The following is a 72089-nucleotide window of genomic DNA, read 5'->3' as shown; positions in this document are numbered from 1 at the left end:
GTAAAAAAATATCAAACTCAGACATTAGTTCCAGATGAAAACACTAGTTGTCAGAAGTGGGATTTGAACCCACGCCTCCAGTGGAGACTGCAACCTGAACGCAGCGCCTTGGACCGCTCGGCCATCCTGACTGATCCAACAAATGTTCAGTAGGACCTGTCTCAAAAATTATAATATAGTGAATGAAACATGTCATGATATAGTAGGTTCTCAGTCATCCATGTCATAGTTAACAAGGGAAGGTTTCTCAACTGTCAGCCCAAATATATGGAGACATGGAGACATGGAAGAAAGTCACCAGTGTGGCAATGTGCTTGACATTGGCAATAAATTGCACGGGATGTGAAGGGAATGTGCAATACAGACCAAATCCTATGGTGGGAATCAAGATCCACCAATGTTTCTGTCCACAATGTCCACCTGAATCCAGAAATGTCCCTGCCAGATGGGAAATAGACTGACAATTGGGTCAACATTGTGCAATTATCTTCAAAATGTCCAACTGAATCCACAAATAAACCTGCCAGATGGGAAATAAACTGATAACTGTCTTCATGGTCTAAATGTGTCATATATTGCCGTACAATTCCCACAATGAGTCCAGATGTGTCCGTTTTGGTTCTTGATCCATGCTATTACCCCAAAAGTGCACAACTGGGCCAAGGGACATTGGACTTGGTAAAAGGTCCTCCGCAGAAGTTTTGTCTCTCATCCAAGAGACTTCTTTAGTTTTTTACACAGAAAGGGTTGGACACAGTGCCCACTCCCCCACCCATATCTGACAATTGAAAGCTGTGGGGAAAGGGGGGTTCCAAAGCTAATAGACCATTCAACAACCAATTCTGATGCACTATACTGGCCCATTCAGGATGAGCACTGTAAACTCTGACTGCAGCAACACAAATTAAAATTTCAGTGATCCCTAATTTTTATGGTGATTACGAGACTGAATGCAAAGTGTGTATCCCCCATGTAACTCAAAGCCTATCACTTCCAGTCAATACTGTCAAATTTGGAGCTCCTTCCAATTACATTAACAACCGGGATATTCAAGTTATCCTGGATGAATTTAGCTTGGACTCGGTTGCACGAAACCAGATTGAATTAAGCCCAGCCAAGTAACCATGGAGATTTATTCTTTGCGGCTAGCCTGGTCCAGAGCAGGCTAACAACCAGGCTAAGATTAATCCTGGAGTCTCATGTGTCAAATCAGCTGCAGCTCTGATCCGAAATAAACGTGTTTAACAGTTATTGCGTTGTCTTCTGCATGTGCTCTGCTTTATTTTTATTAACATGCATTAGCCTACTTGTCACTTTTGTTTTCGCGAGTTTGATTTAAACCCTACAGCTGTTTAGATGTTAGGAATGGTTGCACTGGCACCCTGATGCGGAGTGGGACTTTTCCCGGTGGGACGGTACTATGTCGAGGCTGCCTGGCGTGCGGCCGCTGCCGGTGGCCGCCGCTGCCCGCTGCCCGGTGGCTGCTGCCCGCTGCCCGGTGGCTGCTGCCCGCTGCCCGGTGGCCTGCTGCCCGGTGCCTGGTGCTCCGGTGGCCGTGGGCTATTGCCTGCCAGCAGACTGCGATATTCCAAGAAGATATTAATGGCAGACTGGTCAGAGACCAATACATTCATGATTTCATTTTGTTGCTTGTCCTTCTCTAATAAAGGACAGTTTGTGTTACTCCGTAATATGTAGGCCTAATGTTTTATTATAGCTTACATTGGTTTCATAACCTTCTCAATTAGTCTCACATCCCTGGACCAATGACGTGGCCTATATACGTACTGTATATAGTGTAGTTTACATTCATCACACCGGGAACACCCCAATGCTTCTTAATCTTTTTATTTTAATGCTGTGACTTGTCAGAAGAAGAAAAAAAAACATACACATTGTTTTACATATATGCACACAGCATATATTGAAGTCACTTACTTCTTTTTCTAGTTTTTGGCCCATTCTGATTGTTCGGTATGAACATTAATTGTATAAAGATATTTAGTATTAGACACAGCTTATAGAGATTTGTGCATATGGTTGTAAAACATGTTCTCACGTTGTGTATAAGGGTTTGAAATTAAGCCTAGAGTCCCTAGGGTCCATTTCCCAAGGAACATTAATTCCCTCTGCTCACTTTTAAGGCAAAGGCTAAATAATAATCCATTTTATTTATATAGTGCTTTACATGGTAAGCTATTAAAACACAGTGTAGCCTACAACTTTGTAAAAATGTGGAGTGACTATAGGCTAAGAAGATATTTTTACAACCATACACATTCAATCGGGTCCACTATGTTGGGCTTTTTCTCTCCGTTTGAGCCGTATTTCCCTTTTTGCATATTATATATTCTTCCCCTCCTCGTTACTTTCCATTAGAAGCTGCTGCTCATTGGGTGAAACATATGGCGCATGCGTCTTCTCAATTCTTCATCGGTAAATCTGTGATCGATCCCATGGTCTATTTGAGAAAGCCGTGAACGTGCACTCATCCCAGCTATCTACACCTGGATTGACATAGCTTCACCTGTTCATCCTGGCTCGGCAAACGTGCAACCGATTAAGCCGCGATGAGCAGATCACACTAAGTCAAGCTGCGCTTTTTCACTTATCCTGTATATCTTTATTCTGCTTTTGTGCAACAGGCCCCTGCATTGGCCGGGAATTTTGTCCTGTCTCCCGCGTGGCAGGTGAGAATTCTACAACTGAACCTCCAACATTTGACATGCTTTGAATTGCACCTCTGAAAAAAATCAGTCTGCATGGCCACATTATGTTTTCACAAGTGTCAGCAAAAAGGTAATTTTATCCATCTTCCATCAAACACGGATCACAGACTCTTGGGCGCCTAGTGCACCAACAATCAAAATGGAGCTAACATGCATGAATGAAATCTAGAAGTTAATATCACCAGAAATGAGCTGTTTGCCTTCACACAAACATTCCCCTTTTGTGAAGGGGCTAATTCCGAATAGTAGTAAAGGAAAGCTGCATTAGCCGGGAATCGGACCCAGGTCTCCCACGTGGCAGGCAAGAATTCTACCACTGAACCACCAATGCTTGACGCGGTATACATTCCCCCACTGAAAAAAGTCAGTCTGCATGGCCACAGTACGGTTTCACAATTGTCAGCATAAAGGTAATTTAATCCATCTTCCATCAAACACGGATGACAGTCTCTTGTGCTGCCTATTGCACCGACAACCAAAACGGAGCTAACATGCATGACTGAAATCTAGAAGTTAACATCACCAGAAATTTGCTGTTTGCCTTCACACAAACATTCCCCTTAAGTGCAAGGGCTAATTCAGAATAGTACTAAAGGAAACCTGCATTGGCCGGGAATCAGACCCAGGTCTCCCGCGTGGCAGGCGAGAATTCTACCACTGAATCACCAATGCTTGACGCACATTAAACTGCACCGCTGAAAAAAATCAGTCTGCATGGCAACATTATGTTTTCACAAGTGTCAGCAAAAAGGTAATTTTAGCCGTCTTCAAGCAACCCCGGATCCCAGTCTCTTGGGGTGCCTAGTGCACCAACAAACAAAATGGAGCTAACATGCATGACTGAAATCTAGTCGACCAGAAATAAGTTGTTTGCCTTCACACAAACATGCCCCTTTTGTGCAGGGGTTAATTCCAAATAGTAGTGAAGGAAAAGTTCATTGGCTGGGAATCGGACCCAGGTCACCCACGCGGCAGACAAGAATTCTACCACTGAACCACCAATGCTTGATTGGGTCAAAATTGCACCAGTGAAAACAATCAGTCCGCATGGCCACATTATGTTTTCACAAATGTCAGCAAAAAAAGCTAATTACGAAAAGATGTAAAGGAAAACTGCATTGGCCAAGAACCGGACCCGGTCTCAAGACTACGGGGTTGAGAGAGCACAAGACTCCAGGAAAGGGAAGAAGTTGAGTTAGTAACATGCATTAATGGGATGAGATTGCATGCAGATGGAGAGAAGGAGGAGAGAGGTGCTTAGTGCTCAAATCAAAATCAAAAGAAGCAGAAACAGATAGTGGCAATAAAGTCAGATATTTTAATAAGTGGAAGAAACAATATGATTATATTATTAGAGTCTACTTGAAGCTTTTTATATTTGTCTCTCTCACTCACACACACAGTGTACTACCACGTTGTTCTGCATCCATCTCCTCCCAGCCCTTGACATTTAGCAGCCCCACAACACACACAGACACACACATACACGCCACAAGGTCTACTTACTAATGCATATACACATCAACTTTCTTTTTGATTAACTTTATTTTGGATTAATGCATATACACATCAACTTTATTTTGGATTAATGCATATACACATCAACTTTATTTTGAATTAATGAAAATACACATCATCTTTCTTTTAAGCTGCAGTTCTAGAATGTTAAGCTGCACTTCTAGAACAATAGGTTGAAGTTTTAGAATTTGAACATGCATTATCACCAGACTATAGTTTGATCTGAGGAACAGGAGGTCAGCACAGGCCATGATCGTAGAATGCAGGCACATTTTAGTCTGGTAAATTACAGGGATTTTTACACTGGGATGGAACTGCTAATCTTGCGATTGACAGACGATCTTCCCCAATACAGCCACCTGATACGGTACAGAACTCAGGCATTCCCACTCTCTAAAACACCACCGCCCAACGTGGGGCTCGAACCCACGACCCTGAAAATAAGAGTCTCATGCTCTACCGACTGAGCTAGCCAGGCGCTTCTTAACCCTTTTGTTGTCCTTCGGGTCCTAGGGACCCGTGCAGTTTTACCCATAGTGTTGTCCTCCGAGTCCCCGGGACCCGTGGCGTTGTACTTTGGGTTCCAGGGAGCCGTAGCATTGTCCTTTGTGTCCCAAGGACCCTTGACGTGGTCCTTTGGGTCCCCGGGACCCATGACATTGTCCTTTGGGTCCATAGGACCCGTGGCATTGGCCTTGCGGATCCCAAGGACCCGTGGCATTGTCCTTCAGGACACGGGGACCCTTGACATTGTCCTTCGGGTCCCAGGGACCCGTGGTACACTCAATCGGTCGTATTAGTTCTGCTACCCTCCCATCGTCCTGCCTTTGAGTCCCTGAGATTCTGGCCAGTGGCTTGTAGTTGTAGTAAAAACAGGAAAGGCAAAGGCGAGTGGAAAGGGAGGTTAAAAAAAGAAAACTAAAAGCTTGACATTAGCCTACTAATTATTTTTATTACACACACACACACACACACACACACACACACACACACAATATACACTTTAGACACATTTGTCTTCTTGTTGTCGTCATACGACGACGACGACAAAGATGATGGCCAAGGCCAAGTGGATGTTTAAGTTCAAGACGAAGAAGGACAAGAAGAAGAAGAAGTAGAAGAAGAAGAAGAAGAAGAAGAAGAGGGTGGACATGCAAGGGACGAAGAAGAAGAAGAAGAAGAAGACGAAGACGAAGACAAAGAAGTACAAGTAGGAGAAGACGATGAAGAAGAAGAAGAAAAAGAAGAAGTAGAGGGTAGTGAAGAAGAGGGGCAAGAGGAGGATGAGGAAACATTTGTGTCAAAAGATGGCAAAGTAAAATTGTCCTCAAAAACGTGTCATCCCAGTGTCCCTAGACCTCATTGCCACGCCACCGAAAAAGACAAACCCGACCAAGAAGAGGACACGACAGACGCGGCTGCCGCGCTGCTACTACAGCGCCCGGGACCCACTGAGTACGCCGCGGAACACGTCCACGACATAGTGTCTGCGTTTGGCCTGTTTGTCACGCGGCAAATCAAAGACATGGTTGTGGCCGCCACGAACCTCGAGGGTCAAAGGAGATGTGCCACTGCCGGCAAGTAGAAAGCGATGGACGTCACGGACCTGCAAGCCTACCTCGGGCTGCTGCTCCTCGCGGGCGTTTACCGGTCCCGCAACGAGGAGAGCCTGTGGCACGAGGAGAGAGGCAGGGCCATTTTCCGCGCCACAATGCCAATCAAGCAGTTTCACGCGTACTCTAGACTGTTGCGATTCGAAGACCGCAAGTCGAGAGCTGCCCGCCAAGCCTCGGACAAACTGGCGGCCGTACGAGAGGTGTGGGACGAGTGGACGCGGCAGCTGCCTCACCTCTACAACCCGGGCGCCGACGTGTCGGTGGACGAGCAGCTGGTGCCCTTTCGAGGTGTTGTAGTTGTTGCTTTGTTGTTGTTTTCGTTGGTTTTTTTGGACCATTGCCGTACAATTGTCTTTGTGTGTGTGTGTGTGTTTGTATGTGTGTTGTGTGTGTGTATGTGTGTGTGTATGTGTGTGTTACATTTTTTCTTACATCTCTTTCCATCATGTTCCATCTTCTTGTTTGGACACGCCACTTTACACAAAGTGTACAACTCATCCAGCTCATCCAGAACTTGGCCAATTTAGCTCGATTTGGCCTTAATTGTTTCTGGACATCTGTTCTTTTTAAACAGTTAAAAAGCCGGCCGGTTAGCTCAGACTGTATTGAATTCAGATCGCTGGATTCAGAGTCCAGAGTGCTAACCATTACACCATGGAACCTTTAAAAGTGTTGCAAGGGTTTGCTAGGCAGTTTCTGTCATAATATCCACATGTGTGATAGGCACATAACAATCACAACAATTATTGGCCAACTTAAGTCATTTAGTTAGCTAAGGGTTCAGAGGATGTGGGAAAAAGCAAGTCAAGAACAGGTTTTGAAGGACTTGCCACAGACAGTGAATACAGCAGTAGATATGTCTACTGTGTACAAACACATGGTGAATTTATATCTGTTGAAAATGCTCACAAAACACTTTACTTGAAATTGCATTTCTTGCGCACATTTATTTCCCCTTAAAAAACAAAGAACTGCTAAGTACTTTATTCCCAGTATCACATCTCTCACATTAGTTCCAGATGAAGAGAGGGGTTGTCAGAAGTGGGATTTGAACCCACGCTTTCAGTGGAGACTGCAACCTGAACGCAGCGCCTTGGACCGCTCGGCCATCCTGACTGATTCATCGGACTTTCAGTAGGACCTGTCTCAAAAATTATATATATATTATAATATATATATATATATATAAAATATATTATATTAAACATGTCATGATATAGTAGTTTCTCCGTCATCCATGTCATAGTTAACAAGGGAAGGTTTCTCAACTGTCAGCCCAAATATATGGAGACATGGAGACATGGAAGAAAGTCACCAGGGTGGCAATGTGCTCGACAATGGCAATACATTGCACGGGATGTGAAGGGAATGTGCAATGCAGGCCAAATCCTATGGTGGGAATCAAGATCCACCAATGTTTCTGTCCACAATGTCCACCTGAATCCAGAAATGTCCCTGCCAGATGGGAAATAAACTGATAACTGTCTTCATGGTCTAAACGTGTCAAATTTTGACATAAAATGCCCAGATTGAGTCCAGATGTGTCCATTTTGGTTCCTGATCCATGCTATTACCCTAAAAGTGCTAGGTTGAGGGCAACTGGACTTGGTAAAAGGTCCTCCACAGATGTTTTGTCTGTCATCCAAGAGACTTCTTAAGTGTTTTTTTTACACAGAAATGGTTGGACACAGAGCCCACTCCCCCTCCCATATCTGACAATCCAAAGCTAATAAGTCATTCAACAAGCAATTCTGATGCACTATACTGGCCCATTCAGGATGAGCACTGTGTACTCTGACTGCAGCAACACAAGTTCAAATTTCAGTGATCCCTAATTTGTGTGGTGATTACAAGACTGAATGCAAAGTGTGTATCCCCCATGTAACTCAAAGCCTATCACTTCCAGTCAATACTGTCAAATTTCGAGCTCCTTCCTATTACATTAACAACCAGGTGACCAACATACTGTTTACAGTCTAAATGGCCAACCCTCTGAACCCGAGAGACTCGCCTACAAGCAAAAACAGCACCTCTGATTCATAGCTTAATCATTTAATAACCATAAAAGATAGAAACTTACCAAAAGTTGCAGCTAAAAGCTAACGAGTTAGCTGTTACGGAGGTCTCTTCCGGGTCTTTCTAACCTCTACAGGTGATTTTCTATCCAGCTTGGAACTTCCAGCCTTTTTCGGGGTCGTTGAGCATTAAATCCAAACCACTTTATGTCCATAATTCATCGCGTTTTTGCTTATTTATGCCACTAGCTCCCGGCTCCGTTCTGCCCTCTGTTTACGGAAGAAAAGGAAGTAATATGCCCATGTATGGGAGACAACGTCACACAAAGAGTATGGAGTCCTAAATAGGTCAATCTTCCCAGTCACACTATGGTCACACTAGTCAAGTATGCGATCAAAGATGGTATAGCCGAACAAGATAGATACATACCGTTTTATAGAGGAAAATGGCCCCACTGGTTTGAGATTTGGGATGTATTTGGGCCTTATTTGAATAAATGTAAATAGTATGTGCTTTGTATGAGTTATAATGTTTATTATGTTTATTTTCGCATTTAGGAGAACTGTTTTAGACACACAAATGTTTGTGTAGCGTTGCTGTGGGTGTAATATCAATACATATGTCATTATTATAAGTAAATGTCATGAGGGCAAAAGCGTCTGGACTTTCTTTGAAAAAGTGTATGTATTTCATCATCTGTATAAGTTATGATGATTATTTCTTCACAGTGTGACTCCCAAGACATATGAGATGTGTTTTAGAGAGGACATGACTTTAAAGGAGCAAGAGGAACTCATTGAACTGAAACAAGATCGTGGTTTAAAGCTAAACTTTGCTGATCTTCCTTTGGACAGTTTTTGGTTATCTGTTGCCAAGGAGTTCCCCATTCTGGCCAACTAAGCTATTTTGACATTGCTCCCGTTTTCAACCACATATCTATGTGAGCTGAGCTTCTCAAGCTTGACTGCGATAAAAACGAAAAACAGAGAGAGACTGAGAGGTGTTGAGGAAGAGCTTTGTGTGTGTCTTTCTACCATTCTTACCAGGATATCCATTTTGTGTTCATCGAAACAGGCCCAGGTTTCACACTAAGTGAGTATAAATACATTTAGAAACTATATTATTAACTATATGTATTGTATGTATTGTGTTAGAGTGTCATTTTGGTTGGTGGTGTGCCCCAGAATTTTGTAAGTGTAAAAAATGTGCCGTGGCTCAAAAAAGGTTGAAAATCACTGGTCTAGAGGGAAGCACTTTAAATTTGGCATACTGAATTGTAAAATAATTAACGATGCACGTGGAGCTGCCCGTTGCCCAAACTGTCAACGGACCTGAAGAGACATGGCTGGCAGATTTTACCGCCAGAAGTTGTTGCAAAAACTGAATGATCTGTGAAACCTCGTTGGGTTCCTGGTATCAAAACGTTGTTATAATACTTGACAAGATAAAGCCATACAAAAGTGTAGCAAGATTTGCACTATTGAATGGCAGAAAAACAGCAAGGACAAAATATTGGCCCTGTGACAATGGGGGAATAGGTGAGGCCTTGGATTTGGAAAGCGGCACACCAAGTGAGAATTACCGCGAGGGTTGGGACTGGGAAGTAGTAATTTACTGGGAACTGCTAAGTAGCAGCTGTTATGTCCTTTTAATGAAAAAGAAAGTTGATGTGTTTATGCATTTATTAAAAAGAAAGTTGATGTCATAATGAATTGTGATGATGAATCAAATAGAAAGTTGATGTGTATATACAGTAATATAAAAGAAAGTAGATGTGTATATGCATTAATCTAAGTTTTGAATCTCATCCAAGAGACTTCTTTAGTTGTTTTTTTTTACACAGAAAGGGTTGGACACAGAGTCCACTCCCCCACCCATATCTGACAATTGAAAGCTGTGGGGAAAGGGGGGTTCCAAGGCTAATAGACCATTCAACAAGCAATTTTGATGAACTATACTGACCCATTCAGGATGAGCACCGTATACTCTGACTGCAGCAACACAAGTTCAAATTTCAGTGATCCCTAATTTTTGTGGTGATTACGAGACTGAATGCAAAGTGTGTATCCCCCATGTTACTCAAAGCTTATCACTTCCAGTCAATACTGTCAAATTTGGAGCTCCTTCCGATTACATTAACAACCAGGTGACTCCTCAACATGCCCCCACCAACATACTGTTTACAGTCTAAATGACCAAGGAGAATAACCCTGTTAGCTTACTTTAAACTAGATGTGAAAAGTTGAAAGGTTGATCTTTTTCACCTATACTGTGGCATAAAAACAGGTTCTATTGAGATTTGAACTTAAATCGCTTGATTTACAGTGCAGAGTGCTAACCATTACACCATGGAACCTTTCAAAGTGTTGCAAGGGTTTGCTAGGCAGTTTCTTTCATAATATCCACATGTGTGATATTAAAGGCACACAACAATCACAACAATTATTGGCCAATTAAGTCAGTTAGTTAGCTAAGCGTTCAGAGGATGTGGGAAAAAGCAAGTCAAGAACGGACTTTCATAATACATAAAAGACAGGAAAATGGTTCCATACTACAACACAAACAAGACATTACACTTAACTTAAGCTAATGGAGACATAAAACTTAAAAACAGGTTCCACTGCTATTTGAACTCAGATCGCTGGATTCAGAGTCCAGAGTGCTAACCATTACACCAAGGAACCTTTAGAAGTGCTGCAAGGGTTTGCTAGACAGTTTCTTTCATGGTATCCACATGTGTGATATTGAAGGCACACAACAATCACAACAAAGATGAAAAAGCAACAATTATTGGCCAACTTAAGTCATTTAGTTAGCTAAGTATCCAGAGGATGTGGAAAAAAGCAAGTCAAGAACAGGTTTTGAAGGACTTGCCACAGACAGTGAAGACAGCAGTAGATATGTCTACTGTGTACAAACACATGGTAACTTTACATCTGTTGACAATAAAGATGCCCACAAAACCCTGTAGTGGCCATTGAGCTTCTTGCGCACATTCATGTCCTCTTAAATACATAGAACTGCTTTATTCCCAATATCATGTCTCAGAAAAACAGTAGATGTCAGAAGTGGGATTTGAACCCACGCCTGCAGTGGAGACTGCGACCTGAACGCAGCGCCTTGGACCGCTCGGCCATCCTGACTGATCCAACAGAGTTCCAGTAGGACCTGTCTCAAAAATTATAATGTAGTAAATTAAACATGTCATGATATAGTAGGTTCTCAGTCATCCATGTCATAGTTAACAAGGGAAGGTTTCTCAACTGTCAGCCCAAATATATGGGCGTTCATGGAGACATGGAAGAAAGTCACCAGGGTGGCAATCTGTTATAGTACCACTGTATGCATGTGTACCTGCATGCATTTCAAAATGTAGGCCAAGAAAAAAAAGAAACAGAGCCATACTGACACAAAAAAAAGAATTTTACAGCAGAAAGCACCATTTTAAGGACAGACCTACAATGAAAGTGTAATTGCACTGCTTTGAAAATAGTAAGAACCTTCTTCATCACAAACCTGATGGTGCAGTACTTGATCCACATGGATCCACTTGTTGTCCCTCTGGCTGTTCCTCCCTCTGTCCCATTTATGTTTTCTTCCTCCTCACTCTCTTCTTCCTCCTCCTCACCCTCTTCTTCATCTTCCTCACCCTCTGGAATATCCCTCTCTGTGTCAGAGCCCTCCTTTTCATCACACGCCCTCTCTCCAAACTCCCCAAACTCCTCTGGCTCTCCCTCTTCCTGCTCTTCAGTCCCTTGATTTGTTTCTCTCACTGCTGTTTTTCTCACTTTTTGTTTAATAGGGCGCTATATCACTTCCTCCTCCATGATAAATATTAGAAGAAGATAAAACGTAGGAGTATGCATTACATTTCCCTCCCTACTCAACACGGACATAAAGCCTGTCGATTACTTTACACAAACATAGTTATTTGTTATCGCAATGCAACAGCAAAGACGGATGAAGTTACGTGTTAACATCCAGAGATGCCAAAAGTACTCACTTCCCCTACTCAAGTAGAAGTAGAGAGAATTGTGTTAATAAATACTCTGGTAAAAGTATAAGTACTGATTTAACTTCTTAGCTCAAGTAAAAAAGTAACAAAGTAAAGGCTTAGCAATATACTTAAAATATAAAAGTAAAAGTAGCCTTATCAATGACAAAGCTACCTGGACCAGACAGATGTTACTAGAGAGCACACTGAGAAACTACAGTAGACATGGAGAAAAGACTCTTTATTCTTTATTCTTTATATGCCATTGCCTACATTTTAAATGGCCGTCTGCCAATAGGCCTAAAACATATATAAACATATAGCCTATTTATTGTGACAGAGACTGGGACTCCAGGTTAATAAGATTCTCACGCAAGTATCAAGATATGAATTCAGTTGTGATTTTGTGAGAATTCCGTGAATATTGCCATTCAATTAGATTCATGTTGGTATTGATGATGCAAAAATAATAACTAACTCCAGTGAAATTATTTAAAATTTATTGAGGACTAGATTAGGACTGGATTTAAAGCTGATTCTGGTTTCCAATTTGGCCCCAGGTGTGTCTGTTAAAACACAGATGGAGACAACTTCTCTCTGTTGATGCTTTATTACAATCAATCATCAGTATAAACATGGGGGGGGGGGGGGGTTAGCTCTGCTATGGCTGTGTGTGTGGTAAGAAAATAAATAAATAACAAGGAATCATATATGCTAGTAAATAATAACAATGAACCCACTATTAATTACATTATCATAATGAGCAAGGACGTTCAACAATCGCCATTATGTCGAATCATCAGCCAGGTGTAACCTAGGTAACAGGAGAAGAACACAGACAAGCTAACTTTTAAATGTACCAGATTTATAGACCAATACAACAACAGGCTTAAATGAACTGACATCATCAGTTATATGACTTACAGTTCTCAAAGACGCACACAATCTCAGCTGGTTATCCTCCAAACAGCTAGTCTCTTTTTCTTTTTCTTTTTTTTTTCACTTTTGTCTCCGTGTGCCGTGCGCGCCTGCTCGCGGCGTGAGGCGGGTGTCCGCGCTATTCTCCGACATGGACTCACAATTACACCTGATAGACAACCTTTAGTACAAAACTAAAGTAACAAGCCAATTTTGTAAAAATGTAAGGAGTAGAAAGTAGAGATGCATCCGTGGCTTCCAGTAACTATTTGATATTATATTGTCCATGAAGGCACATCTGCCATAATGAGATGTGTGACCACAATTAAAGAGCACCTCTCGTTGTTGGCAGGATTCGAACCTGCGAGGGGAGACCCCAATGGATTTCAAGTCCATCGCCTTAACCACTCGGAAACAACCTGAAAAGCAGTGCAATACTGATTTGCACTAATATTTACACTGACTCACAAAAAAAACACGAGTAAAATAAAAAACACTGCATAAACTTTGTTACCGTGTGTTTATTTAAATATGGGTACATTTAAGTGTATACTTTACTGCAAATTAAACTGAGATGTCCGGGTTTCAATCTCCACCTCTGAAAAGTGCTGCTTCTTAGCCGGATTACGTCTGGCCATGTCGTAAATAGTAGGGGCGAGGCCTCAAAACCGAGAATATATTGGGGCGTGATATTTTAATTGTTGTGATTGTTGTGTGCCTTTAATATCACACATGTGAAAATAATGAAAGAAACTGCCTAGCAAACTCTTATAAGGGTTCCATGGTGTAACGGTTAGCACTCTGGACTCTGAATCCAGTGATCTGAGTTCAAATCTCGGTGGAACCTGGTTTTAAGCCACAGCACAGGTGAAAAAGATCAACCTTTCAACTTTCCACATCTAGTTTAAAGTAAGCTTATGTTGGTGGGGGCATGTTGAGGAGTCACCTGGTTGTTAATCTAATCAGAAGGAGCTCCAAACTTGACAGTATTGACTGGAAGTGATAGGCTTTGAGTTGCATGGGGGATACACACTTTGTATTCAGTCTCATAATCACCATAAAAATAAGCTATCATTGAAATTTAAACTTGTGTTGCTGCAGTCAGAGTTTAAAGTGCTCATCCTGAATGGGCCAGTATAGTGCATCAGAATTGCTTGTTGAATGGTCTATTAGCTTTGGAACCCCCCTTTCCCCACAGCTTTCAATTGTCAGATATGGGTGGGGGAGTGGGCACTGTGTCCAACCCTTTCTGTGTAAAAAACAACTAAAGAAGTCTCTTGGATGAGAGACAAAACTTCTGCAGAGGACCTTTTACCAAGTCCAGTTGCCCTTGGCCTAGTTGTGCACTTTTGGGATAAAGCATGGATCAGGAACCAAAACGGACACATCTGGACTCAATGTGGACATTATACGGCAATATTTGACACGTTTAGACCATGAAGACAGTTATCAGTTTGGTGCTTTCTGCTGTAAAATTCTTTTTTTTGTGTCAGTATGGCTCTGTTTCTTTTTTTTCTTGGCCTACATTTTGAAATGCATGCAGGTACACATGCATACAGTGGTACTATAACAGATTGCCACCCTGGTGACTTTCTTCCATGTCTCCATGAACGCCCATATATTTGGGCTGACAGTTGAGAAACCTTCCCTTGTTAACTATGACATGGATGACTGAAAACCTACTAGATCATGACATGTTTAATTTACATTATTATAATTTTTGAGACAGGTCCTACTGGATTTCTGTTGTATCAGTCAGGATGGCCGAGCGGTCCAAGGCGCTGCGTTCAGGTCGCAGTCTCCAATGGAGGCGTGGTCTCAAATCCCACTTCTGACAGCTAATGTTTTAATCTGGAACAAATGTCTGAGACATGATATTGGGAATAAAGAATTTAGCAATTCTTTGTATTTAAGAGGACATGAAAATGAGCAAGGAACTTAATGGCAAGTACAGAGATTTGTGAGCATCTTCTTTGTCAACACATGTAAAGTTACCATGTGTTTGTACACAGTAGACATATCTACTGCTGTGTTCACTGTCTGTGGCAAGTCCTTTAAAACCTGTTCTTGACTTGCTTTTTCCCTCATCAACTGAATGAACGTTCCAGGCTCATTCCAGGTCTAAAATCTCTTTTCTGGGTGGGATACTCGTCAATTGATCTGCAAGTTCATGTGATAGTGTTTGCAAAATCTGAAGAAATTCCCTCCAGGGGGTCCTGTGTTATCACTTTCACAAGAATGGGATGTGCAAGTATACATATTATCTCCCTTCGATAGCTCAGTTGGTAGAGCAGAGGACTGTAGATGCATAAAGCTGAAATACTTAGATCGCTGGTTCAAATCTGGCTTGAAGGATCACTCTTTTCCAGATTTTCCCTTCGGGGATCAAAATAGAATTTTGGATGTAGAGATGGACGGATGACCCAAAAGCATAATATTTCTTGGCGAGACGTAACAAGAATTAAAAAAAAGAGGTGGGGGAGACACAGTTTACAGTAGGTAAATCACTGGCTAGCTATGCATGAGTACCTCATATCTTTTACCAGGTTCAGGTGGTTAATAGTTATGGTCAAATGAAGCTTCATTAAGCTTTCTGAACAATGTTCTTCATTTTCTGAACGCATTCACTCAGTAGTGTTTTATTATTGGTTGTGCATCTGTGATTGCCCTAGAGGTGCTCTCAGTCCAGCACCTCTCCCGCTCATCTTTGTTAGTTTTACACTGTCCAGCATAAATCGCTGACACCATACCTCACACTCATCCATGCATACACATTCACCACTGACTAAACTGACTACCACCATCATTGATTTATCATTTCTTTTGTTGTGGTCATATTCTCACATTTCCTTCAACCTTTGCACACAGTCTTTTGTCCTGGCCTTTTCATGGGGTCATGACAAAGCATCTAGGGTCGATCTTAACCTTTGTGTGAGTACATAGGTTTCCAGAAACATTGTTTTTATTGAGATTAAAGACCAAATTGTTAGTATTTCAGAAATTTTCCTAACCATTGTTGATGCTTTCATAGCTTTGTTGGCACAGTAGGCAGTGCGTCAGTCTCATAATCTGAGGGTTGTGAGTTCAACTCTCACGTGGGGCAGGTGTTTTGAAAAACTAAAAAACACAACTGATGGTGAAAAGAAAATGACAGGTGGTTGAACACTGATTCTGTAGTTATTTCTGAGACTGAGACAACAAAAGGCACTCTTTAAGGGTGGTAGCAAACCATTGATTCATCAATGACTCATATACCAAACTGCAGATGTTCCTTCAATAACATTATTGTGTTATCTCATAGGTACTGGAAGCCACCCTTGTCCACCAATGTATCTCTCAGCATTTATTTTCAGTCTGTGTTACAAGATTTGCAGTAAACGTTGTATTGTCCAGCAGAAAGGCAACAGATATGTTACTTTTTGACTATGAATTATGTCATGGCAGTGCAAGCATTTTGCCCAGGTTTGATTTCCAGCCACCGCAGTTGCATTTACAGATTTGAAGCCCTATACACTTTAACATTACACGTTTTACCCAGGTTTCTTCTTTTATTGCGGGAGTCTTCCCAAAAGGATTAATAAAGATAAGTCTAAGTCTATCTCAGAAAAAAGTAAAAAAACTCTGAAAATCTTCAGGGGATGTAGCTCAGTGGTAGAGCTCATGCTTTACATGTATGAGGACCTGGCATCTCCAGCAGGTATTATGGTAGAGTCTTTAAAAGAGCTGCAAACAATATTACCTCCTGTGGTAATCTGACTGCTAGACAGCACAAAAAGCACTTTAAACATACATGTTTCTATTTACAGTATTTATTAACTGTAGTGTAATGTATTTATTGTTTTATGCGCCAGTTTTACTGGGTGTTACAGCAGGTATGAGCACTGTTGTTTCTATTTTTATGGATGAAATGAACTTGACAAACTATTAAGTTTACTCTTCAGCCAGCGGAGACATTTCACTTCAGACACTAGCAGCAACAGATGCTTTGTTAAATATCAACAGACTGGAAACATATTTAGTGCTGATATGAAGTATGGCAATTAGCAGAGGATGGTTTCGATCCATCGACCTCTGGGTTATGGGCCCAGCACGCTCCCGCTGCGCCACTCTGCTCTGCTGGTCATGTTCAGGGGCTGGAAAAAAAAGCCGAAATATGTCGGTCAAAGGCAGAAAGGAACTTTTCACTTGTGGCCATTAACGACAAAAAGACAAACTTGAAGAATTAAAAAAAATATTATGCATTGTCATGTTTCCTGTATTGAGTATCATTGTCAAACATAACACCATACCTTTTGACAGCGATAAGTACCCCACTAACACAGAATGTTTAGAGAACGTTAGGGAACGTTAGTTTTTGGTTCTCTAAAGGTCAGTTCGAACCAAACCAAAAACTAACGTTTAGGGAACGTTCCCTCCTGGTTATAACGTTCCCTAAACGTTAAGAGAACCAACCAACTGTAACGTTCCCCTGCGGTTGCGCCGTACCTTCACACAACGCAAACAACACATAATTTAATGGTGGTCACACATCCCTTTATAACAAATGGCAGATGTTCCTTTGTGGACAATATTGTAATATCTCATAGGTACTGGAAGCCACCGATGCATCTCTGAGCATTTATGTTTGAGTCTCAATAACCAGATGTGTTGCAAGATTTGCAGTGAATGTTATATTGTCCAGCAATGGTGATATAGTTGTGAGCATAGCTTCCTTCCAAGCAGTTGATATGGCTTTGATTCCCAGCCAGTAACTTTTTTTGAGTAACCTTACTTGCTTTGTTTGTCAAAAAGTAACCAGAAAGGTTACTTACCCAACCCGGTTTGATAAAAAATTTGATCTTGGTAATACTGCACAAATAAGGGAGCATAACAATCAATCAAGCTGCCTCCATGAGGATCCACAGACATAGACATGTTCCACCACCCGCAATTAAGCCTGTCTCCTCAGCTTCTAGGCGCCGCTGCATCACTTCCTCTTCAGCTGGAGGCGTGTACCGGTCCCGCAATGAGGCCGTGCGAGAGGTGTGGGACACGTGGACAGGCAGCTGGCTCGCCTCTACAACCCGTGCGCCGACATGACGGTGGACGAGCAGCTGGTGCCCTTTTGAGGTGTTGTATTGCTTTGTTGTTATTTTGTTTTGGTTTGCTGTTTACCATTGCCGTACAATTGTCTTTGTGTGTGTGTGTAGTTTTTACATTTTTTCTTCCATCTCGTTCCATGTTCCATGTTCTTGTTTGGACACGCACACAGGGGACAAGCTTGTGGGCACGTACAGCTGCCGCAGGAAGACGGCGCGCTGGCCCCTCGACGTGTTCCACAACATCCTCGACGTGTCTGCCTACAACGCCTTCGTGCTGTGGCGCCGTGCCAATAAACTGAGAAAAACAGGAGAAAAACCAAACACTTCTAGAGGTCCACCCTTACACATAGGAAACTGAAAAGTACTGAACCAACATCAACTTAATAAGACAACGTGTGGCTGGCCGGTTGGGAGGCGAGGAGGATGAGGAATGCCTGCTGGCCTCTTCCCCCCTGACCTCCGCCATCTTGCTTCTTTAAATATCCCGTACTCAACAGCTGCAGCCAATCATGAGTTGGGTGTGGGCTGCCTTCACCAGTCATCCGCAAGCACCGGCACAGCGCTATTTGCATACAAAAAAAGAAAAACACAGGACATACGCGCGGCAAAACAAACAAATACGACAGCAGTGGTAACAAGAATACATGAGGATATTATTAAAAGAAACTGCCAAGCAAACACTAGCACTGGCACTTTGGGCACTGACTGCCTGATTTTAACGTCTTCAGTGCTGCTGGAATGAAAATTAATACATTGATTATTTGATATTAGTTGACAATATTGCGATATGCAACTGAAAGAAGAATCACTGTGTCATCATGGATCTAAGAAGAGGGAGCCAACTGGTAGGGATCTGCACCACCAATGAACTGTAATTTCTCAAAATGTCATCCTCCCCTATATCTTACTGAATTATTGTTTATTCTATAGTTAGTAATCGCTGTGAGCAGGGTTTGAACCTGCGCAGGGAAACCCCAATGGATTTCAAGTCCAACGCCTTAACCACTCAGCTATCACAGCTGTAAAGTACTTTCTGTTTTAACAGCAGAGAACAACTGAGGCCTGACACACTCCATTACAGTTGGCACCATCAATCAGACAAAGATAGAGCCTATCTCACAAGTACCTTGGCCAAATATGAATGACTGATGGGGATTCCCAAGCACTTCAGTTCCAAAGGATCATTCAAATCTTGAGGGTATTTCAGGTGTAATGTGGGTAGTTAATCCACCCCCTTTAGATGATCTGATTCATTTCCGAACCAGTCCAGATTAATAATTAACAAGTTATTGAATCACATGTCAATGAGAAACACACATGTGTACAAACAAGGCTAGCAGCAACATCGCCACGTCAGAAACGTTTCTGGTGTGCAAAGACCAAGAAAATGCCACGCAACAGAAATACCATGCTCACACCACACAGGCAGTGTGCAGGAGGCCTTACCCCTGACTTCCACCAACTGCGGATCCACTCCGCTTCGTGTCTGCTCTGTGATCCGCAGTCCATCAACACCCACCTGACGGGCCACTGAAGTCACAAGGACCCACAGGATCTCGAAAATTCATGTATGATCACGCGACATAACAGGATGTAGTTTCTATAAACAGAACCACAAAACCTGATGAATGAACTATCTTAAATTTGCATTGCACTGAATTTCATGTGTTTTCATGTATCATCTTAAGTCTGTGTTGATGTAGTGTTTCTGTGTAAATGTAACATACCTTTTTCATTTGCTACCAGGGCTTAATGAGTAGCATGGGGATTTGGTAGACAAACAGAGGTAATGACCGCAACAACAAGGTTCTGCAGGGATTTGAATCCTGGATCTCCGGTTTACTAGAGAGGCACTTTAACCAACTAAGCCACAGCACCCCCTTGTGTACTACTAACAGACAAAACAACAAACTTACTCTCACTCAGAAGCCATAGAAGAGCGGTGCAAATATTTCATCAGAGTGATGGCTTGTGGTAAGAAATTGGTCCTGACTTTGTTGGTTTTGGCGTAAAGTGCTCTGTAGCGCTTTCCAGAGGGGAGAAGCTGGAATAGTTTGTGTCCGGGGTGAGATGGGTAAGAGGGCGCGAGGCCATCCGTCATCACCTGCACCCTTGATGAGTGTCATTGGTGGAAGTCTAAACCAATGATTCCCAAAATGACTGACCTAACAGCGTGCAGGCCACCTGCACCTATTAAAGCCAGCATTCCACTCCACTGGTATAGACTGTTTTCAGCCACATATAATGTTATAAGACAACATCACATGTCACTTTTGTTCTCTGGAAAATCAAGCAACTTGTAACTTTCTTACACCTGTTAAGAATCACAAATCATACGCATACACTTCCTTAAGTGAGAACCAGGCACTGCTGGGATTTGGACCCAGTATCTCCTGATTACAAGACAGGCGCTTTAACCACTAAGCTACTGCACCTTCTACAGATAAGCCTGTCTTGCAAGAATACAATGAGCTAATGAACAGGGTTGCTTCCATCCATCTATCTTTGTCCAGCAGCTCAAGCAGGGGACCCCAAACTTCCCTTTGCCGAGCCACCTCAACTGGCTCTTTTTGACGTGAAGGAGCAGCGGCTCTACTCCAAGCCCCCACCATCCATTGGGTTAGAGATGCCAGCCCCCCTCCTGAGGAAACGCATTTTGGCCGCTTGTACCCTGGAACAGGGTTGTGGACAATATTAGATTTTGAAAGAAATCATTCCTTGTTTTTTGAGAAAAGAAATGGATTGAACACATTTGTTAATGCTTTTAAAGCTTGTTTTGAATGGGCTGAATGTGGCCACATATAATGTTACGATACAAGACAACATTACATGTCACTTTTTTGCTCTAAAAATTAGACAACTGGTAACTTTGTTGCACTTATTAAGAATGACATGCCTACACTTCATTAAGTGATAACTATGCATTGCTGGGATTTGGACAGAGGATCTCCGGTTTACAAGGCAGGCGCTTTAACCACTAAGCTACAGCGCCTTCTACAGAGAAGCCTGTCTTGCAAGAATACAATGAGCTAATGAACAGGGTTGCTTCCATCTATCCATCTTTGTCCAGCAGCTCCAGCAGGGGACCCCTACGGACTCCAGCCAATGTAAACAGCTGGACGTGTCCTTGAGTGACGCCTCAAGGCCTCAGGACTCACTGTTCCTAGGCAGGCCTACTGAGAACACCAGAAGTCCTATGCAAGGTCCTTGAGAGATGAGAGACCCTTTCCCCACAGCCCTGGTAAAAACCAACCTCCATGCTATAAGTCCCCTCATCACAAAGGTCATTAACCACTCCAGGCAGGCCATGTTCCATCAACACTGAAAACAGCTGTTATCAGGCCATTTCTGAAAAAAAACACCCTAGACTTAGATGTCTTTACCAACTACAGGCCGATCTCCAACCTTCCATTCCTTTCCAGGGTGCTGAAAAAAGTAGTTGCTGCACAGCTTCAGGATCATCTCAAACAAAACAATCTTTTTGAAAAATATCAGTCTGGTTTTCACCCTGGCCACAACCCAGAAACCGCCCTGGTCAGGGTCACAAATGACCTGCTGATGACTGCAGATGATGGCTCCCCATCTCTTCTCAACCTCCTAGACTTAACTGCAGCATTCGTCACTGTGGACCACAACATCCTCCTCCATTGTCTTAATTACCTTATTAGTGTTCCTGACTCTGTCCATGAGTGGGTCTCATCCTACCTCACCGAAAGAACTTAACATGTCGCCTTGGGAGAGGCTAAGTCCCTGACGCACAACGTCACCTGTGGTGTCCCTCAAGGCTCAGTGCTCAGCCTCACCCTGTTTATCCTCTACATGTTCCCTCTTCGCCATGTCATCAGCCGGCATGGAATCTCATTCCACTGCTATGCTGATGACACTCAACTCTACCTCAGGACAAACCAAACCCCCTCTGCTGCCCTGCCATCATCCACTCTGACCACCTGCCTGGAGGAGGTAAAGGTGTGGATGAAGCCAAACTTTCTGCAGCTAAACAGCTCCAAGACTGAAGCCATCTTAGTCGGCACTCCACACCAGGTTAGATCATCTGACATTATCCAAGCCAATCCAATCCACTTTATTTATATAGCACAAAAGGATGATACAGAATAAATAGATAACACAATAAAAGCACAATAATATATATATTAGAGCTGGGCAGCGATTAAAAGTTTTAATCGCGATTAATCGCATAATTTCCCTGATTACTCGCGATTAATCGCAAAATGAAATAATGAATTCAAAAGTAGTGTATATAGTGCAATTTTATTTTAAATGTTCTGCCATATGAACGAAAGTGCTGTAACATTAGTTCTGCAAAAACTTACCAGCATTTTGTTTATAAAGTAGCAGTTTTTTAAAATATTTAGTGTACATAAACAATGTATTTATCATGTCCAGAGTTGAATTCCATCTGGTTGGAACGTGTTGCATAAGCGACTCCTTCTGTCCACGTTCATCTGTTGTTGCTTTAACTCTGCAGCCCTTGCTGGACTGTGTTTAGAGAGCCCCACAACTTCTCTGTACTTTGCAAGGACACTGTCAAACGCGCTGTAAAGCAGAGACACTGTGACAGAACGCTGGAGACCGTGCACAAAGCAGGGTACATGTTTAAAGGCAGAAGGCTCGCAGCAGCGATCATATTTCATATCTATTCGTAGTATCTGTGCTAACTGCGGTGACTTTATTTGACACATTCCACTGCTGTGCAACTTCAACTTCGTGTATTCTTCTTGTGATGGTGCGTCTTGAGGGAATCTCATACCTGCCGTCGTTGTTGCGATTCTCAGACCGATGTCCTCCACCACCCTAATGGGCCTGCAGTCTGTAGCTATCCACGTTGCTATGGCATTTGTTAGCTTCTCTTGCCTTTGTCTATCTATACTTACCCACACGCTGCATCTAACGTAGCCTGCCGAAGCCTCGCGCCACTGTGTGTTTTGTTGAATGATTTGCTGGTATCAACTGTCAAGGTGACATTTCAGACTGGTACTCCGGTTATAAGAAATTTAACTTTGCAGTAATTACAAAGCCTGTGAGCAACAAACTTTACAATAATAAAGAAATAATAAAAACTGCACATGTATGCTTATCAGGCTATTTTCCTGTGACTCAGAAATTGGGGAAGCTGACTCATGCGGAAATGTAGAAGCTGGACGTGCATTGTAATGTTCTTACAGGTCAATTGGATTCTGACTTTGAATTCAAATATTTGGCATCCAAGAAATTTTCGGAACTGATGATGTATCAGTTATTTTGCTGGTGGTTTATTAGTCACAGCAACAAGCTTGATCATTGACATACAGTTGCCTGCCACATATCACAAAACTGTTGGGTGGGGCCTTATGTATTTGCTTGTATTTCATCAAGCGACCTGCATACCAATGACTGCAAAGATTAATATGTACATGGTTTGCAGAACTGTACCTTCTAATATAAGGCCACTTGGGTTATCTTTGAGCTCATATATCCTAGAGATGGCTCTCTCCAGGTTATTTAAGCAACAAACGTCCCTCGGTGGACTTGAACCACCATCCTTTCAGTTAACAGCCGACTGCGCTGACCTATTGCGCCACAGAGATTGCACCTTGCTGATGTTTTATGAGCGCCAGCTTGATCTTTAAGCCACTAGCATTTAATTTATGGCTTTTTGAGGTTGAGCTGCACATGGATGCTTATCAGGGTATTTTCATGTTACTCAGAAATTGGGGAGTTGGCTCACTCCAGGGAGCTCAATCTTTATGCCACAAGCATTTGCTTTATGTGAGCTTTGATAACTGTGAGAAACTGTCACAAAAGTAGATGCGAACTCTCCAGCTGAAGAGGAGGTGATGCAGCGGCGCCTAGAAGCTGAGGAGACAGGCTTAAAAGAAGGAGGTGGAACATGTCTATATCTGTGGATCCTCATGGAGGCAGCTTGATTGATTGTTATGCTCCCTTATTTGTGCGATATAACTGAGATCTAATTTTTAATCAAACCTGGTTGGGAGAGTAACCTTTCTGGTTACTTTTTGACAAACAAAGCAAGTATCATCACTCGAAGAAAGTTACTGGCTGGGAATCAAAGCCATATCAACTGCTTGGAAGGCAGCTATGCTCACCACTATACCACCATTGCTGGACAATATAACGTTCACTGCAAATCTTGCAACACATGTGGTCATTGAGACTGAAAATAAATGCTCGGAGATGCTTCCAGTACCTATTTGATATTTTTACATTGTCCATGAAGGAACATCTGCCTTATGTCTGTATGTTATGTATGCATGCACATCTGCCTTATGGTATAATGAGATGTGTGACCACCATTGAACGACGGCTTTCGTTACCGGCAGGATTTGAACCTGCGCAGGGAGACCCCAATGGATTTCAAGTCCATCGCCTTAACCACTCGGCCACAACAACCTGAAAAACCAGTCCAATACTGATTTGCGCTAATATTGATAACCTATTCAAGGCAAAGCAAGGCTGCTTTATTTGTACAACACCTTTCAACAACAGGGCAGTTCAAAGTGCTTTACACAAAAACAGTTAAAAAATAAAAATAGATAAAACACAAGAATAAAAGTTACAGTGCAGTATTTGAAATTAAACATTAAAGAAATGATCAACTAACTTCCTTTGACACACTGAGCTCCTCTCTCCTTTATCTTTCTATTTGTGTGATTCCATGTCCCAGAAGTGCTTGTTACTAACCTGGTTCTGGCGAGTCATTCCCCAAAGTCCTTATGTTCTTTTTCCCCCAGCGATCAGTAAAATCATTGGATGCCATTGTAATCACATTCAGATCCTCTCAAATGGAGACCCTGATGATTATTGTGTTCATAAGTGCTTATCTTTAGGGTTGTCTTGGTTGTGAGTTCATCATCAGAAACTTACAAATGCAGAGGCAGTACATTTCAGCACTTGTCCACCGCTACTTAAATAAATAAAAGAATGTGAGTTTTGGAATAGATATTTAGCACTAACTGGTACTTTCTAATGCTGAATGAGCTCTAACTGGAGGAAAAAGGAGTTGCCCCAAAGAAAGTTATTGGACTCTAATTGACCACTCATAGACTTTTAATGGCATACATTGGGATGATGGTTGTCTATTCATGAAGCCATTCATTACTTACAATAGACAAGACCACTGAAACCTGATCAAAAAGAAGGTGGAGTTGAATGGAAATGGCTGCATTCAGTATTTAAGATGGCAAATCTGTGTAAGGAACCACTTCCACTGCTTCTATATCACAACACAGAAGATGCCAGAAGAAACATCGGGACTATGGAGAAGATAATGAGGAAAGAAGGTTGCTTACTGTAAGACTTTGACGTTGGTCTAACTCAAGAATTGGCATTGGATTGATTTTAGTTAGTGCTAATCTATGGGGTTGTTTTTCTGACAACTGAATCTCAGGATTTTTCTAATGACAGTAACAGTAACTGCTATTTTACGTTGTGTTACTAGTTGGAGCCCCACTGATACAGAACAATTAGGGAACATTAGGGAACGTTAGTTTTTGGTTCTCTAAAGGTCAGTTCAAACCAAACCAAAAACTAACGTTTAGGGAACATTCCCTAAACGTTAAGAGAACCAACCAACTTTAACGTTACCCTGCGGTTGCGCTGAACCTTCACACAACGTTCCCGTTTGGTTGTTTTTGGTTGTTCTGACTTTTTGAAGTATACATTTAGATTCACTCTAAAATTATTGGCTTTCTAAAATTTTATAAAAAAAGTTTGATTGCTAAAAAACTCATGTGTTCTTTATTTTGTTTTGTTAGTTGTATTTGATGAAAATACATAAAATAAGAATTTATAAATAAAAAGATTTTTGCAGAACTTAATTCATTTCACATTTCTTCAAGTGGTTTGATCAGCATACAAACAATCGTTTCACACCCCCGCCAGTAGGGGACGCATCTGTTTTAAGGTGTCCCTGAACTGCTTGACTTCCATATACACCATGTAGTCTGCATCAAGATGGAGGACAGGGCACCCAAAAGTTCATTCAAACCAGCGCCATTAATAGCATATCCATGGTTTTCAGGTAAGTATTCACTCGAGATAAAGTGGTGTGTTTCAGCAGTCTGCTATCATTGTTAGAATACATTCAGAACATGTTTAACTTATTCCTGAACCGTTGCGATATTACACTCAGTCATTTGCATGTAGCTTCTGTCTGAACATTAAAATTCCAAATAGTGATACGTTTGACTCAATGGTTATTCATCACTATTCAGAATTGTAATGTGTAGACATTCCAATGCCGTGTATGAGCATTGTGTGACCATGATTGCGCCTCTATAAAGTGATACGTTTGACAATGAGCGGGAGCTCGATCTGTAAGCCACATGCATTTGCTTTATGGCTTTTTGAGGTTGAGCTGCACATGTATGCTTATCAGGCTATTTTCCTGTTACTCAGAAATTGGGGAAGCTGACTGGATTTTTTTTATAGATTATGTCTCTCACAGTGGACAAGCACCTACGATGACAATTTCAGACCCCTCCATGATTTCTAAGTGGGAGAACTTGCAAAATAGCAGGGTGTTCAATTACTTATTTTCCTCACTGTAGCTTCTTGACTTTGTAATGCCTTATGTCAACTGTAAAAATGTAAATTGAGTTGAGCCATAATTTATTTTTATTCATACCTTTGCTTTTCCTACTGTGACATGTCAAAATGTGCATTGTTTAAAAGCCCATCTCTACACATCCATGTTCCACTCCCACAGGTGGTTTCACACATGCTAGATGTCCCTTAAATTCACAGTATATTTTTGTGATGTATTGGTGTATGTAAAGTTACAGATTTTTTTATTGTGTGTCAAGTCCAGATAATTCCCTGACCGGGAATTGAACCCGGGCCACAGCGGTGAGAACGCTGAATCCTAGCCACTAGACCATCAGGGAGTCGCAGCTATCAAATTTATCTTTGTAGATGTGAGTTTCCTTTTCACTTACTAGAATGACTCATATTGTTTTAGGTGAGGAATGGCTCCTGGATTCTATTGTTATTTCTGAGATCAAAAATCTCAGGCAGGTGTTTTAAAATCAATAGGGAAAAAGAGGAACGCATACTCTTAAAAAGTAGACTTCCAGAGTATTTGCATAACAAAGACACAAGCATGGACATTGTGATACCATGGTGTCGTCTATCGTTGTTTCTGAGATCAACAATACCTTCCGAAGTTGAATAGCTGTTGCATACCTGTTAATATTAGAGAAGAGCTCTCGTTGGCACTGCAGGCAGACAATTTAGAAAATTAAGTTACTTTAAACTTTAAACTGTTCCATCTCCTCTGAATCACCATCTGCAAATTTCCAAGCCTCGTTGGCATGCCGACCACCATCTACAGTAGGTAAATCGCTGGCTAGCTATGCAGGAGTACCTCATAACTTTTACCAGGTTCAGGTGGTTAATAGTTATGGTCAAATGAAGCTTCATTAAGCTTTCTGAACAATGTTCTTCATTTTCTGAACGCATTCACTCAGTAGTGTTTTATTATTGGTTGTGCATCTGTGATTGCCCTAGAGGTGCTCTCAGTCCAGCACCTCTCCCCCTCATCTTTGTTAGTTTTACTCTGTCCAGCATAAATCACTGACACCATACCTCACACTCATCCATGCATATACATTCACCACTGACTAAACTGACTACCACCATCATTGAATTATCATTTCTTTTGTTGTGGTCATATTCTCGCATTTCCTTCAACCTTTGCACACAGTCTTTTGTCCTGGCCTTTTCATGGGGTCATGACAAAGCATCTAGGGTCAATTTTAGCCTTTGTGTGAGTATATAGGTTTCCAGATACATTGTTTTTGTGAAGATTGACGACCAAATTGTTAGTTTTTCTGAAATTTTGCGAACCATTACAATGCCTTTCATAGCCTCGTTGGCGCTACTCAGAACGTATTTGTCCACTTTCTCATCTCCTTTTCTTACCAATCAAACCCAAAGCTCCCTTCCATTTTTTGCCAATCATGAGAGACTTCATATCCATTTCTTGCCAATCAAAAAAGCGCCTCCTCTTGGCAACGCCCATCTCCATTTCCTACCAATCAAAACGCATTTTCGGCTTCAATGGCAGCTTTGCCGCAATCGCAAGAGAAGACGACTCATCTCGGTATTTTTCCACGGAAAATAAAGTAAGTTATTACTGGCACCACATCTCATGAATTAAACTTGTCAAAAGTTCATGTAATTGATGTATTTGTTTGACCGCAATGTCATATTGTTGTGTACTTTGCTAGTTAAGAACAAGCTTATAACGTTATGCTACTGTAAGCAGTAGTAGCTAGTGTATTAAGTGTATTAAGTACCGTCAGGTCAAACGTCACCGTTAAATGTTTGTGCATTAAACCTGTTACATGTTCATGTAATGTATGTAGCTATGTATTTATTTTCTTGCGAAGTCATGTTGCGGTGCACTTTTCTAGTTGAGAAGAGTATAACGTTAGTCAACAGGATAGGCTACGTTATGTGTATTACGTTACGTATAAAGTAACATCAATATGTTAAGTAAAGTCAGTAGTAGTATTGATGTTACTTTATACGTAACGTAATACACATCAATATGTTAAGTAAAGTCAGTATCTTAAGTTAACGTTAGCTGTAATTTAATTTTTATTTTAAAAAATTATTATTGTAATATATTTTATAATTTTTAGAGGGAGAGAGAGAGAGAGAGAGAGAGAAATGATAAATTGATTGAATTGACATCAGTCCCTTATAATTTATATTACTTTAAGATTAGCATTCAAACGTTTACCCCAACTTTAGTCCACTGTGGTATTTGTTGACAATAAAATATAATTGTAATATAATAATGTTAATGTTGATAATGATTATATTAAGCCTCAATTATGACTCAAGCCCCTGTACTAGCAATGTTACAACATGCTTTACTATAAGATGAAGGTAGATAGATTTAGATGATAGAAATTAGCTATTCCATGGTCATGCCTGTAATATATAATTATTTGATTAAATCTTATACTATAGTTTTGTCTTTTTGGATACAATAAAGGGACCTTATTAAGTGCCTAACTATTGACATTATTGTCCTATTGTCCTATTGAGTTTTAATCTCAGATGGCTTCTAAGGCTAAGAAGCATCGTGCCATGGGGGACGATGAATGGCTGTCCCGGCTGAGGACGTTTGCCGCTACAGGGGTCTGGCCTACTGATGCTGGGAATAGACCAGCCCCTAGTCAAAAGAGATGGCATGAGCTCTATCTTAAGGTACAGCTTTTTACATGTTTTTTTAACAACTATCAACAATTAATTTATGTCATGTAACATTCTGGTGCATTTTAATTTTGGTTAATTACAGATAGAGAAGTGTCCACTCCAGCAGCGGGGGCAGACGTCTCTTTTTGGTGGAGCACAGGTCTGCACGTGTGGATTCCACACTAAGAAGGTAAAGTTCATTGGGATACTTAAATGATAGAAGTATACTAAAGATGCAATCATAATGTATGTTGTTAAAATTGACTTTTATCTGTGGCTGTTGATTTCTTTGATATTTGTGTTAGAAAACTAATGTGCAGACAGCCACACCTGCTGCTGCAGCTGGCCCAGCTCCGTCAACTGCTGCTGACCCTGCTGCTCCAACTGGTGCTGCACCCTCTGCTGGTCCAGTGCAACCCAAATTATCCCTTGAAATGGTACCCAGCATTACTATTTAATAAAAACATATAAACAGAATCAATGCAAACAGTAGCTTTAATTCCATGTATATTGCTTTGACCTGTACAACTCTATGATCATTTACTGTAACTTGGGACATTTCATCCTTCCCCAGTTATTCAAACCACGGTTCGGTGGCTCACACACTGCAACACTGAAGCCCAACCTCAGTATGGCCAGGAAACCTTCTCAGGTATGATGCCACATATTGTTTAATTATAATACATTTAGTTAATAATGCATTTTATTAGTTTGCACTCCCTTCTTCTTAAATCAACTGAATTAAAATTACCTTGTGTTAAACTTGAAACTTTAAAATTGTATCTCTTTGGGAGAATAGTTTGCGTGCTACTCTGCGTGCAATTTCTCTTTTCTTCCAGGTCGTTTCCAGCACTGCCACCACGTCATCTGGCAGTTTGATTGACACCTCTGCAATAAAAACCACTATCCCTCTTGCTGCACCTCAATCAAACCTTGCTGCTGCCTCTGTTTCTACCCCAGCTACCCAGCCTGTTGCGGTCTCTGTGTCCACCCCAGCTACCCAGCCTGCTGCTGTCTCTGTGTCCTCCCCAGCTTCCCAGCCTGCTGCTACCTCTGTTTCTACCCCAGCTATCCAGCCTGCAGCCGTCTCCATGCCTGAAGAACAACTAGTAAGAGGGATTAAAGAATAGCTAAGAAAAATAATACCTAAATGGGTAATTATTCCATAGTATTGTGTGCATAATATTAGTGATAACTTGTAATCGTTGGTCTGATGTTGTTTTTCAAGCTGTGGGTGAACACAACATGCCGGGAATGGATCTTGTGGACAGCCTAGCAGAGTATCTGGTGGGTCTGAAGAACCATACTGGTTTGACCTTGAGCAACCAACAGGCCAGCACCATCATTGACCTCTGGCAGAGCCTGCTGCCATATGACCAGCAACGGGTGGTGTTTGCTGCCAGACACCAAGACAGGCTCATAGTAGGAAAGTTCAGGTCTCCAAAACTACGGGCAGAGTTTACTCCTGGTGTGGAGAGCCTGAAGCGGTGTGTGCTGGGATCCATTGCCTCCCCTGCCCAGTGGCCAGACTGCTGCCGCTTGGTGGAAGCCATTTGTATCAGACTCTGTGATTTACACAAGAATCCGAAAAGGAAAGTAAAGGGTAAAGAACAGGACTATACTACAAGATGGACTTGTGTCCTGCAGGATCACCGCAAAATCCAGCAGCTTATTCTGGGTAATGGAGCCATCATGCAGAGCACTACACTGCAGCTGGTTGAGATCAATCAAACAACCCTCATGCAGTGGCATAATAAACGGGTGAAGCGCCAGGATGTTACACTGATCCTGCAGGGAATAAATCTACCTGCCCGAATTGCTGTGGCCTCGGAGGCCCTTCCACCTGCCAACATCCACGCTGCTGCTCCTCCTCAAACACACTGCACTGAACATGTTTACAACCTGCCCCCAAGCACTGTGGGGTTGGCAAAGACAAAGTGGTGGCAGGCAGTAGCCCCTGTCACCACTGCCCCACAGGCTATCATGCCAAAGCCATCAGCCCAGAATCAGATTTTTCCACAGCCTCCTGCCCCTGTCACCGCTGCCCCACAGGCTATTATACCAAAGCCATCAGCCCAGAATCAGATTTTTCCACAGCCTCCTGCTTCTGGTCCTCCTTTCGTTCTTCCCTCAAGCAACCTCTGTCTATCCTCAAGGCCCAGGAACTTTGTTTGCTGTTCCAACACTAGCATACCGTGCCCCCCATATACCGGTTGCCCCTCTTGCTCCATCCGCACCTCCACCTGCCAGTGGTCGCCCTGCCTCTAAGGCAAGGTTTAATAAGAGGAAGGTGGAGTACAACACTTGCAGGAAGTGTGGACAATTCAGGACCGCAGAAACTGGGCACAGCCAATATCAAGGCACTATCTACTGCCCAAATACAGAAACACTGTCAAGAGAGTTGTGGTTAGATCAGATTAAAAAATCAAAAATTTAAATGTATAATGTACATAGAAAATGTAAATAGTTAGATTTTACTATGCAAACAATATTATGATGTATTGTGATTTATATGTTATGTGTGTTTTACTCTTTGTACAGAATTAGTTTGTTGATTCTCTTATTTTCCTCCCTGGCGTAAAAACCTTTGTATAGTCAGTCATTTCTTGTGCTAAACAATATTATTCGTTACCTAAAGACATATTGTTTTGTTGAGATCAGTAATTTAATAAAGTTGGCATGTATTATATTAATTGGCTTCATTTCAATATTATTCTAAATTCTAGTGTACACACTGCTGAGCATATGACTTGCCTTTATACACCCTACTTCCCTGCAATGATTACTGGAAGACATACTAGCTTTTAGAGAAAAGAGAACTAAAAATGCTTGGTTTTACCTGTCATACATTGTTTAAAGAAAAAGAAAATGATTTATTACTAAACAATACTTGTTATAAAGACTAACTTTTAATTTTGACCAAATATAGCACGATTACTAAATGTATGCAGTACTAAAAACAGATATATTGTTCAAAAGTCAATCTAAACGTCATAAATTATTTGTTTAAATTGTTTCCCAACCTTATTAATATCTTATTCCTCCAAAACTTTGTTTAGTAGAACAATAAAGTTGTGGACAGTGTAATTGGATCTTCTGGCACTAGGTGGGGATCGAACCTAAGATCTGGTGCTAGGTGGGGATGGAACCTAAGATCTGGTGCTAGGTGGTGATCGAACCTAAGATCTGGTGCTAGGTGGGGATCGAACCTGTGACCTTTGAATCTACGTTAAACTTCCCTTATTTCCCAGGAACATTCCAATTTCAGCAATTAAATTCAAATCTGACTTAATAGAAACTATAAAACTCTTACACTTTGTGGGTAATTTAGCATCTTTCTCATCTTTTCTCTCATTTCTTCTTTTTTCCTCCTTTTTCCTCTTCCTTTTCCTCTTTTTCCTTCTTCCCTCCCTCTTCCCCTTTTTCCTCTTCTTCCCCCCCCCTTACAGACTATTGTTCCCCAGCTTTGGCGCAGTAGGCAGCGCGTCAGTCTCATAATCTGAAGGTCGTGAGTTCAACCCTCACACGTGGCAGGTGTTTTAAAAAACAAAAAAAACACTTCTGCTGCTAAAAATACAGTGACAGGTGGTTAAACACTGGCACAACCACATGAATGGAATTTGTCATTCTTTGGTTATTTCTGAGATTGATACAATGAAAGGAATTATTTAAGAGTCGTAGCAAACCAATGAAAAGGGTTATAGAACATATGTGGTATGTTAGACCTTACTCTCCAAGCAGGGAGATGAGTACAGAGATTTGGGTGCTAGCAAGATGGATGTAGGTAGCCCATTGTTCATTTAGACTTACCAGCAACATTGTATTGATACAAACCTGCTTGAAAAACAGTCACAATTCTTTTTAAAGACTTGTGCATGGAACACACATGAGATGGCAGTGTCTGAAGTGTTCAGGTATGTCAAATGGACAACTCATCTAGCGGAATGTGCAACTTTACACTTGACAACTTGGCAATTTTTCATATCCTGCTTCAACGGCACGGAATAGAAAAAACTGGGAAAAAATGTGAGGAACAAACAGGACTCTCCTTGTTCGTTGGTCTAGGTTTATGATTCTCGCTTAGGGTGCGACAGGGTCTGGATGAAACTACTTTGCATAGAAGTGGAGGTATGGATTGAATAATCTGGTTTATTTATTGAGTGTGATGGATGAGAGAGTGTCACCTATTTGGCAAATTCATCACAATATTACTATTACTTTTTACTGGCAAAATCAAGTCTGTGTTTTGGTAAAAATACTTTGTATCAAATGTTTCCTGTTGGCAAACGATATCGGGAAACTGACTAAAGCTGCATTTCCTTTTTACGAATATGAATGTTAACCTGCAGTCCTGGAATGTTAAGTTGCAGTTCTGGAACGATAGGTTGAAGATGTAGAATTTTAAGAGTTGCGGTACTAAACTGTTAATTACAGTTCTAAAATGGTACATTGTATTTCTAGAATGTTAAGCTGCAGTTCTAGAATGTTAAGCTGCAGTTCTAGAACAATAGGTTGAAGTTTCAGAATTTGAACATGCATTGTCACCAGACTTTAGTTTGATCTGAGGAACAGAAGGTCAGCACAGGCCATGATCGTAGAAGCCGGGCTCATTTTAGACTGGTAAATTACAGGGATTTTTAAACTGGGATGGACCTGCTAATCTTGACGTGGTCCTTTGGGTCCCCCGGACCCATGACATTGTTGTTTGGGTCCTGGAGACCCTTGACGTTCCTTTTCGGGTCCCAGGGACCCTTGACATTGTCCTTTGGGTCCCGGGGACCCTTGACATTGTCCTTCGGGTCCATAGGACCCGTGGCATTGGCCTTGCGGGTCCAAAGGACCTGTGGCATTGTCCTTCGGGTCCCGGGGACCCTTTACGTTGTTCTTTGGGTCCATAGGACCCTTGACATTGTCCATCGGGTCCATAGAACCCTTTACATTGTCCTTTGGGTCCATAGGACCCTTGACGTTGTCCTTCGGGTCCATAGGACCCTTGACGTTGTCCTTTGGGTCCATAGGACCCGTGGCATTGGCCTTGCGGATCCCAAGGACCCGTGGCATTGTCCTTTGGGTCCAGGGGACCCATGACGTTGTCCTTCGGGTTCCAGGGACCCTTGGCATTGGCCTTATAGGTCCTTGGGACCCGTGGCATTGTCCTTCGGGTCCCGGGCACCCTTGACGTTGTCCATTGGGTTCCAGGGACCCGTGGCTTTGTCCTTTGGGTCCCGGGGACCCTTGACGTTGTCCTTTGGGTCCTAGGGACCCGTGGCATTGTTCTTTTGGGTCAAATGGACCCGTGCCGTTGTCCTTTTGGGTCCCGGGGACCCTTTACGATGTTCTTCGGGTCCATAGGACCCTTGACATTGTCCCTTGAGTCCATAGGACCCTTTACATTGTCGTTCGGGTCCATAGGACCCTTGACGTTGTCCTTCGGGTCCCGGGGACCCTTGACGTTGTCCTTCGGGTCCATAGGACCCGTGGCATTGGCCTTGCGGATCCTGAGGACCCATGGCATTGTCCTTCGGGTCCAGGGGACCCATGACGTTGTCCTTCGGGTTCCAGGGACCCTTGGCATTGGCCTTATGGGTCCTTGGGACCCGTGGCATTGTCCTTCGGGTCCCGGGCACCCTTGACGTTGTCCTTTGGGTTCCAGGGACCCGTGGCTTTGGCCTTATGGGTCCTTATGTCCCGTGGCATTGTCCTTTGGGTCCCGGGGACCCTTGACGTTGTCCTTTGGGTCCTAGGGACCCGTGGCATTGTTCTTTTGGGTCAAATGGACCCATGGTGTTGTCCTTTTGGGTCACGGAGACACGTGGCGTTGTCTTTCGGGTCCCTAGGACCCGCGACATTGTCCTTCGGGTCCCAGGGACCAGTGGAATTGTCCTTCAGGTCACAGGGACCCTTATGTTGTCCTACGGGTCCCGGGGACCCATGACGTTGTTGTTTGGGTCCCGGGGACCCATGACGTTGTCCTTCGGGTCCCAAGGACCTGTGGCATTGTCCTTTGGGTCCCGGGGACCCTTGACGTTGTCCTTCGGGTTCATAGGACCTGTGGCATTGTCCTTCGGGTCCCTGGGACCCGTGGCATTGTCCTTCGGGTCCCGAGGACCCTTGACGTTGTCCTTCGGGTTCCAGGGACCCGTGGCATTGGCCTTATGGGTCCTTGGGTCCCGTGGCATTGTCCTTTGGGTCCCGGGGACCGTTGACGTTGTCCTTTGGGTCCTAGGGACCCGTGGCATTGTTCTTTTGGGTCACATGGACCCGTGGCGTTGTCCTTTTGGGTCACGGGGACACGTGGCGTTGTCCTTCGGGTCCCTAGGACCCGCGACATTGTCCTTCGGGTCCCAGGGACTCGTGGAATTGTCCTTCAGGTCACAGGGACCCTTGGCATTGGTGGTACACTCAATCGGACGTATTATTTCTGCTACCCTCCCATCGTCCTGCTTTTGAGTCCCTGGGATTCTGGCCAATGGCTTGTAGTTGTAGTAAAAACAGGAAAGGCAAAGGCGAGTGGAAAGGGAGGTTAAAAAATAAAAACTAAAGGCTTGACATCAGTCTACTAATTATTTTCATTACACACACACACACAATATACACTTTAGACACATTGGTCTTCTTGTTGTCGTCATTTTTTTTCACGTCATCTTGTTTTGGACCTGTGCACTTGTTGCACGTGGCTCGGCACAGCCGGGGGAGCAGCTGCAGCATGGCCCGTCGTTTGACTCTGGAGTTGAAGCTGCATCGGATTCGAGACATTGCGAGCGGTGTCTCCGCTGAAGCCAAGGTACAAAAAGGAGAAAACCCACAAGAGGCCTGCGACGAACACGATGACGACAACCACCACCACCGTGACTGTGATGGCGGTGGGTGTGCGTCACAAGAAGACCAACACATACACAACCACAGCGGCGAAAAAGACTACTGCTGCTACGACGACGACGACAAAGATGATGACCAAGGCCAAGTGGACGTTGAAGTTCAAGACGAAGAAGGAGAACAAGTGAATGAAGAAGAAGAAGTAGAGGAAGAAGAAGACAAAGACAAAAAAGTACAAGTAGGAGAAGACGACGAAGAAGAAGAGGAAAAAGAAGAAGAAGAAGAAGAAGAAGATGGTAGTGAAGACGAGGGGCAAGAGGAGGATGAGGAAACATTTGTTATTGCCACGCTACCGAAAAAGACAAACCCGACCAAGAAGAAGACACAACAGACGCTGCTGTTTGTGGCTGCCACAAATCTCGAGGGTCAAAGGAGATGCGCCACAGCCGGAAAGTGGAAAAAGATGGACGTCACGGACCTGCGAGCCTACCTCGGGCTGCTGCTCCTCGCGGGCGTGTACCGGTCCCGCAACGAGGCCTTGGAGAGCCTGTGGCACGAGGAGAGCGGCAGGGCCATTTTCCGCGCCACAATGCCAATCAAGCAGTTCCACACGTACTCTAGACTGTTGCGATTTGACGACCGTGTGTCAAGAGCTGCCCAATGAGCCTCGGACAAACTGGCGGCCGTACGAGAGGTGTGGGACGAGTGGACGCGGCAGCTGCCTCGCCTCTACAACCCGGGCACCAACGTGACGGTGGACGAGCAGCTGGTGCCCTTTCGAGGTGTTGTATTTGTTGCTTTGTTGTTGTTTTCGTTTGTTTTTTTGTACCATTGCCGTACAATTGTCTTAGTGTGTGTGTGTATGTGTGTGTGTGTGTGTGTTACATTTTTTCTTCCATCTCTTTCCATCATGTTCCATCTTCTTGTTTGGACACGCCACTTTCACACACCCGAGAGGGATCTGGTCGCCCGCGTGGTGCTGGACGTGACCGAGGGCCTGAGGGGCCCGCGTAACGTGACGTGCGACAACTTTTTCACCTCCTACGCGCTGGCCCAGCGGCTGCTTGTCGAGCGGCGCCTCACCGCGGTGGGCACGATGGGCAAAAACAAGCCTGAGCTGCCGGGGGCGTTGCCCGCCACAAAGGGCCGTGCGGTCTTCTCGTCCAAGTTTGCCTTCACGCCCGTCCCCACTCTGGTGTCCTACGTGCCCAAGAGGCACAGGAACGTGGTGCTGCTGAGCACGCTGCACACGGGGGATGCGCGCGTTGGCGCCGGCAGGCAAGCCAAACCTGACATCATCCTCCACTACAACCACACCAAGGGAGGCGTGGACAACCTGGACAAGCTCGTGGACACATACAGCTGTCGCTGGAAGATGGTGCGCTGGCCCCTCGCCGTGTTCCACAACATCCTCGACGTGTCCGCCTACAACGCCTTTGTGCTGTGGCGAGAGCTCAGGCCCGAGTGGATGCGCGGCAAGCTCAACAAGAGGAGGGCGTTCCTCGAGCAGTTGGGAAGGGCGTTTGTGAATCCGCTCATCGAGAGACGGCGGCGTCTGCCTCGCACGGAGGCGTCCGCCGCACTTGTCAAAGCCGTCGTCAAAGCGAGGAGGTCCTGTGGTGGTGGCGGCTGTAGTGGCGGCGGCACAGTCACAAGGGGCCTAGAGGAGGACGGGGATTCTGAACCGGACACACCGAGGGTGCAAAGCAAAAGGAAGCAGTGTCAGCTCTGTCCAGAGGGAAAGGACCGCAAATCACACATTGTGTGCAGTGGCTGCAAGAGATACATCTGCGGGAGCTGCTCGCGGGCCTACTACTGTGCAGACTGTGTTTGTCCTTAGCCTCTTGGCCCGCGTAGACAAAGCCCCGAACAAACCTTGAATCTGTTTTGGATAAACACACACATGGGGCATGTTGAGTAGTCACCTGGTCGCTAATGTAACTTGAAGAAGCTCCACATTTGACAGTATTGACTGGAAACAATAGTAATCAGTCCCATATGGTCTAGCGGTTAGGATTCCTGGTTTTCACCCAGGTGACCCGGGTTCAACTCCCGGTATGGGAATAGATGAAGGTCTCTAGCAAGATAAGAAAGCTCTTTATTATTGGTCTTGTATTAAATCATAGATGTAGTTTGACGTACTACTCGTCATTAATGGAGTAAAATAGTAACAACCCCAGGTTTATCTTCAGCACTGTAGCCAGGCTGACGGAAGGTTATACAGATATATATGGATATAGGTTGCCCATTCTTCATTTAGACTTACCAGCAACATTGTTTTGATAGAAACCTGCTTGAACAATTCTTTTTAAAGACTTGTGTATGGAACACAAATGATATGACACTGTCTGAAGTGTTCAGGTATGTCAAATGGACAACTCACTCTACGCCTGAACAGGGACTTGAACCCCGGACTCTCAGATTAAAAGTCTGATGCTCTACCGACTGAGCTACCCAGGCTTCTAAAGCAGCTGACTGTGGAAAAAACAATCTCCTGAACTACAAATTGAAGTGCAAGTAAATGAAGACCATTAAGCTGTTGCCATGATCACGTTCTTCTGGACAGCAGGATGGTAGACCATAATTTGCACAATGCCTGAGAACACCAAATGTTATTGCACAAACTGGTTGAAAATTGGCTAAATGGGCCAAAACGGTTAAAAAGCTCAAAGTCACAACTCATCATGGCCACTAGCAGATTGTGAAAATCCTGCAAACCTGCATGACATAACTGGCACCACTATGCCAGTTGTTCTTGAATTGCAGCTCAAATTTCAAGAATGAAAGCTTAACTTTCTAGAACTGCAGCTTAACATTCTAGAATTTAAAGCTAACATTGTAGAAGGGCAGCTTAACATTCTTGAACTTCAACCTAACATTCTAGAACTGTAACATTTCAGAAGTTGTAAGTGAAATTTTTGGACCGCAACTCAAACCTTGAGGAGCGCCTGGCTAGCTCAGTCGGTAGAGCATGAGACTCTTAATCTCAAGGCCGTGGGTTCGAGCCCCACGTTGGGTGGTGGTGTTTGAGAGAGTGGGAATCCCTCAGTTCTGCTCAGTATTAGATGGTTGTATTGGGGTGGATCGTCTGTCAATCGCAAGATCAGCAGTTCCATCCCAGTGTAAAAATCCCTGAAATTTACCAGACTAAAATGTGCCTGTATTCTATGATCATGGCCTGTGCTGACCTCCTGTTCCTCAGATCAAACTAAAGTCTGGGGACAATGCATGTTCTTCAACCTATTGTTCTAGAACTGCAGCTTAACATTCAATGAAACATTTTAGAACTGTAATTAACAGTTTAGGGCCGCAACTCTTAAAATTCTACAACTTCAACCTATTGTTCAAGAACTGCAACTTAACATTCCAGAACTGCAGGTTAACATTCTTGAACTTTGACCTAACATTCTAGATTAACAGCTTAACATTCTAGAAATTAAACATAACATTCTAGAACTACAACACAACATTGTAGAACTGTAAGTAACATTTTAGGACCATAACTCTTAAAATTCTAAAACTGCAACCTATTGTTCTAGAACTGCAACTTAACATTCCAGAACTGCAGCTTAACATTCTTGAACTTAAATCTAACATTCTAGAACTGCTGCTTAACATTCTTGAACTTAAATCTAACATTCTAGAACTGAATATTAACATTCTAGAACTCAAACCTAACATTCTAGAACTGCAACTTACCATTCTAGAACTAAGATGTAACCTTTTAGAACTGTAAGTAACATTTTGGGACCGCAACTTACAAATATTCTAAAACTTCAACCTATTGTTCTTGAATTGCAACTTTACATTGTATAATGGCAGCTTAACGTTCAAGAACTACAACATAACATTGTTGAACTGTAAGCAACATTTTAGGACCATGACTCTTAAAATTCTAAAACTACAAGCTATTGTTCTAGAACTGCAACTTAACACTCCAGAACTGCAGCTTAACATTCTTGAACTTAAATCTAACATTCTAGAACTGAATATTAACATTCTAGAACTCAAACCTAACATTCTAGAACTGCAACTTACCATTCTAGAACTAAGATGTAACCTTTTAGAACTGTAAGTAACATTTTGGGACCGCAACTTACAAATATTCTAAAACTTTAACCTATTGGTCTTGAATTGCAATTTTACTTTGTATAATGGCAGCTTAACGTTCTAGAACTACAACATAACATTGTTGAACTGTAAGTAACATTTTAGGACCATGACTCTTAAAATTCTAGAACTACAATCTATTGTTCTACAACTGCAACTTAACATTCCAGAACTGCAGCTTACGATTCTAAAACTACAATGTAACATTTTAGGACTATGAGCAACCTTTTGGGAATGCAACTTATACAAATTCTAAAACTTCAACCTATTGTTCTGGAATTGCAACTCAAATTTCTAGAATGAAAGCTTAACTTTCTAGAACTGCATCTTTACATTCTAGAACTTCAACCTAACATTCTAGAACTGCAGCTTAACATTCTGGAATTTAAAGTTAACATTGTAGAATGGCAGCTTAACATTCTAGAACTTCAACCTAACATTCTAGAACTGTAACATTTCAGAACTTTTGAGTGAAATATTTGGACCGCAACTCAAAACTTGAGAAGTGCGTGGCTAGCTCAGTCGGTAGAGCATGACACTTTTAATCTCAGGGTCGTGGGTTCGAGCCCTACGTTGGGTGATGGTGTTTTAGAGAATTTTAGAGTGTGAATGCCTAAGTTCTGCACTCTATCAGGTTGCTGTATTGGGGCAGATCGAATGTCAATCGCAAGATTAGCACTTCCATCCCAGTGTAAAAATCCCTGAAATTTACCAGAATAAAATGTGCTTGCATTCTACGATCGTGGCCTGTGCTGACCTCCTGTTCCTCAGATCAAACTAAAGTCTGGTGACAATGCATGTTCAAATTCTAAAATTTCAACCTATTGTTCTAGAACTGCAATTTAACATTCCAGAACTGCAGCTTAAAAGAAAGTTGACATTAATCAAAAAGAAAGTTGATGTGTATATGCATTAATCAAAAAGAAAGTGCATGTCTATATTCATTAGTAAGTAGACCTTGTGGCCCAACGGCAGACTGTCAGTAGAAACAAACTTGTTTAATTTGTTATTAATTAATATTCACATATGTTTAAAAATATCAGAATTCATATTGATATTGCAGTATTCATAATCAATATTGCAATATCACATTTTGTCAAGATCGTGCAGCCCTAATGTGTGTGTGTGTGTGTGTGTCATCTGGTGGGTGTTGATGGACTGCGGATCACGGAGCAGACACGAAGCGGAGTGGATCTGGCGCTGGTGGAAGTCAGGGGTAAGGCCTCCTGTGTGGCGTGAGCGTGGCATTTTCTTGGTCTTTGCACACCAGAAACTTTTCTGACGTGGCGATGTTGCTGCTAATCTTGTCTGTACACATGGGACTGAAATGCTTAGGAATCCCCATCAGTCATTCAGAACTGCACAAGGTACTTGTGAAATAGGCTCTTTTTTGTCTGATTGATGGTACCAACTGTAATGGAGTCTGTCAGGCCTCAGCAGAGAACCCCTCTGCTGTAAAAACAGAACATATTTTACAGCTGTGATTTGGACTTGAAATCCAAAATAAATAAATAAATAATAATAAATAAATAAGAATTCAGTGATGTATACTGAAGACGTTAAAATCAGGCAGTCAGTGCCCAAAGTGCCTTGGCCGGTAAAGTTCATGTTTATTTCACCTCTGACCTCAGTCAGCATCACATGCACCTAAAACCCCACCCGACAGTGATGTCACAGGGTCCTGGTGTACACCTGGGCCACGTTCAGCCCCAACAAAACAAGCATTATAAAATGGGTCCAATCCATTTCCCTTTATTGCCCATCAACAGGCCACACCTGGGCAAAATTAAATAATGCTTGTTAGGCACTATAGCAACAACTAAAAAAAAAAAATATATATATATATATATATATATATATATACTCTTTCTAGTGCTGATAACATAAGGCACTGATAATTAAGGCACTGAATTTGGACCCAGGATCTCTTGTTTACAAGACAGGTGTTTTAACCACTAAGCTACAGTGCCTCCTTCAGGTTTGTGTGTCATGCAAGATTACAATGAGTTAGTGACCAGGGTTCCAACCATCCATCCATCTTTGTCAAGCAGCTCCAGCAGGGGACCCCGAACTTCCCTTTTCTGAGCAACTGGGGGATCCTTAGGCGTTCCCAGGCCAGGTTAGAGATATATTCCCTCCACCTAGTCCTGGATCCTCCCCGAGACCTACTCCCAGCTGGACGTGCCTGGACCACCTCCCTAGGGAGGTCCCCAGGAGGCATCTAGACCTGGTCACCACTTTCTCATTTTTGTATTGCAGCACATCCAGCTGATAGAGCTTCTCAATGATCTGGAAGAGCTCCATGTTGGAAGGAACAGTGGATGTCAAAAGGTACTGTTGCGGCCGTAGCTGTTGCTCCACGATTCGTGCCGGGCTCTGAAGCGTCCTCCCCAGTCTGGTTCAAATGGTGACTGGTCCACCTGGTGGACCGAGCTTCACTGGCTCCACTTTAATGTTTGTGTTTCTTGTTGTTTTAACAAGTATAATATTACTGAAATGTAATTAGTAAAGAGTTATATTACTGTGTTAAAGCAAAAAGGAATACATTACTTTATTTGCGTTACTTTTGTAACACGTTACTCCCAATACTGCCAATCAGTACACTGCATGTTTAGCTTATTCAAGGTAAACGAGAAATTGAGAATTAACATTACACCTGCTAATGGAGGTGTTGTGGCTGAGTTGGTTAAAGTGCCTGTCTAGTAAACAGGACATCCTGGGTTCAAATCCCAGCAGCACCTTGTTGTTGCAGAGATTACCTCTGTTTGCATCCCATCATCATGTCCACCCAATCCCCCTGCTACCCATTAAACAGATCACTTTGCATTCAGTCTCGCAATCACCGTAAAAATGAGGTATCACTGAAATTTGAACTTGTGTTGCTGCAGTCAGAGTATACAGTGCTCATCCTGAATGGGCCAGTATAGTGCCTCAGAATTGCTTGTTGAATGGTCTGTTAGCTTTGAAACCCCCCTTTCCCCACAGCTACTCATTGTCAGATATGGGTGGCGAAGTAGGCACTGCGTCCAAGGCAGCTTTATTTGTATAGCACATTTCAGCAACAGGGCAATTCAAAGTGGTCCAACCCTTTCGGTGTAAAAAAAAACAACTAAAGAAGTCTCTTGGATGAGAGACAAAACTTCTGCAGAGAACCTTTCACCAAGTCCAGTTGCCCTTGGCCTAGTTGTGATCTTTAGGGGTAATAGCATGGATCAGGAACCAAAACGGACACTGTGGGCATTGTACGGCAATATTTGACACGTTTAGACCATGAAGACAGTTATCAGTTTATTTCCCATCTGGCAGGTATACTTGTGGACTCAGTTGGACATTTTGAAGATAACTGCACAATGTTGACCCAATTGTCAGTCTATTTCCCATTTGGCAGGGACATTTCTTGATTCAGGTGGACATTGTGGACAGAAACATTGGTGGATCTTTATTCCCACCATGGGATTTAGCCTGTATTGCACATTGGGGAGGCTACTTGGTAGACTCCTTACTGATGTTTATATCTGTACTCACAATGCCCTGTTTTAAAAAAAACAAACAGAAAATCACAAGTGTTACATGTGAATAATCAATGTGTGAGTAATCAGGAAGCTCACATAAAAGATAGTTGCAAGGTCTACCAAATGCTTAACTTTCCAACCCGTGAGCGGTTGGAACCTTGGTTGCCACCTTCCATCAAAATGTCAATCACAGACCTGGGCAGCAATTCCAGAGCAGAGTGGCGCAGCGGAAGCGTGCTGGGCCCATAACCCAGAGGTCGATGGATTGAAACCATCCTCTGCTAATTGCTATGCTTTGTATCTATTTCCTGTCTGTTAATGTTTAACAAAGCATCAGTTTCTGAAATGAAATGGTTCCACCTAAATACTGGAGCATAAAACAATAAATATACTACAGTACAAATTAATACCTATTGCAGCTCTTTTAAAAGAGTCTACCATAATACCTGCTTGGAATCAAAGCCATATCAACTGCTTGGAAGGCAGCTATGCTCACCACTATACCACCATTGCTGGACAATATAACGTTCACTGCAAATCTTGCAACACATCTGGTCATTGAGACTGAAAATAAATGCTCAGAGATGCAACAGTGGCTTCCAGTACCTATGAGGTATTACAATATTGTCCATGAAGGCACATCTGCCATAGAAGGATGTGTGACCACCATTAAAGGATGGCTTTCTTTGTCGGCAGGATTCAAACTTGCGAGGGGAGTCCCCAATGGATTTCAAGTCCATCGCCTTAACCACTCGGCCACGGCAACCTAAAAAGCAGAGAAATACCGATTTCCACTAATAGTGATAACCTATTCAAGGCAAGGCAAGGAAGCTTTATTTGTATTGCACCTTTCAGCCATAGGGCAATTCAAAGTGCTTTACACAAAAAGAGTTAAAAAAGAGTTAAAAAATAAAAATAGATAAAACACAAGAATAAAAGTTACAGTGCAGTATACAAAATCACACATTAAAGAAATTAACAACCATTTAAAGAAAGGCAACATCAAAAAGAAAGGTCTTCAGCCTTCAGCGTTCTGAATCAGCTGCAGCTGTCTGATTGATTTTTTAGGGAGACCTGTAAAGACACCGTTACAGTAGTCAAGTCTACTGAAGATGAAAGCATGGACCAGTTTTTCCAAATCCTGTTGACACATAAGTCCTTTAACCCTTGATATATTCTTAAGGTGATAGTAGGCTGACTTTGTAATTGTCTTAATGTGGCTGTTAAAATTCAGGTCTGAGTCCATGACTACACCAAGATTTCTGGCTTTGTCTGTTGTTCTTAACATTGTTGTTTGAAGCTGTGCGCAGACTTTTAATCGTTCCTCTTTTGCTCAAAAAACAACCACCTCAGTTTTTCCTTCATTTAATTTCAGAAAGTTCTGGCACATCCAGTTGTTAATTTGTTCGATGCACTCAGTCAGTTTATGTATTGGACTATAGTCTCCTGGCGATAGGGTTATGCAAATTTGTGTGTTGTCCGTATAACTATGGTAACTTATTTTGTTGTTTTCCATAATCTGAGCCAGTGGAAGCATGTTAAGAACCAGTATTAATGCAAAGAAGGGACTGGAGCATGTGGAAGTCTGGAACTCTGTCTGGCTTATTTATGTAGCATGGAAGCTACCGTTAGCTAACTAGCCAATAGGTACAATCACAATCGGACTGAAAATTGTTCTATGTCCTATAATGTTACAGACCGACGCGAAAACGCAAAAGGGTCTTATATACACAGTATATGTATTTATAAATATGTAAAATTAAGTTTTTTCATTTATTTATTTAACCCAGCCACGCAGTAAGGCAAGAGCCTCACAGGAGCAGGCATGCGGCTCACGAGTCGCAGGTTCGCCACCCCTGCACTAGAAGATCACGGCCATTTGGTAGCAGTAGGGCCTTGTTGTTGTGAAAGCATAGTGGGAACTCTGAAATATTAACTGTTGACAGTATGAGCTAGCCAGGATTCAAACCTAGAATCTTCTAATCCGTAATCAGACGCGTTATCCATTGTGCCACTAGCCTTACGTTCAGCATTAGCAATAGCTAAGTTCTCACACCATTGTATGCAAACAGCGGTGATCTTTGTTGGAAAGGTTATAGAAGGCCAGTTAACCCTCTGAGACCAAGAGACTCGCCCACGAGCCTAAACAGCATCTCTGATTCATAGTTTAATCATTTAACAACCATACAACATAGAACTTCACCAAAAGTTGCGGCTAAAAGCTAACGAGTTAGCGGTTATGGAGGTCTCTTCCAGGTCCTTCTACCTCTACAGGTGATTTTCTATCCAGCCTGGAACTTCCTGGCTTTTTCGGGGTCGTTGAGAATTAAATCCAAACTGTTACATCCAAGATTTATCCACTTTATTTGAGATTTGGCATTTATTTTTATTATATATTATATTTTTGGGCCTTTTTTGAAGAAATGTAAATAGTATGTGCTTTATATGAGTTATAATGTTTATTATGTATATTTTTGCATATAGGAGAACTGTTTTAGACACATCAATGCTTGTGTAGCATTGCTGTGGGTGTAATAGCAATAAATATGACACTATTATGTTGATTATTGGCATAAGTAAATGACATGAGGGCAAAAGCGTGTGCACTTGAAAAAATGTATGTATTCTGTCATCTGTAAAAGTTATAATGATTATTTCTTCACATTGTGACTCCAAAGACATATGAGAAGTGTTTTAGAGAGTAAAATGGCTTAGGTTTTACTGCTCTGTCTGTGATATCAATACAAATCTGGAAGATTCATGTTCCGTTTTATTTATATATTTGTCTTTAAGGTCCTACAACCATTTTTAATATTCAAGTGTCCTCAATGCAACCCAAATATTCTAATAACCCTGTTTGTCCTGAGAAAATGATGTTCATTTCTTGACTGTAGACAACAGGGTTGATGTTTTACAAACCTTTTTACAAAATAAATCCAGACGGACAATAAACTGTAAAAATGGCCTCAGGGCTCAGAGGGTTTAGAGTGGTAGCAAACCAATGACACATGACACATGACAGAATACCCAATCACGGATGTGCGATCATGAACAATCTCCAGCCACCAATGTATTTCTTAGCTTTTATTTTTAGTCTGTGTTACAAGATTTGCAGTGAACTTTGTATTGTCCAACAGAAAGGCAAAAGGTCTGTTACTTTTTGACTATGATTTATACCGTAGCAGTGCAATCATTTATCCTAGGTTTGATTTCCAGCCACCACAGTTACATTTATAGGTTTTGAAGCCATATACAACAATAACATTACATGTTTTACCCAGGTTTCTTCTTTTATTCAGTGATATTTCAATTTCCTTGTGGGAGTCATCCCAAAAGGATTAATAAAGATAAGTCTATCTCAGAAAAAAGAAAATCTTCAGGGGATGTAGCTCATGCTTTCCATGTATGAGGACCTGGCATCTCCAGCAGGTATTATGGTAGAGTCTTTTTATGGGTATTTATGTACTTGTATTGTAGTATATGTATTATGCTCCAGTTTTTATGGGTGTTAGGCAGGTATAAGCACTGTTGGTTTCTATTTTTATGGATGAAATTAACTTGACATGCCATTAAGTTTACTCTTCAGCAGGTGGAGACATTTCATTTCTGAAACAGATGCTTTTTTAAACATCAACAGACTGTAAATAGAATCACTGCTCATTCAAAGCATAGGAAATAGCAGAGGATGGTTTCGATCCACCGACCTCTGGGTTATGGGCCAAGCACGCTTCCGCTGCGCCACTCTGCTCTGTCAGCTAACTTCTGGGTTTCACATTTTGAGGGAAGGTGGCAACCAAGGTTCCAGCAGTTTACGGGTCTTTAAGTTAAGCATTTGGTAGATGTGGTTGCTCCTTACCACTATCTTTTTTTCTGTGTTTCTGAGTTTCCTGCTTACTCACACCTTGATTATTCACATGTAACACTTGTGATTGGCTGGGGTTTTAAAAAAGGGCATTGTAAGTACAGATATAAACATCAATAATGAGTCTACCAAGTTGCCTCTTATCATTTTAGTTTGGACACCCAGTGAGGCTTACCGTGATGGTTTGGACTGGGTCCACTAGGGTTTTCTGCTGCTCTCGATCAGACGGCTGTACTCACTCTGGTTTCTCTTCATAACAGACAAGTCTTTCGCCTTTTACTAAAGACTTCCTTGGAGGGGAACGCCGATGAGTTGAAACTATTTTTGGTGGGCTTTGCTGTTTGGCCGAGCCTTTTGTTCTAGCTTTCGCTTACCTTTGCTTTTACTTATCAGCTCTGTTTTTATCCCACCCAGAAAAGAGATTTTAGACCTGGAACAAGCCATCTTTTATTTCCTGTGGAGGTCCAAGTGGGAACGAGTACAAAGAAGAGTGATGAAGAAGCCAAAGGAGAAAGGAGGGAAAGGAGTGCCGGACCTGTTATTGTTTTTAGGGAGCAGATTTACAGCTATACACATAACAGCAGCCACGGCCCCATCCAGAAATCTTAAGACTGCAGCTATGGCACAGTTCTGGATGGATTCATACCTCAGAAGATTGAAAATCTTACTGTAGCCCACTAGAAAAATGATGGAAACAAATATGCATATATTTTATTATTATTATTATAAAATAAATGAGTTACTCCATTAAAAATGCATATGGTTATTATGAACCAATTAAAACATTGGTTCAGGAGTTGGCCCCGCCTTGATTGATAGGTGACAGTGGAAGCTTCTCTGCCACGCAGACGGCCAGTCTGTTAGCGGCCGTACAGTCTTGAACCAATTAAAACATTAGTTCAGTAGTTGATCCCGCCTTGATTTGAGAGGTGACAGCGGGTACTTTTGTGGCACACAGACAGCACGCAGCCAGCACGCAGCCAGCCTGTTAGCCGCCGATACGAAGCAATAACGGATACATTAACATCTAAATATAACTGCATATGTCACCTACACATTTGTAAAAGCACGTTGGGAACCATACCGCTGCCAAGGAGCCTTGAGGGATTTCCGTTGTGTGGGATATTCAACGTGTTTGTTCGACGTGAAACTTGGTGAGTTAGCTAGCCAAAGTGATTGAAGCATTGAGTGCTATGATGCAGTTAGCTAACGCAGACACTACGCAGCATGTTATGTATTTCATGCTCATATGGCTAGAATGGGAAATGTATTTTATTACAAAATTGTACAACGTGAGCACTGTTAGTGTAACATATGTTTAATACACTGTACTTAACCAATGTATAGTATTTTACCAGATAGTTCATTAAGTTATTCTCACCTTGTTTACACAGGTCAGGTTTTTTGTGTCCCTTGGGAAGATTCAAAGTTTGATGGCGAGCCACCCAACTAGAACTACAGAATCTTAAAGGACGGTATTCTATTTTATTTTATGCCATGGACTAAAGACCAAAGAAAGACTCTTGAGAAGGAAAACTTCTGAATATTGTACTTTATTCATTTTATTTTTATTTTGTACACCATTTAAACAAATCTTGGGCTACTTAGAGGGTGCACCCTAAGGTTTTGTATTCATGCTCTATGCTATTCATGCCCATACGTAAATATTCTCAACCTTTGATACGTGTGTTGTTACTGTTATTGTTTCAGTCCACTACCTCCTACTTACCTAAATCTTCTGAAACCTAGTCTAGATAGATAACCTATATAGTAGACCGTTAATAAAGGCTACATTACCCTCTGATCTTAATGTCAGATGTAGGTGGGGGGGGCCGTGGCTGCTTAGAGAGAGAGAGCTTGCAGTGAGGTGGGGGCTGTGTGGGATCTTGTCCGCTCCTGGTGCTTGCTTCTGGGAGAGACACGGACGGTGTTTCTCCCTTTGGATGTTGGAGGTGGTGGTGGGATGAGCAGCTATTTGCCATGTTTAAGACTCGGATAGAGAGAAAATGCATTAGTGACAGTGTTCATATCTCCTTTCTGTGTTATTTGTCTTCTCTGGAGTTAACTGTAGATGCACCCTTATTTTATTTTATTTTATTACAGCTGGCTTCTTTCAATCACTGATTAGAACATTGATTATTTTTCTCTATTTAAATTAGATCTTGAGTGCTTTTCATTTTTGCCCCTCAAACGTTTTTCTTCTTTTCTTCTAAATCCTGTTTTAGCATTCTAAGTTTACCTGTACTTAAAGAACCTTTTTCAGGAAACCCAAATTTTGTCGCCCAATATGGAGGAGTAATGGCTCTTTACAGTGAATATGCAAAAGAAGATGTTCTCAAATTCAGCCCAGGTAAATGCTCAGCCCATATTCACACAGTCCTAAACCTACTCACTTATTGCTGGTTACAACATTCTAAAATCAATGCCAGAGAAAATGACAAAGTGTGATAACATTTTTTAATAAAGTATTGGCAGTTTTAATAAAGTATTGGCTTTTTCCATGCAGAGGTTTTTTTTCCAATAACATTAACAAGCGTACCATTAGTTACGGTCCCTGTGTGTGTCACGATGTGGAAAGCTGTTATTTGCAGGTAGTGTGGCCGAGTGGTCTAAGGCGCTGGATTAAGGCTCTAGTCTCTCTGGAGACGTGGGTTCAAATCCCATCACTGCCATTTGAAAATGTTACATAGCTGGAAGCCACCCAATATGATGTCTGTATGTGTATCAGTTGATCTTGGTGAACTTAGTAGAATCAGACATCAATCACCTTGCTGAGATTGTTCCTTGCTAACCTGAGGTTCAGGGATAGGTGAACCCATCCTTTCCAGCACTTTGGAGTAGAAAATCAACAAATAATTGTGATAATTAATTGTGATCTCAACATTGATCAAAGTAATTATCGTTGTCATTTTGGCCATATACATGCAGCTCAAAGAGATCTAAAGTTTTATCAAACCAGGTTGGGCAAGTAACCTGTCGGCTAACTTCTTGTAAAAAAAAGCACGTAACATCACTCAAAGAAAGCTACTGCGATGGCTGGGAATCTAACCCAGGTCAACTGCTTGGAAGGCAGCTATGCTCACCACTATACCACCATCGCTGAGCAATACAATGTTCACTTCAAATCTTGTAATACATCTGGGCATTGAGACTGAGCTACAGCCCCTGATTATTCAGAAATCACAAGAATGGGCGTGTGCATGTGCATTAGAGTGCGGATCGGGCCGGATTTTTCTGTCCGAGCCCGGCCCGCGTCCGACAGAGCAGTAACCGAACCCGACCCGAGCCCGACAGGCATTACGATATTTATGTCCGAGCCCGACCCGAGCCCAACACAGTTAAAATCGCATTTGTTTCTCATACTAATGACACTTGTACGTTTGTTTGTGAGGAAAGCCGCTTTTATTAAGCAATTGTAGGAAGGCATTCGGAAATGTCAACAGATGAGCGCATCAATGCACACGGGGCAACAAGCGCCATTACCTACATAATAAGCTGTTTTAAGTTCAAAATGTTCAACGCCTTATCGCGCTGATGTGACCGAGCCCGACCCGAACCCGAGCATCCTTTCTAAAAATCTGTCCGAACCCGGCCCGACCCGTCGGGTACCGTCGGGTCCCGTCGGGCTCGGGTCGGGTATCCATCCTCTAATGTGCATGTGCCAACTCTCTTCGATAGCTCAGTTGGTAGAGCGGAGGACTGTAGAGGCATAAAACTGAAATCCTTAGGTCACTGGTTCAATTCTGGCTCGAAGGAGAAGTTTTTTTCCAGAGTTTCCCTTCAGGGATCAATCAAGAATTTCTGATTGTGATGTAGAGCTAGACGGACGACCCAAAAGCATAATACTTCTTGCCGAGACATAACATGAAACAAAAAAAAGAGGTTGTCTAGATATGAGCGCAGAAATCCTTTTACGACAGGCTTTACGTGATAATCATGAAACCTTCGTGTGAGACACTCTTTTCCATCATATTCAATAAATAAACCAGATTATTCAATCCATTCCTCTACTTCTATGCAAAGTAGTCTCATCCAGGACCTATCGCACCCTAAGCGAGAATCACAAACCTAGACCAATGAACAAGGAGAGTCATGTCCTGCTCATTGTTCCTCATATCTTTTCCCAGTTTTTTTCTATTGCGTGCTGTTGAAGCAGGATATGAAAATTGCCAACATGCTGTACTACAATTGTGCTGGCTACTAATCTGGGTTAATTTAACAATAAACTGGATTTAAAAGTACAGATTAGGGTTTGAACAGCTCCTGCCTTCAGGGCTCGTCCAGCAGTTGAACCCAGGATCTCTCACACCCAAACCAAGAAACATACTGCTAGACCAACTAACCACATAAAAATATCATGTTAGCAATTTTCCATCAAGTAAATGTGATCAGTCAGTGACTAGAAAGGCAATTGTTAAGTAGTTTGTTTGGCATGTAGTGTTTTTATTGCTCCACTGCCAGATTGAGCTTTCTGATTATATTGGCCGAAAGACCACTTTTGAAGCAAAACATTTTACCAACATTCAAACTTGATTTTTTCGGTCAAAGGTGACAGCAGATAAGCCTAGTTTCCACCATCTATTGGACGACAAACTACTTTTGCCAAAATTGGAAATTAAATATTGATAAAAAGGAAATGCAGCTTGGATTTGTCACTGACTTGAAAGGCTATGGTCAGGTAGATTGTCGTGGGGTCTTTTCATGGCTCCACTGCCCGATTCAGCTTTCCGATATTATTTGACAACAGGAAACATTTGATACAAAATATTTTTACCAAAACACAGACTTGATTTTGTCAGTAAAAAGTGATGGTAAAATTGGGGGAAGGGGGAATTTTCAAGCCCCACCTGCCCCCAACACCCCAACACACTGCTAATGAAATACGCAACAAGCTTAAAATGCTTCCCCCTGTTTAGTTCTGACTCTGGGGACAGAAAGTAGACCTGTCCCAGATGACCTGAGAGGTCTGGGTGGGTCATAGTGTAGTAGCAGATCAGAAATGTATTTTGGACCTAAACCGTTAAGGTTTATTAACTAGCAAAAGTACTTTGAAATCAATTCTTTGAGGTGCAGGAAGCCAGTGTAAAGACTTCAGAACTGGAGTGATGTGATCCAGTCTCTTGGTCTTAGTGAGGACTCGAGCAGCAGTGTTCTGAATCAGCTGCAGCTGTCTGATTGATTTTTTAGGGAGACCTGTAAAGACCCCGTTACAGTAGTCAAGTCTACTGAAGATGAAAGCATGGACCAGTTTTTCCAAATCCTGTTGACATATAAGTCCTTTTACCCTTGATATATTCTTAAGGTGATAGTAGGCTGACTTTGTAATTGTCTTAATGTGGCTGTTAAAGTTCAGGTCAGAGTCCATGACTACACCAAGATTTCTGGCTTTGTCTGTTGTTTTTAACATTGTTGTTTGAAGCTGAGCGCAGACTTTTAATCGTTCCTCTTTTGCTCCAAAAACAACCACCTCAGTTTTTCCTTCATTTAATTTCAGAAAGTTCTGGCACATTCAGCCGTTAATTTGTTCAATGCACTTAATCAATTGTTGTATTGGACTCTAGTCCCCTGGCGATAAGGTTATGTAAGTTTGTGTTTCGTCCGCAAAACTATGGTAACTTATTTGGTTGTTTTCCATAATCTGAGTCAGTGGAAGCATGTTAAGAACCAGTATTAATGCAAAGAAAGGACTGGAGCATTTATTGTAGAGAATAAGTAGGCTGACACTGAAGTATTGAGACAACAGTGACGGAAAATCTAATTCAATCTATATATCGGTCTTCTAAATAGATTTTCTCACCTCAGAGTCATCTGGAGCACGTAACGATTAGCTTCTGTCCCTCTGAACCCTGAGTGACAATCACTCTGCAGTGAATGAGATGAAGTTTCCCCCCTCAGTCTAACCAAGACTATACTTTCAGGGAAAATTTCTTGAGTTTCTGATTTGAGAAATGTAAAAAAAAAAATCTAATTTCTAAAGTGTTTGGTCTTGCTGACCACGATGATGAGTCGTGATATTCTTTTCTGAGCGTGAAGCTGACAGACAGTAAAGATTCACTTCATATGCTCTCTGTCATTGATGATCATTCTTTCCTTCTTTATGGAGCATTGAGGAAGGGAATATGATCAGAGTGGTAGTAGCAGATATATGGAAAGCTAACATGAGTGAAGGCAGTGAAACATGATAAGCTTTCTAATTAACTGACGTTATAGTCAGTCTTGAAGTATATTTAGTCCATGGTGGACAAGGTTACTTGAAAGGGAAACACCTACTTTCTTGACTTTATAATGCTTTATGTCCAGTGTAAAAATATAAACTGAGTTAAGCCATAATTCATTTTTATTTCTACCTTTGCTTTTCCAACTTTGACATGTCAAAAATGTGTATTGTTTGAAAGCCCATCTCTACACATCCATGTTCCACTCCCACAGGTGTTTCCACTTGACTAATCAGACTGTGTGGAGTTTACAGGCTCAGCTTGATTGACATGTATTAAAGGGGTGGAACGGTACACTGAAGTCCCGGTGGACGGGATGGCGTGTTGTAACGAGGTTTGAGTACATACAGCAAATACTTGAAGCCAGGTTACTCTACGAGTGGATACGGGGCGTTGAAGGTGATGTGGAAATCCTGATTGATTCAGTGATTTTTTGGCCCTGTTTGTATTTGGATCTAAAGGCTGGTTAACCACTGTAGGTAGGAGACGTTGGACAGTTTTTTTGTCTTGTTCCAGTGATTGGCATGTCTGGGTGATGGCGTTGGATATGCGTTAGCATGTTGGATGTATTTCCACTCGCGTACCAACAACGCCGACACACAGTCCTCGTTTTATCCACCACTTTCTCACCTGTACTGCTGGAACTGACTGGGAAACCAAAGTTTCCCCGTGGGTCGCCACCACTCGCCGTAGGAGAGGCTGCTCTTCCTTAGTGCTGCTGGCTCTGACTCATATGAAGGGAAACATGGGGCAAAAGGTGAGAGCTTGCAGAACAAAAAAATCTGAACTTATATATTTAAATTTGCACTTGTAAAAATAAAATTTGCACTTGCAAAAATAATCACACACGTGTGATCTTAATTTGATGTCACACAATGAAAAAACACACGAGAGCTTGTAAAAAAAAAATCTGAATTTGTAATTTGCACTTGTAGAAAATATTCACACACCGGTATTCTGAACGTGAAGTCACAGAAAAAATATTCACAAATGTGTAGATTGATCATTTCTAGTTATTGCCAATCTTGAAGTATTTGTCTTGTCCATGGTGGACAATGTTACTTGAAAAAGGTTAGGCTTACCTCATTAACCTCCACCAGGGAAATTGACGACAATCCCCCATCATCCTCCACCTCTGCCTGTACCACAGAGGATGTTTCAGCTGGATTTAGGAGTTCCTCAAAGTGTTCCTTCCACCGCTCTATCACCTCCTCAGTTGAGGTCAACAACATCCCATTCTTACTGTACACAGCTTGGATGATTCCTCGCTTCCCTCTCCTGAGGTGGCGAACAGCTTTCCAGAAGCACCTTGGTGCTGACCGAAAGTCCTTCTCCATATCTTCTCTGAACATCTCCCTTCTAATATAAATATATCAAAAACAAAATAATAAAACAATAGGCAAACAATAAAATATCAGAGAGGCTCAGTCTCTGTGGCGCAATAGGTCAGCGCAGTTGGCTGTTAACCAAAAGGATGGTGGTTCAAGTCCACCCAGGGACGGTTGTTGCTTAATTTCTTCTATTATTTACATCTTCTTCTAGTATTTGCGTTAATCAAAAAAGAAAGTTTATGTGTATATGTATTAATATAATAGAAATTTGATGTGTTTGTCCATTAATCTAAAACGAAGTTGATGTCATAATGAACGATGATGATATAATGAAAAGAAAGTTGATTTGTATATGCATAAATCAAAAAGAAAGTTGATGTGTATATGTATTAATGAAAATGAAAGTTGATGTGTATACGCATAAATCAAAAAAAAGTTTGTGTATATGCATTAATCTAAAAGAAAATTGATGTGTATGTGCATTAATGAAAAAGAAAGTGTATGCGTATATGCATTACTCAAAACAAATGTTGATGTGTATATGCATTAATATAAAAGAAAGTTGATGTCATAAGGAATTGTGATGATGACAATGAATGGTAATGATATAACGAAAAAGAAAGTGTATGCGTATATGCATTACTCAAAACAAATGTTGATGTGTATATGCATTAATATAAAAGAAAGTTGATGTCATAATGAATTGTGATGATGACATAATGAATAGTGATGATCACATAATGAATGGCAATGATATAATGAAAAAGAAAGTTGATGTGTATGATCTAAAAGAATGTCGATGTGTACATGCGTTAATCTAAAAGAAAGTTGATGTGTATGAGGGGCCGTTAGGGACTTTATTCAGAATTACCTCTCACAAACACATGTGAAATGCTCTTACACACACTACTGAAACGCTCTCACATACACTACTGAAACGCTCTCACACACACTACTGAAACGCTCTCATATACACTACTGAAACGCTCTCACACACACTACTGAAACGCTCTCACACACACTACTGAAACGCTCTCACATACACTACTGAAACGCTCTCACATACACTACTGAAACGCTCTCACATACACTACTGAAACGCTCTCACATACACTACTGAAACGCTCTCACATACACTACTGAAACGCTCTCATATACACTACTGAAACGCTCTCACACACACTACTGAAACGCTCTCACATACACTACTGAAACGCTCTCACATACACTACTGAAACGCTCTCATATACACTACTGAAACGCTCTCACACACACTACTGAAACGCTCTCACACACACTACTGAAACGCTCTCACACACACTACTGAAACGCTCTCACATACACTACTGAAACGCTCTCATATACACTACTGAAACGCTCTCATATACACTACTGAAACGCTCTCACACACACTACTGAAACGCTCTCACACACACTACTGAAACGCTCTCACACACACTACTGAAACGCTCTCACACACACTACTGAAACGCTCTCACATACACTACTGAAACTCTCTCATATACACTACTGAAACGCTCTCACACACACTACTGAAACGCTCTCACACACACTACTGAAACGCTCTCACATACACTACTGAAACGCTCTCACATACACTACTGAAACGCTCTCATATACACTACTGAAACGCTCTCACACACACTACTGAAACGCTCTCACACACACTACTGAAACGCTCTCATATACACTACTGAAACGCTTTCACACATATAAGTGAAATGCTCCGGAAGAGTATTGAACAGTGTTATTACAGGTGTATCAGTATACAACCAAAGAATTGAGAGACTATGGGCAGAACTCAATAGATTAGATAGTGCATCTAAACACTTTATACATTTCTTTAACTTCAAAGAGGAACAGTGTGTACTGGAATCAGTGAATAAACAACATGTATTTTGTCTGCATTATGTTTATTTTAGGATTGAAAGAACAGTAAAATTCATCAATCAATCAATCAATCAATGGAACAACCATGCCCTTTCCACACAAGGAGGGCAGACACCTCTCCAGCTGTGGCATTCAAGTGTCAATAATAATGAAGGAATCCATACATCATTTTTGATGCAGATAACTGCTATGGCATTGATAAAGAAGGGCCATTACCTGAACTTCAAACCAATAATAATGTTGTAATTCCAGACATAGATTAAAAAATTAATGAGACCACAATGAACATTATTCAACAAGTGAACCCACTTGAAAATGATGGGAATCATGGGATAGATGTTTTTTCGTCACTTCACAAACAGAGAAAGCAAGACACAGACAGAATTTTTTTTCAGAGCATGACATGTTCACACCCTGCCAAACCCATACGTGTTTCAACAATGTGTTTGACAAGAAGTCAAACTTTTCCTTGAACAGTTGGTAAGACACATGTAGTTGCAAATTGGTACCACATTTGCTCCACTTGTGAAGGCCAAAATCTTCTCTAGTTTGGATGGCCCTTCTTCTGTAAAAACAAAATTATCATCAGTGGTAATTGGTCCAATTAATGTGTATGTGAATCATCTCTAAAGCAATTAACATCACCTGATACTGAATAAATTGTCCACTAAGAGTATTTCACGTCTCAAAACCAAAGCGTCTAAAATCTGAATGCATCTTATTGCAATGGATTTATAACAGGTCTTTCATCTTTCAACATTCACAGGTTGCTTTGTAATAATGTTAAGACTACGAAGATAATAAAATAAATATAATGATACTAAAAAACAGATGCAGCAGTTTATTTGACCATTAAACAATTACCTTCTGCATCTTGGAGATAATTCCTACAGAAAGTCTTGTTGCTCCTTTCTGGAGTGAGATGAATGCTGAAAAAATCCTCCACCCGGTCAGCAGTAAGTGTGTTTGGCTCATAGCAGAACAGGGTCGGAAGCTGTCTGGATCTCGTCATATTTGGTCCAGAACCCCAAAGAGTTTACAGTCCTTCAAAGAATCTGTAAAAACAACATGGAAGAATTGTACAATCCATAATTCAATTGTACATTGTCAAATGGTCCCTTAGTTTTATACAAACAATAGATTTTGCGAAGCTAGTCTTACACCTTGTCGGTCAATTAATAGCACTTATTTACATGATTTCTCTCTGATCCATGAATCTTACATAAAAAAACCACATATCTGCCCAGACTCCTTAGCTACTGTAGGCTGTGGACAGGGCATGGAAGATCATAATTTGTCCACTGAGGTGTCAATCGCAAGGTCACAGTTCAGCAGCCACCTTGAATTAGGACTAAGTGATATAAATGTAATGTAAAAAGGGGGTATGTAATAAACAGTCATTCCTTCATGCTGAGACATAGATGACAAATAAGCAAAAACACAAAAGGGGGCATATATGAAAATATTATGTATAAATCAGTATTTTTTCTAAATTACTTGACTTAAAACTGCAAATAATCAATAATAATCAAGTAAACAACCAATATGGCCAAATAACAACAGTAGATTATGTTTGGTGCAACAGCAGTGCAGAAATTACATAACATAATAGAAGTGATGAAGACACATTTAGTAAATGGAAGTTAGTCTTTGGAGAGATATATAGTACAGTAAACGTGAATTCTTTTAGGTGAGCTTTAGTTACATTTCAATGGGTAAAACTTGTTTAGCTGCAGCTGCTCTTACACAGCAGTTACATTTTTAACTTTATCATTCTTTAACTTTAGCTTCCTGAAGCAATGCTCCTGCTGCTTCTCCAAACTTACCCACATATACTGTAAGCTTTGTTTTCACTGTCTGCTTTGCTCTTTTTGCAGCACCTCATTATCATAACAGCACCAAAAAAATAACCTTCTCTGACTCACTAGCTTCTCAGACTTTTTTCTGTCTTGTCTGTGTCCAACCCACCCACTCAAGTTGTGCTATGAGTCCTGTCCCCTGTGCTAGAGAGAGAGAAAGAGAGAGAGAGACGCTGGTTTGTGTGTATTGCAGCCAAATGTTCCGGCAGTCCTAAAACATTGAGTCAATGTGTGTTATCGATATCAAGCGGCATTCACACACCAGGTAAAAAACTGCTGATTTCACTACCTTCTGATGTACCACCACGTGACTCACATTGCCGTATGTTACCATAGCAGCCACGCTACAAACGATCCTAAGTTAGCTGGCACCTACATGCACCTAATTCAAACCTATCTGGGCCCCCTGCAAGACATACTTCAAGTTTGCAGTAGATCTGAGACTCTTGGTTGTAGTGGAGGCACCAACTGTTGTACTCACTACCATGCCTTGTTGCGTTACGTTGGATTAAACAATAATTTAGAAGAAAAAAAACTATTTATAATTACCTTTTCCTCCTTGTGACTGATGTCCAAGAGTTGCGCTTGGTAACGCGGAGCAGACTCTCTCCGGACTGGATCCACAGCTGGCAGTGTGACGCTGCTGTGCTGTCCGGGGGGGGGGAAGCGACGCTATGTGACAGTCCAGTGTGTCGCGGCTTGAAGTTGCAACGGTCTGTTGTTGCCCGACTGTTGCATTTGACGAGGTTCTGATGGTCTCCGTTGACGCCAGTACAGTCTGAAGTAACGCTGCGGCCTCGGTTAAGCTGCTTGCAGGCTGTTGGGCGGACATTCGGGTTGCAAACAACGTGGCTGGCGAACAACAAGCGAATCGCGTTGTGAATTCCTGTGAATTGCGCATTTTCGTTGAACGGAAGCCCTTCCTTTTTTACTGAAACACCTTCCGTTTTCACTGAAATGCCTTCCGGTTTTACTGAAACATCTCTCACACACTATAGTGAAATCCTTTCACACATTATAGTGAAAAGCTCTCATACATTATAGTGAAATATTATAGTACATATGTATATATATATACATATATACTTATTATATATATAGCCTACATATATATATACATACATATATATATATATATATATATATATATATATATATATATATATATATATATATATATATATATATATATACATATGTCCCATAGGGAGGCCATTCCTCCAACTTTAGGCTGGACAGCCCTGTTGCAGGCACAGCCTTAACACTGACACCTATTTGTCCTACTTTTGAGAAAATAACAAAAAGGTCCGCCTTTTGACATATTACCTTGTTAGTTTATTACTTATTGGCTAAAAATCTGTGTCAAAAAATCTGTGTCAAAATAAGTAATTTCATTGGTTACATTTCCATGGTAACCTATCAACACATAGCTAATTTTAATTGATTTTTCACAACACATGCTCACCTGCTGCACCACCAGGCTGGCAATCAAGAACATAACGTTAACGTTGGTTGTTGGGCTGAAATTCTGCTCATACTTATTATATGTATAGGCAAAGCCTATAGATCTGAAACAGAATTTGCTGTATTTTTTACCCTTTATCTTTCCAGATACGAACATTAACAACAGTTTCTGTATGATGTTTATTAGACCTATGTAATCTAAATTGGAAGACACATTATCATGAGCTGTATCTTGTACATTTATTATTATCTATGGGGTATGTGTATGCATCTTAAAATAAGATGTGATATTCCTTTTACTTGTCCCACAATGGGAAATTTCCAATGTTACAGCAGCAAAAGATAGAGGAAAAAAACAGTAAGCTAGGAAAATAATAAAAAATATTAAAACACTATGTACAAGGGAAAAAAGTAAGAATTCACAAACAACAGATAACACAAATTGTAGCAGCAGCAGCATCTGCACATGGGCAATAGATTGCACAGTGAATATGGAATGGTATTGTACAATAATTATTGCACAGTTACATATTAAAATTCTCGTTATCAATAATAATAATGAATGAATATATTCATTCATTATTATTATTGATGACAAGAATTTTAACATATTAAAATTTAAAACGGGATCATACTAAACAAATATCTGTTTGCGTGTCCCTGTGTATGCAAAGTGTACTCCTTTTTTATTGTGGCCACCCTCGTGACCTGGTGGAAGCAGCATTAAAACATTAAATAAAACACAAAAACTCTCTTAAACAACATCGTTAGAAAAGGCAGGACTTCAGAGAGTTACAGTGAGAAAATAAGAACAAACAAAAAGAGAAGAAAAGTTAAAAAATAAAAACAAACTCAAAGGGTGGAGTAACGTAACAGGCAGAATGCATCTTTTGTGCATGCTTACTAGGCTACTGATCATCTTAATGTACATATAAAAGCGTTTCACATGTATGTATGAGAGTGTTTCAGTAGTGTATATGAAAGCATTTCAGTAGTGTATATGAGAGCGTTTCAGTAGTGTATATGAGAGCGTTTCAGTAGTGTGTGTGAGAGCGTTTCAGTAGTGTATATGAGAGCGTTTCAGTAGTGTATATGAGAGCGTTTCAGTAGTGTATATGAGAGCGTTTCAGTAGTGTATATGAGAGCGTTTCAGTAGTGTATATGAGAGCGTTTCAGTAGTGTATATGAGAGCGTTTCAGTAGTGTATGTGAGAGCGTTTCAGTAGTGTATGTGAGAGTGTTTCAGTAGTGTATGTGAGAGTGTTTCAGTAGTGTGTGTGAGAGCGTTTCAGTAGTGTGTGTGAGAGCGTTTCAGTAGTGTGTGTGAGTGAATTATCCTCTACTTGTTTATGTGAGAGTGTTTCAGTAGTGTATGTAAGAGCATTTCACATGTGTTTGTGAGAGGTAATTCTGAATAAAGTCCCTAACGGCCCCTCATAGATGTGTATATGCGTTAATCTAAAAGAAAGTTGATGTGTATATGAATAAATATAAAAGAAAGTTGATATGTATATGAAGAAATCTAAAATGAAGTTGATGTGTATGATCTAAAAGAAAGTTGATGTGTATATGCATTTTTTTTAAAGAAAGTTGATGTGTATATGCATAAATCTAAAAGAAAATTGATGTGTTTATGCATAATTCAAAAAGAAAGTTAATGTGTATATTTATTAATGAAAATGACAGTTGATGTGTATAAGCATTAATAAAAAAGAAATTAGATGTGTATATGCATTAATATAAAAGAAAGTTGATGTGTACATGCATTAATCTATAAAAAAGGTGAAGTCACAATGAATAGTGATGATGACATAATGAATGGTGATGATAAATCAAAAAGAAAGTTGATGTGTATATGCATAAATCTAAAAGAAAGTTGATGTGTATGCATTAATCAAAAAAAAAGTTGATGTGTATATGCATTTATTATAAAGAAAGTTGATGTGTATATGCATTAATCAAAAACAAAGTTTATATGTATGTTTATTAATGAAAACAAAAGTTGATGTGTATATGCATTAATCAAAAAAAGTTGATGTGTATATGCATTTATTATAAAGAAAGTTGATGTGTATATGCATTAATCTAAAAGAAAGTTGATGTCATAATGAATTGTGATGATCAGATAATGAATAGTAATGATGACATAATGAATGTGCATATGCATAAATCAAAAAGAAAGTTGATGTGTATAAGCAGAAATCTAAAAAAAACGGTTGATGTGTATATGCATTAATGAAAATGAAAGTTGATGTGTATATGCATAAATAAATAAAAAGTTGATGTGTATATGCATTAATCTAAAAGAAAGTTGATGTTTATGTGCATTAATGAAAAAGAAAGTGTATGCGTACATGCATTACTCAAAACAAAAGTTGATGTGTATATGCATTACTATAAAAGAAAGTTGATGTCATAAGGAATTGTGATGATGACAATGAATGGTAATGATATAACGAAAAAGAAAGTTGATGCGTATATGCATTTATTAAAAAGAAAGTTGATGTGTATATGCATTAATCTAAAAGAAAGTTGATGTGGATATTTATTAATGAAAATGACAGTTGATGTGTATATCATTAATCTAAAAGAAAGTCTATGTGTATAAGCATTAATAAAAAATAAATTAATTGTGTATATGCATTAATCTATAAAAAAAGGTGAAGTCATAATGAATAGTGATGATGACATAATGAATGGTGATGATAAATCAAAAGAAAATGCATTAATTTCAAAGAAAGTTGATGTGTATATGCATTAATTTCAAAGAAAGTTGATGTGTATATGCATTAATCCAAAAGAAAGTTGATGTCATAATAAATTGTGATGATGAAATAATGAATAGTGATGATGACATAATGAATGGTGATGATAAATCAAAAAGAAAGTTGATGTGTGAATGCATTAATATCAAAGAAAGTTGATGTGTTTATGCATTAATCGAAAAGAAAGTTGATATGTACATGGATTATTAAAAAGAAAGTTGATGTGTATATGCATTAATCTAAAAGGAAGTTGATGTGTATATGCATTAATCTAAAAGAAAGTCGATGTGAACATGCGTTAATCTAAAAGAACGTTGATGTGTATATGAATAAATCAAAAAGAAATTTGATCTGTATATGCATAAATCAAAGGGAAAGTTGATGTTTATATGCATAAATCTAAAAGAAAGTTTATTCATATCTGCATTAATATCAATGAAAGTTGATGTGTATGATCTAAAAGAAAGTTGATGTCATAATGAATTGTGATGATGACATAATGAATAGTGATGATGACATAATGAATGTGCACATGCATTAATCAAAAAGAAAGTTGATGTGTACATGCATTAATGAAAAAGAAAGTTGATGTGTATATGCATTGATATAAAAGAAAGTTGATATGTATATGCAGAAACCAAGAGCTACAGAGGTTAGAACACAGAATTTCTATTTCCGTCCAAGTAAATCATCTGAAAAATTAATAAAAAGCACTACTGTAAGCATATTACATGGGCTATATACTAAAATAGTACCCTAGCCACATGTCTCAACTTAGAACAGAAAATATCCAGAAAAAAATGACTTATAAAATGGATTTTATATGAATGTATTTCTACAGATATGTCTGTGCATTTGTCTTATTTCTTATTTCTAAAAATGTGCTAAATACAAAACTTCTGAAATACAAAAACACATCCACATCACTCACACATATACCTAAAAGAAGTACATACATAGATTTATAGGAATAAGTAATCATAATTTGATGAAATGGTGAAATGCCATAAGAAGGTCTTAGTTTTGCTTTGAAAGGGCTGGAGCCATCACAGGATAGTTTTTTCTGGCCATATTTGATATCAATCAACTCGTCTTCTTATTGGCTACACAGGGATGCAAGTTTTATGACCTCTTTCTCTAACTGGTGGGATATGCTGTCAGTTTTTCCCACGTGGGCCCAATGGGGACTGAGAGATTTCATTGGCTTAGCTTGGGAGTATCTTGAGAAATACTGAAGCTATTGGCTGGGAACAAAGTTCAGTGGAATCTGCAGAAGCCACAGAGTCTGGCGGTGTGCGGCGTGAGGTTGTAGCGCGCAGAGGGAAAAAGATACACACAATCAAAACCGAGAATTGATGCACTATCTAGATTTCTCTACATCGAAACTTGGCCAGAAACTACAAGATTGTGAGGGGACCAGATAATTATGGATTACAAGGCTTGGATATTCTAATAGCTTGGAGTGTTGGCGATGTAGGAAAACAAAGTCTTTGGCGATCTTTCACCGCTGTGATTAAAGACACAAGGAGACAGGTAGGAAAGCACACTCGATTTAGACTCAAATCTTTCTGTCTTTCTTTACTTCAGAACATGATTATAACCGTTGTGAGTCACCTTATTGCTTTGTGTGTGGGCTGGATAGATTTATGAGACTTTAAGCTTTCAAATGATGTATGGCATGAGCGTGTTTATGACTGTTTAATGCTTACAATTTATGAAGGAAGTCAGCACTTCCAAAAAATGGCGAGGATACGTCCCGGTGCCGGGAGCTATACTCCCAACATGTTAAGTCCACACAGAAAGCATAAGATGACTTACAGCGGTTATAATCCTGTTATAAAATAAAGAAACGCAGAAAGAAAATAATTTGGATCAAAAGCATCATGGGATCAAAAGCATCAAAGGATCAAAAGCATCATGGGATCAAAAGCATCAAAGGATCAAAAGCATCATAGGATCTAAAGCATTATAGGATCAAAAGCATCATACGATCAAAAGCATCAAAGGATCAAAAGCATCATAGGATCTAAAGCATTATAGGATCAAAAGCATCATACGATCAAAAGTATCAAAGGATCAAAAGCATCAAAGGATCAAATGCATCATAGGATCAAAAGCATAATAGGATCAAAAACATCATAGGATCAAAAGCATCAAAAAATCAAAAGCATCATAGGATTAAAAGCATAAAAGGATCAAAAGCATCAAAGGATCAAATGCATCATAGGATCAAAAGCATCACAGGATCAAAAGTATCAAAGGATCAAAAGCATCAAAGGATCAAATGCATCATAGGATCAAAAGCATCATAGGATCAAAAACATCATAGGATCAAAAGCATCAAAAAATCAAAAGCATCATAGGATTAAAAGCATCAAAGGATCAAAAGCATCAAAGGATCAAATACATCATAGGATCAAAAGGATCATAGGATCAAAACATAAAAAATCAAAACATCAAAAAATCAAAAGCATCAAAGGATTAAAAGCATCATAGGATTAAAAGCCTCAAAGGATCAAAAGCATAACACTAGCGATCGGGACCAAAAACTCAATATGAAGATGTTTACTGAGATAATAAATCAAGTGAGAAGTGGGTAATTTTTCCATAGACGTCTATAGAAACCAACCTCCTTTTGCATCCACGCGTGTTGCCCTCTGCAGGAATTCAGATAGAATGCAGGTTTAAATTACTTCCGCAGTTGCAGCACTTTGCCGAACCGGATGCTCTGTCCATTAATCTATATACAGTCTATGGTTGGAACAAAGTGCAACTTTGAAATAAGCCTTTGAGATACAAGAACAATTCAATTGGCAATAACAAAATAAGATCTAATCAACTCACTTTTCCTTTTAAGCACAGTACATTCACATTAAGTACTTGCTTCTCCTAGTGTTGAAGCTAAATCCTGCTCCATTCTCAGGGTTCAGTCAATTAGTAGTCAAAATCTCAGATGTTGATGTGTGAATCCTTTTTATTACATAAGATATCCTGAGACAAATACAGAGTCAAGCTAACAGCTCTCCCCCAAATTTGTCTGGCTCTTTGGCTCTTGGACCCCTAGTCTTATTCACAAAGGGTGGGGTCCCCAGGTCACAGTGGTGTGATGTGTTTGTGTGCTTATTTGTTATCTTTCAGTTGGAATGTGACTGAAAGTTTATGACCCTCAGTTTAGGAATTGCAGAGCAAAAGAACAGTGGACGTAAAAGTGGGACTGCAACCAGGGACAGGATGTGTTTCTAACATAATCAATTCTGCTTCTGACACGTTTGTAGAGCTGGGTTATAACAAAATGTACCAGAACATCTTATATTATATAATGGGAAAATCCCATTTAACCAATGATTTTCATATTAATTATTCATAATAAGATCTCCAATGCCTCTCAGAGTATAAGACTTCTGTATTTGTCATCTGTGTGTTTCTCCTTTATGGGAGACAACTGGGCTTGTTATGACTCCACACCATTTCCTTGAAGAATAGATGACGTGGACCCTGACAGAAACAGTATTCTAAAGTGGTCACTCTGTAACTCTGTTCATTGTGAAAGCTGTTCTTGTCATCAAATTGTTTTCTCGAGAAAACAATTAAACCTTTTCACATAATACCAAAACCTGTAATTCAGTTTTTAGACTGTCTTTATTCTGTTTCAACAGAGTCTCACTTCAAACCAAATTCCTCCTTCGCTGTTAAAGAAACTTCCACAACAAACTTGGCGTTGTCGGCAGGATTTCAAGGAGGGATCAGATCGGGACTCCACCGGTGACTGATGAGGGCATGCATCCAAGGATCTGATGATCACCTGCCTCTAAACCTTGCCAAACATCTTTGAGAGAGAGAGGGTCAGAAACCACTGAGGGCTCGCTGACTCCACTCTGAAATCCAAATGACAAGGAAGCAATTTCAAACAGCGGGGGTAAGTTAAAGTTTCAATTCTGTTGGATAAATGATTTTAATTGGACATTGAGACAGTTTGTGAGACAAATATTGACTGTGATTTAACTGAGGGATTTAGTGAAAGTTATCTTTTGTTTTGTAAAACTTTGGGTTGTGTACAAAACAGGAGAAAAGAGAAGCTAGTTTTTTTTCTCCAATTCTTCTGGTCTCAATTGACACTATTTGACATCTTTTGTCTGTATTCTGTCAGGGCTTTACTCTATCTCCCCCACCTCTTCTTGTTGTTTTTTCTTGTTATGTCTCGCCAATAAGTAATATACCATGTCTCAGAAAAACGGTAGCTGTCGGAAGTGGGATTTGAACCCACGCCTCCAGTGGAGGCTGCGACCTGAACGCAGCGCCTTGGACCGCTCGGCCATCCTGACTGATCCAACAGATTTTCAGTAGGACCTGTTTAAAAAATTATAATATAGTAAATTAAACATGATATAGTAGGTTCTCAGTCATCCATGTCATAGTTAACTAGGGAAGTTTTCTCAACTGTCTATGTCCAAATCCTATGGTGGGAATCAAGATCCACCACTGTCCACCTGAATCCAGAAATGTCCCTGCCAGATGGGAAATAGACTGACAATTGGGTCAACATTGTGCAATTATCTTCAAAATGTCCAACTGTGTCCACAGATATACCTGCCAGATGGGAAATATACTGATAACTGTCTTCATGGTCTAAACGTGTAAAATATTGCTGTACAATGCCCACATTGAGTCCAGATGTGTCCGTTTTGGTTCCTGATCCATGTTATTACCCCAAAAGTTCACAACTAGGCCAAGGGCAACTGGACTTGGTAAAAGATTCTCCGCAAAAGTTTTGTCTCTCATCCAAGAGACTTCTTTAGTTGTTTTTTTTACACAGAAAGGGGTTGGACACACTGCCCACTACCCCACCCATATCTGACAATGGAGAGCTGTGGGTTGTTCCAAAGCTAATAGACCATTCATCAAGCAATTCTGATGCTCTATACTGGCCCATTCAGGATGAACACTGTATACTCAGACTGCAGCAACACAAGTTCAAATTTCAATGATAGCTTATTTTTATGGTGATTATGAGACTGAATACAAAGTTTGTATCCCCCATGCAACTCAAAGTCTATCACTTCCAGTCAATACTGTCAAATTTGGAGGTCCTTCAAGTTACATTAACAACCAGGTGACTCCTCAACATGCCCCCACCAACATAAGCTTACTTTAAACTAGATGTGGAAAGTTGAAAGGTTGAATGTTTTCACCTGTGCTGTGGCTTAAAACCAGGTTCCACCGAGATTTGAACTCAGATCACTGGATTCAGAGTCCAGAGTGCTAACCATTACACCATGGAACCTTCAATAGAGTTTGCTAGGCAGTTTCTTTCATTATATCCACATGTGTGATATTAAAGGCACACAACAATCACAACAATTAAAATATCACACCCCAATATATTCTCGGTTTTGAGTCCTCGCCCCTACTATTTACGACATGGCCGGACGTAATCCGGCTAAGAAGCAGGACTTTTCAGAGGTGGAGATTGAAACCCTGACATCTCAGTTTAATTTGCAGTAAAGTATACACCTACATGTAAAGTGTACCATATTTAAATAAACACACGGTAGCAAAGTTTATGCAGTGTTTTTTAATTTTACTCGTGTTTTTTTCGTGAGTCAGTGTAAATATTAGTGCAAATCAGTATTGCACTGCTTTTCAGGTTGTTGTGGCCGAGTGGTTAAGGCGATGGACTTGAAATCCATTGGGGTCTCTCTTCGCAGGTTCAAATCCTGCAACAAGGAGAGGCGCTCTTTAATTGTGGTCATACATCTCATTATAACAAATGGCAGATGTACCTTCATGGACAATACTATAATATCAAATAGTTACTGGAAGCCACTGATGCATCTCTGAGCATTTATTTTCATTCTCAATGCCCAGATGTGTTGCAGTTGATATGGCTTTGGTTCCCAGCCAGTAACTTTCTTTGAGTGACGTTACTTACTTTATCTGTCAAGAAGTAACCAGAAAGGTTACTCTCCCAACCAGGTTTGATAAAACATTAGATCTCTGTTATATCGCACAAATAAGGGAACATAACAATCAATCAAGCTGCCTCCATGAGGATCCACAGACATAGACATGTTCCACCACCCGCAATTAAGCCTGTCTCCTCAGCTTCTAGACGCCGCTGCATCACCTCGCATCTGCGTTTGTGACAGTTTCTCACAGTTAGCAAAGCTCACATAAAGCAAATGCTTCTGGCTTAAAGATCGAGCTCCCTGGAGTGATCCAACTCTGGGATTTATCCTTCTGCAGAAGACCACAGAGGCAGCTTCTCCAATTTCTGAGTAACAGGAAAATAGCCTGATAAGCATACATGTGCAGCACAACCTCAAAAGGCCATAAAGCAAATGCTTGTAGCTTAAAGATCAAGCTGGCGCTCATAAAACTTCAGCCAGGCGCAGTCTCTGTGGAGCAATAGGTCAGCGCGGTCGGTTGTTAACTGAAAGGATAGAAGTTCAAGTCCAACATGGGACGTTTGTTGCTTAAATAACCTGGAGAGAGCCATCTCTAGGATGTATGAGCCCTAAGTGGCCTTACCTATATTAGAAGGTACAGTTTTGCAAACCATATGCATATTAATCTTTGCAGTCATTGGTATGCAGGTCACTTGATGTAATACAAGCAAATACATAATGTCATACCCAACAGTTTTGTGATACGTGGCGTGCAACTGTATGTCAATGATCAAGCTTGTTGCTGTGACCAAGAAATCACCAGCAAAATGACTGATACATCATCAGTTCAGAAATGTTCTGCCAAATATTTGAATTCAATTGACATGTAAGAACAATACAATGCACGTGGCGATTGTTGAACCTCCTTGCTCATTAAGATAATGTAATTAATAGTGGGTTTATTGTTATTATCTACTAGCATATATTATTCCTATGCATTGTGTATGGTAGCCTTTACAATGTTATTTATTTCTTTTATTACCACACACACAGCCATAGCAGAGCTACCCCCCCATGTTTATCCTGATGCTAGATAAAGCATCAACAGAGAGAAGTCGTCTCTGTCTGTGTTTTAACAGACACACCTGGGCCAAGTTGGAAACCAGAATCAGCTTTAAATCCAGTCCTAATCTAGTCCTCACTAAATTCAAATAATTTCACGGGAGTTAGTTATTATTTTTTTGTCGTCAATACCAAATTGAATCTAATTAGATGGGAATATACACAGACTTGTCACAAAATCACAGCTAAATTCATATCTTGCTACTTAGACAGAATCTTATTAACCTGGAGTCCCAGTCTCTGTCAATATAAATAGGCTATGTTTTTATATGTTTTAGGCCTATTGGCAGACGGCCATTTAAAATGTAGGCAATGGCATATAAAGAATAACGAATAAAGAGTCTTTTCTCCATGTCCACTGAAGATTCTCAGCAGCTCTCTAGTAACATCTGTCTGGTCCAAGTAGCTTTGTCATTAATAAGGCTACTTTTACTTTTATACTTTAAGTAAATTTCTAAGCCCTTACTTTGTTACTTTTACTTGAGTAAAGAAGTTAAATCAGTACTTCAACTTTTACCAGATTATTTTTTAACACAATTTCTGTACTTCTACTTGAGTACGGGCAGTGAGTACTTTTGCCATCTCTGCTAAAAAGAGGAATTTAAAAAATCATTGTTTTGGAAATTGATCTTAATGCCTTAAGTTAATATAAAAGGAAAAATCCAACTTTAAGGACATCGACTGTGTTGTCCAGTGATGGTGGTATAGTTATAGAGCATTGGTGCCTTCCAAGCAGTTGACCCACTAGCCGTTGCAGTAAATTTTGTTGTGGGTACTTTCTTTTATTTGTCAAGAAGTAACCAGAAAGGTTACTTGCACAACCCAATTTGATAAAACATTAGATCTCTGTTATGGTACAAAAAAGGGAGCATATCAATCAATCAAGCTGCCTCCATGAGGATCCACAGACACAGGAAGTGCACTACGATTTGCACTTTGTCAGTGTCTGGTAACTTCTAATAACCAATCGAAAAGTTTATGAACATTTGTTCCAATAGGTCTGGCACTAAATTGCAGGTAGCTGTGGCCAAGCGGTTAAGGCGATGGACTAGAAATCCCATGAGGTCTCCCCGCGCAGGTTTGAATCCTGCTGACAACGAGAGGGGTTCCTCCAGAGTGGTAGCAAAGACAGTGTTATCTCAGAAGTAGTGGAAGCAGCCCATCTCCACCAATGCATCTCCTATCATTTATTTTCAGTCTGTGTTGCAAAATTTGCAGTGAACATTGTATTGTCCAGCAGAAAGGCAACAGGTGTGTTACTTTTCAACTATGATTTATACTTATACCATAGCAGTACAATCATTTTGCCCAGGTTTGATTTCCAGCCACCGCAGTTGCATTTACAGGTTTTGAAGTCATAAACAACATTAACATTACATGTTTTACCCAGGTTTCTTCTTTTAATTAGTGATATTTCAATTTCCTTGCGGGAGTTATCCCAAAAGGATTAATAAAGATAAGTCTAAGTCTATCTCAGAAAAAAGTAAAAAAAATCTGAAGATCTTCAGGGGATGTAGCTCAGTGGTAGAGCTCATGCTTTCCATGTATGAGGACAAGACATCTCCAGCAGGTATTATGGTAGAGTCTTTAAAAGAGCTGCAGAAGATATTACCTCCTGTGGTAATCTGACTGGTAGGGTTATAGAACGTAGTGGTAGACTAAGACCTCCTGTGACACAAACTAAGCGGTATGCTCTCTCTTTTATACCTCAGACTATCAGCCAGCACAACAAGCACTTTAAATGTACATGTTTTACAGTCTCTATTTTACTGTATTTATGTACTTGTACCGTTGTGTAGCATATTTATTGTATTATGCAATTGCAGAGATTTCACTTCAGACACAGATGCATTGTTAAACATCAACAAACAGGAAATAGGCTTGATTTGAAACAAAGCACAGTAATTAGCAGAGGATGGTTTCGATCCATCGACCTCTGGGTTATGGGCCCAGCACGCTTCCGCTGGGCCACTCTGCTCCGCTTTTCTGACCTTCAGGTTCAGGAATCTGTGGCAACCAAGGTTCCAACCGCTTACGGGTTTTAAAGTTAAACATTTGGTAGACCTTGCAACTATCTTTTATGTGAGCTTCCTGATTACTCACACAGTGATTATTCACATTTGACACTTGAGATTGGCTG

At 40.9% G+C, this 72089-nt stretch overlaps 1 long non-coding RNA gene, 17 other non-coding genes and 1 pseudogene across 18 annotated transcripts; 9 read left to right on the top strand and 10 right to left on the bottom strand.

Annotated features, from left to right (window-relative positions):
* Positions 1-4652: 4652 nt before the first annotated feature.
* trnak-cuu (transfer RNA lysine (anticodon CUU)) lies at positions 4653-4725 on the bottom strand. The gene has a single exon. It is a non-coding gene; the product is annotated as a tRNA-Lys (tRNA).
* A 6214-nt stretch (positions 4726-10939) lies between these two features.
* trnal-cag (transfer RNA leucine (anticodon CAG)) lies at positions 10940-11022 on the bottom strand. Its single transcript has one exon. It is a non-coding gene; the product is annotated as a tRNA-Leu (tRNA).
* Positions 11023-13131: 2109 nt separating this feature from the next.
* Positions 13132-13210, bottom strand: trnas-uga (transfer RNA serine (anticodon UGA)). The gene has a single exon. It is a non-coding gene; the product is annotated as a tRNA-Ser (tRNA).
* Positions 13211-13566: 356 nt separating this feature from the next.
* On the top strand, positions 13567-13638 carry trnaq-cug (transfer RNA glutamine (anticodon CUG)). Its single transcript has one exon. It is a non-coding gene; the product is annotated as a tRNA-Gln (tRNA).
* A 5172-nt stretch (positions 13639-18810) lies between these two features.
* On the bottom strand, positions 18811-18892 carry trnas-uga (transfer RNA serine (anticodon UGA)). Its single transcript has one exon. It is a non-coding gene; the product is annotated as a tRNA-Ser (tRNA).
* Positions 18893-24198: 5306 nt separating this feature from the next.
* On the bottom strand, positions 24199-24280 carry trnas-uga (transfer RNA serine (anticodon UGA)). Its single transcript has one exon. It is a non-coding gene; the product is annotated as a tRNA-Ser (tRNA).
* A 2423-nt stretch (positions 24281-26703) lies between these two features.
* Positions 26704-26775, bottom strand: trnae-cuc (transfer RNA glutamic acid (anticodon CUC)). The gene has a single exon. It is a non-coding gene; the product is annotated as a tRNA-Glu (tRNA).
* An 11131-nt stretch (positions 26776-37906) lies between these two features.
* On the top strand, positions 37907-37978 carry trnae-uuc (transfer RNA glutamic acid (anticodon UUC)). Its single transcript has one exon. It is a non-coding gene; the product is annotated as a tRNA-Glu (tRNA).
* Positions 37979-38301: 323 nt separating this feature from the next.
* trnak-uuu (transfer RNA lysine (anticodon UUU)) lies at positions 38302-38374 on the bottom strand. Its single transcript has one exon. It is a non-coding gene; the product is annotated as a tRNA-Lys (tRNA).
* A 486-nt stretch (positions 38375-38860) lies between these two features.
* trnak-cuu (transfer RNA lysine (anticodon CUU)) lies at positions 38861-38933 on the top strand. Its single transcript has one exon. It is a non-coding gene; the product is annotated as a tRNA-Lys (tRNA).
* A 3758-nt stretch (positions 38934-42691) lies between these two features.
* On the top strand, positions 42692-42765 carry trnat-agu (transfer RNA threonine (anticodon AGU)). The gene has a single exon. It is a non-coding gene; the product is annotated as a tRNA-Thr (tRNA).
* A 1455-nt stretch (positions 42766-44220) lies between these two features.
* trnas-uga (transfer RNA serine (anticodon UGA)) lies at positions 44221-44302 on the bottom strand. The gene has a single exon. It is a non-coding gene; the product is annotated as a tRNA-Ser (tRNA).
* Positions 44303-47633: 3331 nt separating this feature from the next.
* On the top strand, positions 47634-47749 carry LOC116681233 (U5 spliceosomal RNA). The gene has a single exon (XR_004329988.1). It is a non-coding gene; the product is annotated as a U5 spliceosomal RNA (small nuclear RNA).
* A 2239-nt stretch (positions 47750-49988) lies between these two features.
* trnal-aag (transfer RNA leucine (anticodon AAG)) lies at positions 49989-50070 on the top strand. Its single transcript has one exon. It is a non-coding gene; the product is annotated as a tRNA-Leu (tRNA).
* Positions 50071-53300: 3230 nt separating this feature from the next.
* Positions 53301-53531, top strand: LOC116681232 (uncharacterized; annotated as a pseudogene).
* Positions 53532-55040: 1509 nt separating this feature from the next.
* On the top strand, positions 55041-55114 carry trnan-guu (transfer RNA asparagine (anticodon GUU)). Its single transcript has one exon. It is a non-coding gene; the product is annotated as a tRNA-Asn (tRNA).
* Positions 55115-57382: 2268 nt separating this feature from the next.
* Positions 57383-59650, bottom strand: LOC116681231 (uncharacterized). Its single transcript, XR_004329987.1, has 3 exons — positions 59264-59650; positions 57720-57910; positions 57383-57420 (listed from the first exon to the last, which is right to left on the bottom strand). It is a non-coding gene; the product is annotated as an uncharacterized LOC116681231 (long non-coding RNA).
* An 8501-nt stretch (positions 59651-68151) lies between these two features.
* trnaq-cug (transfer RNA glutamine (anticodon CUG)) lies at positions 68152-68223 on the bottom strand. Its single transcript has one exon. It is a non-coding gene; the product is annotated as a tRNA-Gln (tRNA).
* Positions 68224-68587: 364 nt separating this feature from the next.
* Positions 68588-68666, top strand: trnas-uga (transfer RNA serine (anticodon UGA)). Its single transcript has one exon. It is a non-coding gene; the product is annotated as a tRNA-Ser (tRNA).
* Positions 68667-72089: the final 3423 nt, after the last annotated feature.

This window comes from Etheostoma spectabile, unplaced genomic scaffold, assembly GCF_008692095.1.
Source record: "Etheostoma spectabile isolate EspeVRDwgs_2016 unplaced genomic scaffold, UIUC_Espe_1.0 scaffold00018596, whole genome shotgun sequence".
Classification (NCBI taxonomy): domain Eukaryota; kingdom Metazoa; phylum Chordata; class Actinopteri; order Perciformes; family Percidae; genus Etheostoma; species Etheostoma spectabile.
This window is presented reverse-complemented; position numbering and strand designations above follow the sequence as displayed.